General features: G+C 42.8%; 1 protein-coding gene across 1 annotated transcript; it reads right to left on the reverse strand.

The window, feature by feature from the left end:
- Positions 1–27,734: 27,734 nt before the first annotated feature.
- adamts15a (ADAM metallopeptidase with thrombospondin type 1 motif, 15a) lies at positions 27,735–59,875 on the reverse strand. Its single transcript, XM_029701685.1, has 8 exons — positions 58,672–59,875; positions 50,249–50,381; positions 49,534–49,701; positions 36,628–36,914; positions 36,101–36,278; positions 35,619–35,794; positions 31,172–31,347; positions 27,735–30,954 (listed from the first exon to the last, which is right to left on the reverse strand). The coding sequence occupies exons 1-8, from the start codon at positions 59,617–59,619 to the stop codon at positions 30,153–30,155; spliced, it is 2,868 nt and encodes a 955-aa protein (XP_029557545.1). The 5' UTR covers positions 59,620–59,875; the 3' UTR covers positions 27,735–30,152.
- Between the last annotated feature and the right edge of the window lie 1,073 nt (positions 59,876–60,948).

Consider the following 60,948-nt stretch of genomic DNA (forward strand, 5'->3'; position numbering starts at 1 on the left):
TTATGATTTAATTCCTGTGCTGTTTGTAACTACCCTGGTAGGTTGACTGACAACCTGATCCAGGTTGCAGCCACTGGTTACAGTTTGAAGTTTTTTCCTGAGTGGACAGCTTCATGATAGCCAGTCAATATTTAAATTACCTAGAAAATATACTTCTCTATTTATATCACATACATTATCAAGAATTTCACACATCTTATCCAGATACTGACTGTTAGCACTTGGTGGTCTATAGCAGCTTCCCACAAGAATGGGCTATAGGTGAGGCAGATGAACCTGTAGCCAGATTACTTCAACAGTATTTAACATTAGATTGTCTCTAAGCTTTACAGGAATATGGTTCTGAATATACACCGCAACACCTCCTCCGTTGGCATTTCTGTCTTTTCGGTAGATGTTATAACCATGTATTGCTACCACTGTATCATCAAAGGGATTTTCAGAGATAGTTAGAATATGAATGTCATCTGTTACGTCTGTTATTGACATCATGGACCTTGTTTCTTAGGCTACATATGTTAATGGACTATTTTTAGCACTTTTCTGGGTTGCTTGATTGTTTTTAATGCTTTACTGGGAAGCTTATCAGAGGTAGACTTACTCATGTTATTTACATTGGAGCTGATAGTGCAGGGTGAGCTGCATAAAGTGGTCGTCCTACTATCGCACACCACTTCCAGGAAGGTATACTTATAGTAGTGTTCACCCATTTTGAGAGCTTCCCTTTTACGCCAGGGGCAGTCTTCTCTTTCAGAACATCCTGCAAACAAATATGCATATTTAGTAGGCTAAAGGCATTTTGAATTTTGATACATTAGAAGAGAGCCTTGGATTTTCCTGTAATATGTTAATGGACATACCTGTTGGTTTCCTGCATCGCACTCTCCATCTATTCCTCATCAAGGAACAGTTTAAAACATTCTGACACTGAGGGGGTAGGCAGACAGGGTGTCATTGAAGTCTATCTCTGATGGTGTGAAGTGACAGGATCTCCAGCAGCTGGGACCATACTCTTCAACTTCAACCTCTTTTCCCTCACAGCCTACAACATTGACAGCAGCACCAGCATCTTGGGGAAGTGAATGATGTTCATTGCCTGCAAGGTTGGAGTGGGCACCAATTTTCTCACGCTGTCATGAAGTTCCTCGTCTGAGGAGGAGAAATCATCGGACCAATATGCAGCGGTTAAGGTGCTCATCTTCTTTTTATTTAGAAGGGAGCAATATACTCATACAAAAACAAACGACGAAAAACAGTCCCGTAAGGTGCTCAGACTATACGAGGAAACAACCACCCACAAACACAAGTGAAAACAAACACACTTAAATATGGCCTCCAATCAGAGAAAACAACAACAACAAACAGCTGTCTCTGATTGGAGGTCATTGACAAAACTAACATAGCCACAGGGAAATAGAAAACATCAACCAAAAACCCCGAAACACACTAAACAAACACCCCCTGCCACGCCCTGACCAAACTACAATAACAAACAACCCCTTTGCTGGTCAGGATGTGACACACACTCACAGTCCAGAAGGTTGGAGGGCAGATATCCTTCGTCGCTATTGATCCGACTCACTCTCATACACAGATTCTTCATCAGAAATATTATAATATTTCTCATATCTCCTCATCAGTGAGGCGTTTCCTTTTGAAATTGGACATTATCTCTATACTCAATGGCTATCAGTGTCTGTCAAGGACTGACTTAGATTGTAGCTATGATACGTCTGGGTTGCTAGCTCGGACTCCCTTTCCAGGGGGTTTATTTGTAATTAGTTTATAAAGTTCTTCCGTGTTTGCCCCCCATTTATTGAAAAATCCCCCATCATAGTAATATTTCCTCCATCATAGCCCCCCACGATACCTTCCCCCATTCCCCCCATGCACATGAAAACCCCCCACAAATTAAATGAACATTTCCACCCCACTAAAATGGTTTCAACTGAATCTGTCAACCCTGTTTGCGCTACGGCTAGGCAGTAGGCTTGTATTTGGGTGATGATCTGTGAGGCAATAACATTTTATTTGCTTTGTGATTGGTCAAAAACTGTAAACAACTTGTCAAGTCATGTGCTCCGGTTCTTGTATACACTGTAACAAGCTCATGCAGATTTGTAATATGCTGAAAAGTGGCCAAACTAAGTTGACATTTTCCGGGCAATGGGCACAGCCATCTTTGACTTTGTTTATTTGCGTCTTATGCCGCGTTCAAAACAACTTGGAAATCTGAAAAATACATGGCACGATCTTTAACATCAGTGATCTTCACATCGGAAAGTCAGAGCTCTAGAAAGAGGCTCCGAGTTGGAATTCCAAGTTGGACGACCATTCAAATCTATTTTTCCCAGTCGGAGTTCAGTACACTGAAGTCGGAAGTCAGAGATTTCCGAGATCCAAATTGTTTTGAATGCGGCATTATAGCGAATTCGCATTCTGGGATTAAGGAGTTTTCGCAAAAGTTAACAGCCATGGCTGCCATCATAAAGACTTTAGCTGCTGTTAGCTTAGCTGACACACTTTTTTTTTCTAAACCACATTACACTAGTTTCTTCTGCTCACCAGAGATGTGATACATTGTAAACTAGTCTAGCTATTAGGTCGCTAACTTATGTTTTGTTTTTTGTCAGTGAAACCTGTTATTTAGACTGTTTTATTGAATGAGCTTGGCTGTGGATGTGTTCCGTGTGATGCTTGGATTGTCACGTCCTGGCCAGTATAAGGGTTAATTAGTATTGTAGTTTGGTCAGGACGTGGCAGAGGGTATTTGTTTTATGTGGTTCAGGGTGGTGTGTTTGTTAAAAGGGTGTTTGATTTAGTATTTCTGGGGTTTTTGGTTTATGGTCTGTTTATGTATTTCTATGTTAGTCTAGTAAGTGTGTTTCTATGGTTGATTAATTGGGATTGGGATTCTCAATTGAAGGCAGGTGTTTTCCCTTTTGCCTTTGATTGAGAGTCCCATATATGAGGGTGTGTTTGTGTTTGTCACTTGTGGGAGATTGTTCCGTGTTTAGTGTGTGTCAACATTACAGGACTGTCAGTTTATCGTTCGTTCTCTTTTGTTATTTTTGAGTTCATTTTGGAGTTAATAAATCTCAAGATGAGCTTACTCATACCTGCTGCGTTTTGGTCCTCCTTCACCGACGTAAACTGTGACATGGATGATGAAGTTTGCTTTTATCTTTTACAATAAAAGGTCAAGTTGAGGAATAAAGTTTATGACCTTTATTTTCCATCCGTACAAAAAATATTTAGATACTGTTCTGACAACACTGGTGTTTAGACGTGATTGTTGCGTCATACTTTCTGTTGCTACTGTTCCAATCACGTATTTGAGATTGTACGCAGCAGGGACCACTTAACAATGATCACAAATACGTGATTGTACACAAAGGCTTAATATTAGGAAAGCTGAGAAATAAATATAGTAGGCCTAGCCTATAGAAAGCTGATGGCATCCTCCTCTTTTTAGTAGAGGCCATCACTCTGTTTTCTCACACAATTGCATAGCCTATAGAAATGTTGTGCAACATGAGCTTATGGGCTCTCATGAAGTGTTTGAGTAGATTTCAATTACACTTGCATTGGATGTCAGAGTGATTAGAGGGACAAAAGAATGCTGTGTACCAGGCAGTTAGCACATTTTGGAGGCTAATAATAACCAGCAGCAGCATCAGAGCTCAGAGAAGTCTAATTACCATGACTTAATGGTCCCGTTGGAATTTAACTGCCTTCATGGCTCATGACCGCCGGTGTGGTGGTAATACGGTCACTGCAACAACCCTAATTTACACACGATACCCCATAATGACAAAGTGAAAACAGGTTTTTAGAAATGTTTGCTAATTTATTAAAAATCAAAAACAGAAATACCTTATTTACATAAGTATTCAGGTCCTTTGCTATGAGACTCGAAATTGAGCTCAGGTGCATCCTTTTCCCATTGATCATCCTTGAGATAGTTCTACAACTTATTTGAAGTCCACCTGTGTTAAATTCAATTGATTTGAGATTATTTGGAAAGGCATACACCTGTCAATATAAGGTCCCACAGTTGTCAGATCAAAAACCAAGTCATTAGGTTAAAGGAATTGTTTCAAGAACTCTGAGACAGAATTGTGTCGAGACAGATCTGGGGAAGGCTACCATAAAATCACCAACGATGTTGAGCATGGCCGTAACTACATATGAGGACACCATGGTCTGGACCTCAGTTATTATTTCTTAATGGTTTGTTCGTTATGTTTGCCTGCATCCCCCGGATTAGCATCACATTCACCACTCTCTCAAAGGGGGGTGCTTGTCTCCACCCCCCTCCTGGTGTCACCTTTCTTCCCCATTATCCCCAGTGTATTTATACCTGTGTTCTCTGTTTGTCTGTTGCCAGTTCGACTTGTCTTGTCAAGCCTACCAGTGTTTTTTCCCGTACTCCTCTTTTTTCTCTAGTCCCTGTTTTCTAGTTTTCACGGGTTTTGACCATACTGCCTGCCCTGACTCTGACCCTGCCTGCCGTTCTGTACCTTGTGACACTGCTCTGGATTACTGACCTTTGCCTGCCCTGACCCTGAGACTGCATGCCGTTCTGTACCTTTCGGACTCTGCTCTTGATTACTGACCTCTGCCTGCCTGTTATTTGCCTGCCCCCTGTTTTTCAAATAAACTTTTGTTACTTCGAACTGTCTGCATCTGGGTCTTCTCCTGAGCCGTGATACTTTCGCAGCACAGGCTGAGGGCCTAAGACCTGAAACAAACTACTCCAGCTCGCAGTCAGCTCAAGTAAACAACTAGTCTAGAGAAGCTGCTGACAGTGTGTTTGTGATGTTGGACAAAAAGCAATTTTAAAACTCCCGCGACTCATGCCACATCTACAAACATCCCCCAAACAAACAAAAAACGACTCTCGGTGAATGAGTGCACAACTGGTAAAAAATAAATGTTACTTATAGGTAAGCTATTTCAGTCAGGTGCATGGGGTGCAAGTAAGACGGTTCGGTCTGGCACCGCGTGTCCGCAAAATAAATAGTGGGGGTACGCTGTACCGGTAAAACATTAGCCTATTACAATGATTTAAAAAAAACTGTAGGCTATTACACCACTTTTTATCATTACTGCATGTCAGTGGCATAAAAAAATAGCAAATGGACTTGAAAACGGGTGATATATACTACTCTCCAAAATGCGATGTGGTTAGACTAGAACACTGAAATTTTGCCAAGGCAGAGATGAGTGGCACACACCGAGACGCACATGGACAGAACTGGACACATGTATTCTGGCCAAATGACAATCGTCAAATGTCATTACACTTTTTGGTATTTTGTGTAACCGATGTCTCTTTCCAATCACCACTGTTTTTTGAGGCTGGACATATGTTGTGAGTGGATGAGCGTGCGAGGGTAGCCTAGTAAAGGAGCCCTTTGAAGTGATTGTTTGACAATCAGATGAAAACATCACGACTGGTTGTGTTTATGCCACAATAAAAGGTAATGCATTTTAAAAGTTAAATTACAAATCTTTACTTTTAGGTCCTCAGAGATCCTATTGAATTAATCGGGATTCTTTATGTAATTCTATGATTAGGCCCATACACATTTTTTGTGCACGCGCAAACATATAGGAGGTCCTAAAATAATTACACTGTCACCCCTGGTCAGGTGGCTAGCTACCGGCAGAGACTTTTATTGCAGTAACGTTGCAGGGCTCTGGCTAGTATTACTTAGCGAGCTAGAAGAATGAAGTAAGAAGCTAACGTTAACTGGAGCCAGAGAGTACGATACTGAAACATACAGTGATGTGGCACTCAGTGGTGAGGCTGAGGCAGGATACAATGCATGCTGACATAACTTGTCATAACCTGTCATAATATAGTTATAGCACTGTCATGACACATGCTGTATATTTAGACCTGTTGTGACAGATATTGCATTATTTTATGGCTGGTTATGACACCTACATAAGCATATCAAAACCCATAAAACCTACAATGGTAGTTATTTTATGGCTGGTTATGACACCTACATAAGAGTGTCAAAACCCTCAAAACCTACCACACAAAGCAAAACATTCCATTACACCATAGCCTACTTGTCAAGAGTATGTTTATGTTATACAACATTTTCTGAAATTGACCATATAAAATTATAATTGTAATTGCGCACCAAATTATGTCAGACATGCACCTTCTCCAATGCTCTATTGCTGCTGACTGGGATGAATGCAGGAGCAGATTTCAGGAGCAGGAAAAGACACCCTCTTTTTGACTGATGACTGACATAAGGGTATGTATGTGATAGGCCTGTCTGGGTTATATGATTATGATGGTCATAATGCCTCTTGACATTGTCATAGAGTGTATTTTCTTAGTCCAATTAAAGTGACACAGGATGTTCATAATGTCAGGGTCATAAATCTTATTTTCTGCAAGTTATTTAAAATATGATGCACAAAAAAAGGAATAAAGAAACATATTTTCAAACGAAAGGAAACTTCATTACAGGGAAAAAACACATTTGAATAAATCTGGGTTTTGACACTCTTATGTAGGTGTCATAACCAGCCATAAAATGACGTAATATATGTCACAACAGGTGTAACACAACAGTGTTATGACCATATCATGACAGGTTATGTAAGCCGTTATGACATAATGACAGTTATGACTGTCATAACGTCTTATGACGATGGGTGTCAAGTAAAGTGTTACAATCTTATCAAACAAGTTAGGACAAGTTAGAAGATATGTTTCAATATGAACATATCCACATGCCCTATCTTCCCTATAGGCCTACATCAAAATGCAAACAATACAGTTCTAAAAATGTCACACGTTTTGTTTTGTCGCTGATGCTATGTGTCAGTGTGAAACAGTTCTCATATTTCCCCCCTTTCAGGGGTAGAACATTACAATTGTATAGCTAATAGTGCTGAGTGATTAACCAACATTTCAGTTATGTTTCGGTTTTTAAACAACTAATTGACCGCCTTCGGTTCAATTATCTTAATTCCATTTAGTTCAGTTTTTTTCTATGCGCAATGTTCAGTTCAATTATTGGAATTCCATTTCGTTCAGTTTTTTTCTGCATGCTCAATGAGCACATTTTGCAGTTTCTCTAGAGATAAATCAGATCAAGCCTGAACTGTGAGATGTAGTAGTGAGTTGTAGTTTCCAAAAGGCCAATATTCTACATAGTTTAGCGCAGAAAATGTGGTAATTAACTATAATGACCAAAATACATTGCGCGCCTACTTGTCAGATCTGTGTTTTATGCCTGCTACATAAGAGACAGAAGAATGTGAGATTGAGAGCAGTTGCTTCTCGGCGTATCTCTACCTGAAAATACATGATCTAAGTGATTGATATTGATATTGACTTTGAAGAACTACAAAAATAGTGATTTTTTTTCAGACAGCATAGGTAGCAGCTGTATAGAGATGAGATGACTTTCAAATTAAATTATCAAATAAAACCAATGTAATATACACAACTTTAATTAAATAAATTAATGTAAATAAATGATGGTTAATAAGTGATCATCAGTAATGGGAAGTCACTACCATCATCATTTAATGTTTAAAAAAATTATCAAAAGCAAAAACCGTGATTATTTTTTTAATAAAATAACCGAAACTGAACCGACCTCAAAAAGCAATAATCTCTTAGAACTAATAGCTATGTGTTTGTAGATCGACTGAGATGAACTTACTGCAGCCAAGGTGATAATGTCTGGAGTAATCTTTGCTTGTTTTGCTGTTCTCCAAATAGCATTTGAAAGTTGTTTCATTGTGTAGAAATGCAGCAAATGTGCTAAATTTACTGTAGTGGAGCTTCAAGTTCCTCTGTGTCCACCAGTGGTTGGAACTGGTTGAGGGAACAGAACTGAAAACCGGAAAATAACTACATTTGTCAAGGAACAGAATCTGAACCAGGAATGATATTGATCAATATTGTTCCGGAACAGAACCATTATTTTTTACGTTCCGGGCATTTTTCTACAGTCCCACAAAACGCAACAAAGGACTCACTGAGCTATAGCTTTCCCGCTCCAGAGCAAGCTGCTCTGTCCACACTGCATGATTGGTGAAGTAATTTAATGTTGAGTTAACCTGTTTGGGCTAGGGGGCAGTATTGAGAATTTTGGAAAAAATATGTGCCCATTTTTAACTGCCTCCTACACCAACTCAGAAGCTAGAATATGCATATTATTGTTCAGGTTTGGATAGAAAACACTCTGAATTTTCTAAAACTGTTTGAATGGTGTCTGTGAGTATAACAGAACTCCTATGGCAGGCAAAAACCTGACAAGGTTTCATGCAGGAAGTACCCTGTCTGACAAGGAGTTGTGCGTCTTGCATCTGTTTATTGAAAAGTAAGGATCTTAGCTGTAACGCGACAATTCCCAGGGCTCCGATAGGCTCTCAGAACCCGGGAAATACCTGAAGGTTGACGAGGCAGCCTCAGGCTGAAACACATTATCGCCTTTGGTAAGTGGCGGATCAGAGGACCTTTGAATGAGGCGCGTGCACGATTCGCTCCTGAGAAATTTAATTCGGCTGTTTAGGCTCAATGCATATTCCCGGTCGGAATATTATCGCTTTTCTACGAGATAAATGGCATAAAAATTGGTTTTAAACAGCGGTTGACATGCTTCGAAGTACGGTAATGGAATATTTAGACATTTTTTGTCACGCCAATGCGTCATGCGCGAGACCGTGATGTAGCATTCTGATAGTGTCTAGAACTCACGAACAAAACGTCGCTGTTTGGATATAACGATGGATTATTTGGGACCAAACCAACATTTGTTATTGAAGTAGAAGTCCTGGCAGTGTATTCTGACGAAGAACAAGCAAGGTAAGAACATTTTTCTTATAGGAAATGTGATTTTGGTGGAGGCTGACCTGGGTGGGTGTCTAAATAGCTAGCCCTGTGATGCCGGGCTATGTACTTAGATTATTGCAAAATGTGCTTCATCCGAAAAGCTATTTTAAAATCGGACATATCGAGTGCATAGAGGAGTAATGTATCTATAATTCTTAAAATAATTGTTATGCTTTTTGTGAACGTTTATCGTGAGTAATTTAGCAAACTGTTAGTAAATTCCCCGGAAGTTTGCGGGGGTTATGCTTTTTCTGAACGTCACATGCTAATGTAAAAAGCTGTTTTTTGATATAAATATGAACTTGATTGAACAGACATGCATGTATTGTATAACACAATGTCCTAGGTGTGTCATCTGATGAAGATCATCAAAGGTTAGTGCTGCATTTAGCTGTGGTTTGGGTTTATGTGACATGATATGCTAGCTTGAAAAATGGGTGTCTGATTATTTCTGGCTGGGCACTCTGCTGACATAATCTAATGTTTTGCTTTCGTTGTAAAGCCTTTTTGAAATCGGACAGTGTGGTTAGATTAACGAGATTCTTGTCTTTAAATAGCTGTAAAATAGTCATATGTTTGAGAAATTGAAGTAATAGTATTTCTAACGATTCAAAAATCGCGCCACTGGATTTCAGTGGCTGTTACGTAGGTGGGACGAGTTCGTCCCACATGCGCCAGAGAGGTTAAATGTAAAAAAAATATGATTTCACAGGAACAGAAAGGAATGATATAAACCGGTATAACAAAAACAGGGGGGAAGCGCCTGAGCGACAGATACTCTGGGTAATTGACATGCAGTGAACTTTGCACCAGTGTCCATACCCCTGAATCGAGTTGCACACCCCACCCTCTCAAGCCTGACTGGGACAGCCAAAGCGACCGGATTAGGCTACGAGATGCGTCGTATCGACAATAGCCGTATCAACAATAGCCCCACGGGAACGACTTCCATCACAGAAGCCATCATCAACAGTATGCATAGGCGCTGGTGAAAACGCACCATGTGTCCCAGCCGAAATGTGTGTGATACACGAGTGAGACCCAGAAGAGAGACCCAGAAACGTAATTCGCAGAGATGGAGTCAGACAGCTCTTTTCCTGGTTTCTTATGAAGCCTATAGATTGAATACAGGACAGTAGCATGGATGTGTGCAACACTGCTTAGCCTCTTGACTCCGCCGCCACCAGCCAATTGCTGTAATAGCCGCCGGCTTGTAAGCATTCTATTTGTAGACTCTGAGGTGCTTGCTGAGGGCACGTAGGTTTAGAATGGGATGCAAAGTATCATCCCTTTTCATAACCAGGAATAAGTGCTGTACCAGCAGTCCCGGATCTTCAACATAGGAACCACACAGATTGCCTGCTTCTGGAGTCGGAAGGATATTTCCTTCCTCAAAACAGGCACTGAGGCCTCGGGAACAGTCGACCTGGTGACGCTGCAAATTGTAGCCTGTACCCTGACATCACGCATGAACGGGGGCTACATTGAGCATGTTCACCATTGATCGGAGCAGACAGCGAGACTCCCATGAAGTGCCACCCGAAGGGACGGGATGCCACCTTCTGGACTGAGAGATATTGGTTCTTCTTCCATTTCCACCACTCTTGACAACCGTGTGTCTGAACATGGAGAAGAAACACTTAATTGAACTCACATACGGAAGACAACACTTTTAACTTCTTTGGGCTAGGGGGAAGTATTTTGACGTCTGGATGACAAGCGTGCCCAAAGTAAACTGCCTGTTACTCAGGCCCAGAAGCTAGGATATGCAGAGTTGGATAGAAAACACTCTGAAGTTTCTAAAACTGTTAAAATAATGTCTGTGAGTATGGCAGATGAAAACCCGAGGAAAATCTATCCAGGAAGTGGGATTTTTTTATGTGAGTGGGTTTTCCATTGCAAGCCTATTGACTGTCTAATGGGTTAGGGCCCAGATTGCAGTTCCTATGGCTTCCACTAGATGTCAACAGTCTTTAGACATGGTTTCAGGCTTGTTTCCTGAAAATTTAAGAAGAATGAGACCTTTTGGTCAGGGGACTATGGAATCATGCAGTACTGGTTTGCGTGCGTGACTGTGTGTGCGCTCTTCGTTGTTTTTCCTTTCTATTGAATACGCTATTGTCTGGTTGAAATATGATCGATTATTTAGATAACTTGACAACCTGAGGATTAATTATAAACATCGGTTGACATGTTTCGACGAACTTTAGCGGTACTATTAGGATGTATTCGTCTGCATGTTTTGACTGCCTTTGAGCCAGTGGATTACTGAACAAAACGCGCCAACAAAACAAGAATTTTTGGGATATATAGAGGGACTTTATTGAGCAAAACGACCATTTATTTGGGACCCTTGTGATTGCAAACAGATGAAGATCTTCAAAGGTAAGTGATTAATTTTATCGCTATTTCTGACTTTCGTGACTCCTCTACTTGGTTGGAAAATGTTTGTATGCTTTTGTAAGCGGGGCGCTGTCCTCAGATAATCGCATGGTATGCTTTCGCCGTAAAGCCTTTTTGAAATCTGACAAAGCGGCTAGATTAACAAGAAGTTTATCTTTTAACCGATGTATTTTCATGAATGTTTATTATTACTATTTCTGTAATTTGAATTTGGCGCTCTGCAATTTCACTGGATGTTGGCCAGATGGGAAGCTAGCATCCCACCTTGCCCAAAGAGGTTTTAACACACGTGAACACTGTGGATGTAATGAACACGAAGGGAGACAGAGAGCTGGTTTCAAGAGCAGGGCGCAGCAGGTGTTTATTTGTAAAGGACCACAGGAGGAGGCAGGAAGCTGGGTCCAGGGGCAGGCAGAAGGTCATACACAGGGAGTCCAAAAAGGCAACAGTATAGGCAAGGAAAAGGCTAGTAACGTCGTCTGGGAGATCAGGCAATAGGTTGATAACAGGAAGTCTGATAGGCTAAAGTACAGGCAGGGAATAGGCAAAAGGCGTCGTTAGTGAGGCAGGCCAAAACTGTCATACAGGGAACGATTAAATCACAGGAAAAACAGAGCTCCGAATAGAATTGTGTCACAAAACAAACAATACCTCACAATGATGGGGTGCAAAGAACTGAACGAAATAGTGTGTGATAATGACATACAGGTGTGTGAACAGGTGATCAGAATTCAGGTGATTGGGATCTGGAGAGTGAGCTGCGTTCAGGGGATCTATGTGTTTGAGAGTGTGAGCTGGAAAGTGAGCTGCATTCATGGGATGTATGTGTTTGAGGGTGTGAGTTGGAAGCAGACGTTACAGTGGAACTTGGTTGAAAATACTTTTTGTGTCAAGGTTTCCTTAATAATGCAACCGCTGTGTCAGATTTAAAAAATGTTTTACGTCGAGAGCACACTTTGCAATAATCTGAGTACAGAGCTCAGCCATCAAAGCAAGCTATACAGTTACTCGCCAATTTCTGGAGTCAACAAAACTCAGAAATAGTATTAGAAATCTTCAATTACTTTTGCTGATCTTCGTCAGAATGCACTCCCAGGACTCCTACTTCCACAAGAAATGTTTGTTTTGTTCGATAAACTCCATGTTTATGTCCAAATACCTCTGTTTTGTTCACACGTTCAGATCACTATTCCAAAGGCATAATGCGCGAGCGCAAAACCCTAGACGAAAGTCAAAAAGTTCCGTTACCGTTCGTAGAAACATGTCAAACAATGTTTACAATCAATCCTTAGGGTCTTTTTATCATAAATCTTCGATAATATTCTAACCGGACAATAGCGTATTCATTACAGAGAAAAAAGGAGGAACGGCGCGCCTGCGTGACTGTGCAGTAAACAACTCATTGGCCTCAGGCAGGCTACTTGTTGAGTCAGCTCTTATTATCTCCCCATTCACTGTAGAAGCATGAAACCACGTTCTAAAGACTGTTGACATCTAGTGGAAGCCTTAGGAAGTGCAAAATGAACCCTAAATCACTGTATACTGTATAGGCAATCACTTGAAAAACTACAAACCTCATATTTCCACACTTCCTGGTTGGATTTTTCTCAGGTTTTTGCCTGCCATTTAAGTTCTGTTATACTCACAGACATCATTCAAACAGTTTTAGAAACTTCAGAGTGTTTTCTATCCAAATCTACTAATAATATGCATATCCTACCTTCTGGGCCCGAGTAGCAGGCAGTTTAATTTGGCACGCTTCCGAATGCTGCCCCCTACCCTAGTGAAGTTAAGTATAACTCTGACTTGTGTGATTAAGTTTGTCTCTCCTCATTTGATAGTAAAGAAATTAACCACCACATTTGGTGACGAGGATGGGATGTGAATCTTCAGTTGGTGACCGCTCCTGATGACCTGGGTAAATCGTGCACGAGGAATCCCTCAAACTTGGGATCTCAGGGAGACCACACTTCAGGAACGACCCACCGTTGATCTGAGAGGCAGCGAGCCGAGTGGATACCACATCTCAAACGTATTATTTTTTTTAAATATAGATGTAAGCGAAACACGCGAAGCCACATTTTTTAGATAAGCCTCTGTTACGTAGGCTCTGAGTGTGTATTCCTGTGTGAGGGGAGCACCTTGGAGGCGTAAACAGGGCCGGATCAGTGGAGGATGATCTGAGAGTTAGTCGACTCAAAGACACCTATCATTGGTCGGTTGCGGGCGACCTAGAGCCATCCTGACACTGAATTGATCACAGTGGGCATTGATGCGGTCTGTAGGGGTGAGGGGCCAGGGTGACTGTGGGTTCTTTGTGAAGAACGATACCTGGTGAAACCCTATTGGAAGAAGGACCTCATTCTGAAAAGAGACCGTCTAAGTGATCTTCAGAAGTGGTGAATTCCAATTATTTTAAATGTGCTAGCCAGGTATACCCTGGGTTTGGTAATTTTGCATTAAATATCTAGAATCTGTGTGAACTAGTTTTGGCCATTTAACGTTAAACATCCGGAATCTGTGAACTAGTTAAAACCATTTATGATATAGTATAAGGTAGTAAGGTGCACCTGTAATTGTTTTAAACCTGTACCCCATTGTAGTATTGAAAAATGCAAATGTATGAGTTGCATTATCCTAGGAACTAATCAAAATATTCCTGCAGGTTAAAATATTGTTGAAAAACAACTAATTGATTAGGTATGTTTTAGAATAGCATTGTGTTACTGTGATATGAGAGTTGTGTGAATGTGGAAATGAGTCTTAATCTGATGTTTGGGTAGTAACATATAGAAATATGCTTAATCAGATTATTGAAATTTGTATAATAAGCTTTGATATAATGTTATCTTGGGGTTCCGTTCCTTCACTGCCCATCATAGAATATCACGGGGTGGTATTGAGAGCGGAATGATATTGAGTTCTGAGACTCCTGCAGAGTTCTGTATTACTATCCAAGTCTGTACCCAAACAATTCGAGCTTCTAATTAAAAAAATTCACCTTTCCAGAAACAAGTCTCTCACTGTTGCCGCTTGCTATAGATCTCCCTCTGCCCCAGCTGTGCCCTCGACACCATATGTGAACTGATTGCCCCCCATCTTTCTTCTGAGCTCGTGCTACTAGGTGACCTAAACTGGGACATGCTTAACACCCCGGCCATCCTACAATCTAAGCTTGATGCCCTCAATCTCAAACAAATTATCTATGAACCTACCAGGTACAACCCCAATGCCGTAAACACGGGCACCCTCATAGATGTCATCCTAACTAACTCGCCCTCCAAATACACCTCTGCTGTTTTCAATCAAGATCTCAGCAATCACTGCCTCATTGCCTGCATCCGTAATGGGTCTGCGACCAAACGACCACCCCTCATCACTGTCAAACACTCCCTAAAACACTTCTGCGAGCAGGCCTTTCTAATCGACCTGGCCGGGGTATCCTGGAATGACATTGACCTCATCCCATCAGTAGATGATGACTGGCTATTCTTTAAAAGTGCCTTCCTCACCATCTTAAATAAGCATGCCCCACTCAAAAATGTAGAACTAGGAATAGATATAGTCCTTGGTTCACTCCAGACCTGTCTGCCCTTGACCAGCACAAAAACATCCTGTGGCGTTCTGCATTAGCATCAAATTGCCCCCGTGATATGCAACTTTTCAGGGAAGTTAGGAACAAATATACACAGGCAGTTAGAAAAGCTAAGGCTAGCTTTTCAAACAGAAATTTGCATCCTGTAGTACTAACTCTAAAAAGTTCTGGGACACTGTAAAGTCCATGGAGAATAAAGAACACCTCCTCCCAGCTGCCCACTGCTCTGAGGCTAGGAAACACTGTTACCAGAATTTCAATAAGCATTTCTCTATGGCTGGCCATGTTTTCCACCTGGCTACCCCTACCCCAGTCAACTGCCTGGCACTCCAGACGGTCCAAAATCTCCAGACGGTCCAAAATCTGGACCCATACAAATCAGCCGGGGAGTACAGTGGATTTATCATGGTTATCGGTTTTGTTTGTAGTTAACTTTTGGTTTGCTGAATCTGTGTAGTTGAGTGAATGCTGACAAAATGTTTTGTGTTCTTTCTGGGAGAATGTGGGTTTCATTGTCTCTCTTTGAAATGTTCCCCGGGGCTATAATCTTGGGGAGAGTGAGTGAGATTGAGGCTGTAAACTACCAAATTAAATAAGGCCTGGCAATTTTTTGTTTGTTTTTACCTTAAGGTTTGCAAATACCCATACACAACACACTTGTTATGACTATTTGTTGGTGTTTTTAAAATACTATGTTTGATTTGTGTGTTCTATTTCCTTTGGGTTTAGTGAGTTTTCCATTTGTCTTAGTGCCAAGATATCTTAAAGGGGCACGTCTATTTTACAATGACCGTATTGACCAGTAGTGTTTTTTTAAAACACATTACTCACATGGGGAGTTATGTGTCAAAATGGGGGAGGGAACAGTCCCCTGAGGTTTTGGATTGAAGTTTACACACCTTGAGTGATGTGTAGGAGTGTATGGAGTGATATGTGAAGGAGTGTATTGTTGTGTTGTTTGTTCTATTCTGTTCCTGATGGGTTATAGGTCTAACTTCCTGATCCTGTGGCTCTGCGATGAAGTTGACAGTGTGATGGGGAGTATAACTGTGCCCAAAACTGTGCCCAAAACTGTTTTAGACTTTTGGGGTATCATGTTGATTGTAGAGGTCTACACACTACATAAAAATTATAGTAATTTAGATTTAGAATGCATTGAGATACTGATCTGTATTATAATCATGATAAAACAGTTAATAGTAGAATTATGGGATCATTATACTGGTTTTTAATATAAATGTACATTCTGCCAATGTTGATGTGTGTTAAATTTATTTATTTATTTACTTTGAGTGATAGGACCAATTTGAATCATTGAGCAATGTCATTCTAAATTTTGGTTGGATAATTAATTGGGTTTTTAATTATGATTTTTAAAACTGAAGGATTGATTTGAGTTTAGTATGTTAATAACTATGAGTGAAGCAATTAATGTATTAGGGATTGATTGTTTTGATTGTTGTTATGAACTAAAGATGTTGACACTATTCTCAGCATGCCATGGTGAATGGAGAGTGTGAACTCTGATCTGTAGAGTGAAACTGATCCTGATCTATAGGCATTGCCTTATAAATAGTGGAATCATGATGCTTGTCTTGGGTCTTGTTCATTAGGCACCAACGGAATACATTTTACTTTAACCAGGAGTCACCAACTGGATTTGTCCAACAATATATACTAATTTTAGTTTCTGGGATGGAAATTGTTATTTCCACAATGCTGATCTATTGGAGTGTGATAGATAACTAAAGCTTATTTTATTAAAATCCATTGTTGCATGCACTGCATTATGCATTAAATATGTGCTTTTCACTGTCTATGAAGATATAGCTTTGAATCTCATAAACTCTATGCATCTTTTGTTTTTCTTCACGGGTTCGTGCAGGTGACTGTGTATCATAACCTCCCCAGACAAATTGCTAGAGTGCTTAGAAAATGTGTTGGAGGTTGAAATGGGAGACAGTGCTAAGTTTCTTGGAAGGAGGCTGAGCCAGTGCTATAGCAGCCGCCCACGTGCAGGAACTCATGCAATCAGTTATTGCTTTTATGCTTCTTGGTTTATGTAGAATGTGTGCATTTTCTACATGTGAATGAATGTTCTTAAATCTTGTAATTTTATTTTTAAGTTGAGAGGATTCTCAAAATGGGGGATTATGGTGGAAAAATCTTTCATACAGATCTTAACCTTGTGACCCATTCTATATATCTGTTGTTCGTCATGTAGGTTGAAAGGGGTATATCTTGGCTATAAAAGACCTTTGTACTTTTGTCTCGGGGCTCTCAACGAATCATCTGAGCGTGAATCGTCGACCAGCCATGACCAGCCATCATTATTGTAGAGCACTCAATCGATTCACTTTATATGTGTGCGTTGTATTGACCTGCTTCCTTATTAATAAGTGATTAAAGATTTAGTTTAAGTATAAATCTGACTTGTGTGATAAGTTTGTCTCTCCTCATTTGAGAGTAAAGAAATTAACCACCACAAGGCCTACTGTACATTCTGAGACTTTTGGAAAATATGCAGGGCTTGACCATTAACCTGTTTATCCACTTATCCTTCAGACAAGGAGGTGACAACAAAATGTGTTGTTTGATGCAAGAAACCACTTTACAAATTAAAGTTAACCTCTCTTGGGTAGGGGGCAGTATTTTCACGTCCGGATGAAAAGCATGCCCAAGGTAAATTGCCTCTTACTCAGGCCCAGAAGGTAGGATATGCATATAATTGGTAGATTTGGATAGAACGTTTCTAAAACTGTTAGAATTATGTCTGTGAGTATAACAGAACTGATATGGCAGGCGAAACCCCGAGGACAAACCATGCCCCAAAAAAGAAATTCAGCCTACCACTGTTTTCAATGGCTGTCACTTTTATTATAAGGTGAAATCCTCCCAGATTGCAGGGCTTCCACTAGATGTCAACAGTCTTTAGAAAGAGTTTCATGCTGGTTTATGGAAAAATTAGCCAGAAATTTTAGTTTTTCTAGGTGGCTCCCATTTTGGCTGTAGTGTTTCCAAGCGCGTGGAAGAGAGCGCGTTCTTTGGTATTTTTCTCCGGTAAAGACAATAACGATTCTCCGTCTTAAATTTGATAATTTATTTACGTATTAGGGTACCTAAGGTTTGATTATAAACGTTGTTTGACTTCTTTGGAAAAGTTTATTAGTAACGTTTGGGATTAATTTTGTATGCAATTTGATGGAGGGAAACAGGGTGGATTATTGACTGAAGCGCGCCAGCTAAACTGAGTTTTTATGGATATAAAGAAGGACATTATCAAACAAGGACCATTTGTGATGTATCTGGGACCTTTTGGAGTGCCAACAGAAGAATATCATCAAAGGTAAGGCATTTATTATATCGCTATTTCTGACTTTCGTGGCGCACCTGCCTCATTGAAATATGTTTTTCATGCTTTTGTATGCGGGGCGCTGTCCTCAGATAATCGCATGGTAATGCTTTCGCCGTAAAGCCTTTTTGAAATCTGACACAGCGGCTGGATTAACAAGAAGTTAAGCTTTATTTTGATGTATTACACTTGTGATTTTATGAAAGTTAAATATTTATAATTCTGTAGTTTGAATTTCTCACTATGCAATTTCACCGGATGTTGGCCAGGTGGGACGCTAATGGTCAGAGTGGGGTTTTCTCTCATTATGTGTCTGGAAGTAGCTAGTAAGCTAGCCAATGTTAGCCAGTTAGCTTGGGTGCTTGACTACCGTTGTGATGTCAGAACGTTCGGATCAACCCTACTCATCGGCCTTAGCGTCCAGTGTGTGCTCTGAATGCTCGGAGAGCGAAATGCTCTGAATTTACGAAAGGACAATTTGACAGCACAGTTGTAGTCACCATGCTCTGGATAACATAACAGCCTAACCAGCTCGGCTAGGGCGAGTAATGTTCAGTGAGCTGTTCTCTCATTTGTGTCTGGAAGTAGCTAGCAAGTTAGCTTGGGTGCTTGACTGCTATTTTTTTATATATATTTATTATTATTATGAACAAAACAAATACAAAAACTGAAATATACATAAACCTAACAGACAGGGGTATTACATATCGAGATACATTTTCATTTTGTCAAACAGTTTTATGGTACGTATTGCTTTTTTGTTTTTAAACTTAATTTCAAAATAAAATTTAAATTCTATCTTAACAATGTGAAGAGGGGTTTGTTCTCCGCCCACTTCATTTTATGGATAAAGAATCTGCCATGAAAATGAACAAATCAACAATGAAAGTTAAATCAGGGTCCATATAATTTGGATCAAAATAAAACATAAAATCAGAGTGTCACGTCCTGGCCAGTATATAAGGTTAATTGTTTGTAGTTTGGTCAGGGCGTGACAGAGGGTATTTGTTTTATGTGGTTCAGGGTGGTGTGTTTGGTTTAAGGGTGTTTGTTTTAGTAATTCCGGGTGTTGGTTTATGTTTAGGTATTTCTATGTGGAGTCTAGTATGTCTGTTTCTATGTCTGGTGAATTGGTGTTGGGACTCTCAGTTGAAGGCAGGTGTTGTCTATCTGCCTTTGATTGAGAGTCTCATAAATGAGGGTGTGTTTGTGTTTGTGTTTTTGTGGGTGATTGTTCTGTGTTCAGCCCTATGCTTTGCCAGACTGTTAGTTGTTCGTCTTCGTATTTTGTTATTTTGTATGTTCATTCTTATAGTAAATAAAAGTCAAGATGAGCATTCACGTACCTGCTGCATATTGGTCCACATTTTCTGATGACGATTTCGCACTATCGTCGGAAGACGAAGACAAGCGTGACAGAATCACCCACCACCAAAGGACCAAGCAGCAGGAGAACAGCATGGATGGATGGACATGGGCGGATTTAAGGAGGTTCGTGTCCAGGGCTATGGAAGAGTTAAGGGAACCCGAGAGGCAGCCCCAAGAATTTTTTTGGGGGGGGCACAAGGGCTGTGAAGAGGGGCAAGGATGGAGCCCCAGGCCAGCTCCCCGCACTAGCCTTGAGGTACGTGTCTCCAATCTGGTACGCCCAGTACCAGCACCCCGCACCAAGCCCAAGGTGCGTGTCCCCAGCCCCGCCAGTCAACAGTCGTCGGAGCTGCCCGCCAGTCAACAGTCGTCGGAGCTGCCCGCCAGTCAACAGTCGTCGGAGCTGCCCGCCAGTCAACAGTCGTCGGAGCTGCCCGTCAGTCAACAGTCGTCGGAGCTGCCCGTCAGTCAACAGTCGTCGGAGATGCCCGTCAGTCAACAGTCGTCGGAGCTGCCCGTCAGTCAACAGTCGCCGGAGTGGCCAGACTGCGCTGAACTGCCGGAGTGGCCAGACTGCGCTGAACTGCCGGAGTGGCCAGACTGCGCTGAACTGCCGGAGTGGCCAGACTGCGCTGAACTGCCGGAGTGGCCAGACTGCCCTGAACTGCCGGAGTGGCCAGACTGCCCTCAACTGCCGGAGTGGCCAGACTGCCCTGAACTGCCGGAGTGGCCAGACTGCCCTGAACTGCCGGAGTGGCCAGACTGCGCTGAACTGCCGGAGTGGCCAGACTGCGCTGAACTGCCGGAGTGGCCAGACTGCGCTGAACTGCCGGAGTGGCCAGACTGCGCTGAACTGCCGGAGTGGCCAGACTGCCCTGAACTGCCGGAGTGGCCAGACTGCCCTGAACTGCCGGAGTGGCCAGACTGCCCTGAACTGCCGGAGTGGCCAGACTGCCCTGAACTGCCGGAGTGGCCAGACTGCCCTGAACTGCCGGAGTGGCCAGACTGCGCTGAACTGCCGGAGTGGCCAGACTGCGCTGAACTGCCGGAGTGGCCAGACTGCGCTGAACTGCCGGAGTGGCCAGACTGCCCTGAACTGCCGGTGTGGCCAGACTGCCCTGACCTGCCGGTGTGGCCAGACTGCCCTGACCTGCCGGTGTGGCCAGACTGCCCTGACTGTCCCGAGTGGCCAGACTGCCCTGACTGTCCCGAGTGGCCAGACTGCCCAGACTGTCCCGAGTGGCCAGACTGTCCCGAGTGGCCAGACTGCCCTGAACGTCCCGAATTGCCAGACTGCCCAGACTGCCCCGAGCTGCCAGACTGCCCAAACTGTCCCGAACTGCCAGACTGCCCAGACTGCCTGGAACGGCCAGAACCTGAGCCGCCTCCAATATAGGTGGGTTGGGGAGGGGGGGTGTAGCACAGTGCCGTCGTTGACGGCAGCCACCCTCCCTTCCCTCCCTTTAGAAAGGGGGAATTTTTCTTTTAGGTATTGTTTGGGGGTATTTTTTGTTTTGTTTTTGTTTTTAAGGTGCTTCTGGGGTAGCACCTTTAAGGGGGGGGTACTGTCACGTCCTGGCCAGTATATAAGGTTAATTGTTTGTAGTTTGGTCAGGGCGTGACAGAGGGTATTTGTTTTATGTGGTTCAGGGTGGTGTGTTTGGTTTAAGGGTGTTTGTTTTAGTAATTCCGGGTGTTGGTTTATGTTTAGGTATTTCTATGTGGAGTCTAGTATGTCTGTTTCTATGTCTGGTGAATTGGTGTTGGGACTCTCAGTTGAAGGCAGGTGTTGTCTATCTGCCTTTGATTGAGAGTCTCATAAATGAGGGTGTGTTTGTGTTTGTGTTTTTGTGGGTGATTGTTCTGTGTTCAGCCCTATGCTTTGCCAGACTGTTAGTTGTTCGTCTTCGTATTTTGTTATTTTGTATGTTCATTCTTATAGTAAATAAAAGTCAAGATGAGCATTCACGTACCTGCTGCATATTGGTCCACATTTTCTGATGACGATTTCGCACTATCGTCGGAAGACGAAGACAAGCGTGACACAGAGTCTTTCAAATGAACATTAATAGTATTTTTTTATTTTATAAAATCTACTAGGAAATCTTCTGACATAAGAAAAGTCCCAAAATAAATGGTCAGGAGTCTCTGGGTCACAACAACAAAATACACATTTCTTATCAATAGCTATTTTGAATCTGTGTATAATAAAGGTCTTTACAGGGGTGCTTGACTGCTATTATTAGTACAGAACACTCGGATCAACCCTTAAAGAGATGGGTGAGGCTAAAGCTTAAGAGGGTGTGAATGATGCTGAATGGGTGTAGACAAAGGGCTCTCCAGCAGTAGTACCAAAAGATTCAACGACCATTTTCTCAAAAGTGAGTTTACAAGTTTATCAACTTTCAAAGCAAATTACTTTCCCATTGTTCCTCAAATACAGTTTATCATATACCATTTTGTAGCTCTGAGTCTCTACATTTATCCAATGTAAAAAACACAATTTCAAATGTTGCTACATAAGACCGATTTGAGCCTGTCATTCACAAATACTAAACGACCCTAAGGAATGGCTCTTGTTGGAGCTACAAAGTCATCAAGAGAGTGTTTTACTGGATATCCCACTTCTGACACCTTGTATTGGTTAGGAGACACCATTATGTTATCCTTCATTAACATATTTACTCCGATAAAACCAAAAATGTTTTACAGCATTATGGGTATTGAAGTATTTCATCCTACAAGTGTGGCCTGAGATGGTCTCCAGGGGACTTTTGACCTGTGTTTACTGACAGTTGAAGGAACTCCAACTATTCCATAACACAGAGTGTATTAACAACTGACATTAAGTTGAACAATAACTGAACCTTAGACCACAGACACACAGAACCCCCTTGGGCCGAATGACTTCAAAAGTTTTATGCACTGGAGAAGAGGGGTGAAATTTGTTGTTATGAGTAGTATAGCCTAGTCCCAGATCTGTTTGTGCTGTCCTGCCAACTCCTATAGCCATTATCCAGACTCCTATAACCATTGGAGTCTGGATCTGGGACCAGGCTACAGTAGACCTTTTCTCCAGGTCAGCAACATTGTTCCCAGATGTATCATATTCTATTCACTGACTTAGCACCCAGCAGACCTCCTCAGAGTTGAGATGTGCTGATGTGGGCCCTAAGGGCTCTTCTGATAAGCCCTTTAATTTAACATTCACCATATAGGCCTACCCTCATTCAGTACCATATGATACTGGTACAAAGCACTGTTTATTCCACAGCGATTATCCTTTAAACTGTCTCCAGAGAGAGCAGTTTGTCTGATTCAGTGATTCCGTGTTCAACCACAAAAACAGGAATCTGTTGCTGATCAGACGGAACCCAAAGAGAGAGAAGAGAGAACTGAGTCATCTGCTGACTCTTCTCATTCTAATTAGCTCCAGAGTTCTAGAACGGTTGACATTTTTTTCTGTGGTCGTTGAAGAAACTAAAAATTATGGGGGAAAGAAAAGAAAAGAAAGAGGAGGAAAGAAAGAAAGAAAGAAAAAAGCTTGGATTTATGGGTCAGTTGGTTTAAACAGGAAATAAGGTGATGAGGTCGGATTTTCCTCCTCCTCCAGACTTCCCTCTCTTCCCATTCTATTGGGCCTGTATTCAAAAAGCATCCCAGAGTAGCAGTGCTGATCTAGGATCAGTTCTGATTTGAGATCATAATGAATACGATTTTATGGACGCAGGGACCTGATCTTAGATTAGCACTCCTACTCTGAAGCAGAAGGTGGATGAGTTCATGATAAGAATGGCGCCGGAGGAGAAGGCTGCCGATTTACGGGCTCCTGGCCAACGAATGGGTAAGCTGCCTCTACCATCCACCCTATTAGCCAACGTACAATCACTGGATAATAAACTGCATGAGCTCCAATCAAGACTATCCTACCAACGGGACATTAAGAACTGTAATATCTTATGTTTCACCGAGTCGTGGCTGAATGACGACATCGATAACATACGGCTGACTAGATTTTCAAATGGTTTTGCTCACTTGAGGAAGAGTATCTCATGATAAGCTGTAGACCACACTATTTACCAAGAGACTTTCATCTATATTTTTCGTAGCTGTCTATTTACCACCACAAACCGATGCTGACACTAAGACCGCACTCAACAAGCTGTATAAGGCCATAAGCAAACAAGAAAATACTCATCCAGAGACGGCGATCTTAGTGGCCGGGGACTTTAATGCAGGGAAACTTAAATCCGTTTTACCTCATTTCTACAAGCATGTCACATGTGCCACCAGAGGAAAAAAACTGTAGACCACCTTTACTCCACACACAGAGACACGTGCAAAGTTCTCCCTCGCCCTCCTTTTGGCACATCTGACCATAACTCTATCCTCCTGATTCCTGCTTAAAATCAAAAAGTAAAACAGGAAGTACCAGTGACTCGCTCAATACGGAAGTGGTCAGATGACGCAGATATTAAGCTACAGGACTGTTTAACTAGCAGACTAGAATATGTTCCAGGATTCTTCCGATGGCATTGAGGAGTACACCACATCAGTCACTGACTTCATCAATAAGTGCATTGATGATGTTGCCCACACAGTGACCGTATGTACATACCCCAAGCAGAAACCATGGATTACAGGCAACACCCGCACTGAACTAAAGGGTAGAGCTGCAGCTTTCAAGGAGCAGGACTCTAACCCGGACGCTTATAGGAAATCCCACTATGCCCTTCGACGTACCATCAAACAGGCAAAGCGTCAATACAGGACTAAGATTGAATCCTACTACACCGGCTCCAACGCTCGTCGTATGTGGCAAGGCTTTCAAACTTTTACGGACTACAAAGGGAAGCACAGCCACGAGCTGCCCAGTTACACGAGCCTACCAGATGAGCTAAATGACTTCTATGCGCGCTTCGAGGCAAGCAACAGTGAAGCATGCATGAGAGCACCAGCTGCTCTGGACGACAGTGTGATCAAGCTCTCCATAGTCGATGTGAGTAAGACTTTTAAACAGGTCAACATTCACAAGGCCGCAGGGCCAGATGGATTACCAGGACGTGTATTCCGAGTATGCGCTAACCAACTGGCAAGTGCCTTCACTGACATTTTCAACCTGTCACTGACCGAGTCTGTAATACCAACATGTTTCAAGCCGACCACCATAGTCCCTGTGCCCAAGAACCCCAAGGTAATCTGCATAAATGACCACTGACCCGTAGCACTCAAGTCTGTAGCCATGAAGTGCTTTCAAAGGCTGGTCATGGCTCACATCAACACCATTATCCCAGAAACCCCTAGTTTGCATACCGCCCCAACAGATCCACAGATGACGCGACCTCTATTGCACTCCACACTGCCCGTTCCCACCTAGAAAAAAGGAACACCTATGTGAGAATGCTATTTATTGACTATAGCTTAGCGTTCAACACCATAGTGCCCTCAAAGCTCATCACTAATGTAAGGACCCTGGGACTAAACACTTCCCTCTGCAACTGGATCCTGGACTTCCTGATGGGCCGCCCCCAGGTGATAAGGCAAGTTAACAACACATCTGCCACACTGATCCTCAACACAGGGGCCCCTCAGGGGTGCGTGCCCAGTCCACACCTGTACTCCCTGTTCACCCATGACTGCATGGCCCAGCATGACTTCAACACCATCATTAAGTTTGCCGATGATACAACAGTGGTAGGCCTGATCACCGACAGCCTATAGGGGGGAGGCCAGAGACCTGGCAGTGTGGTGCCAGGATAACAACCTCTCCCTCACCGTGATCAAGACAAAGGAAATGATCATGGACTACAGGGTTGTAGTGGAGCAGGTTGAGAACTTCAAGTTCCTTGGTGTCCACATCACCAACAAACTATCATGGTCCAAACACCTAGACAGTCGTGAAGAGGGCACGACAATGCCTATTCCCCCTCAGGAGACTAAAATATTTGGCATGGGTTCACAGATCATCAAAAAGTTCTAAAGTTGCACCATCGAGAGCATCTTGACTGGTTGCATCACCGCCTGGTATGGCAGCTGCTCGGCATCTGACCGCAAGGAACTACAGAGGGTAGTGCATACAGCCCAGTACATGACTGGGGCCAAGCATCATGCCATCCAGGACCTATATCCCAGGCGATGTTAGAGGAAGGCCCTAAAAATTGCCAAAGACTCCAGCCACCCTAGTCATAGACTGTTCTTTCTGCTACCGCACGGCAAGTGGTGCCAGAGAGCCAAGTCTAGGTCCAAAAGGCTTCTTAACAGCTTTTACACCCGAGCCATAAGACTCCTGAACATCTAATCAAATGGCTACCCAGACCAGTCAAAAGTTTGGACACACCTACTCATTCAAGGGTTTTTCTTTATTTTTACTATTTTTCTACATCAGAACTATGAAATAACACATATAGAATCATGTAGTATCCAAAAAGGTAGCCACCCATTGCCTAAGCCCATTCCAAAAGTACCCTTGATAAAGAGCTCTGATGGAGTTGGGCCCCCACAAGAATGCTCCAGATTTATTGAGAAGATGTTTCTAAAGCATCTGTATCTCCCAAGATATGTCTCCCTTGAACATGCACTTCTTCAAACTGCTCAAAGTTTTTTTTCTCTTCTGTGAAGTGCATGCTGCACTGCTCAGAATTTCTCTATTTCTCTAGATACAGTTGAGAGTTATTTGGCTGTTCCAGAGCAGCCTTCAACCAAACTCCATCATCCTGGACTGAGGCTAAGAAGCCAAGAACAAAACAATTCCGTCAGGTTTTTCTATTTTCTTAGCTTTTTTTTCTCTTTTTTTATTTCGATCTGCTTTTATGTAGGTCAGTTTAATCAAACTTTCTTCCCACTGACATAACAATACCTTTAGCTTGATGTAATAGTCCTCTCTGCAGCCTGGAACAATACCTCCCTACTGGCTGACTGGCTGTACTAGCTAGCCTCTGACCCCTTTCTCTGTTTCTCTTTCTCTCTCTTTCTCTCAGTGAGAGCCGAGAGCCTGCCTATATATAACAGAGTAATAATGAAGTCAAACTGCCATACATGGCTTTGCTTTGGGAGGCTCCAGATGTAAAATTTTCCTGCTTGCAATTTGGTTCCTTCCACACTCCCTTTCTCTTCCACTCCCTCTCTGCTTGCCCTCTTTTTTGGATGATGATCCATATTTTTGACGTGCTCCACATTTCTTAAACAATGCCTGGAAAATGATATGCTATAAACATATGACTAACAGACACAACTACAAGAGAGAGAGAGAGAGAAAACCCTTTGTATATTGTATACATATCCCACTGGGCACGCCACGTCATTTCAAAGTGGATAATATTTGACAGCAAAGTTCAAATGGGAATACAATGTCAGATATTTTGTTTATTTATAGAACAGATTCATGTGTTATCACTGTGCTTGGTCAGAACCAAATGACCTGGATTGGAGTTGAGATTACATTAAAAGTACATGGTGCAAGTGATCAATGACGTTTGAGATTCTGCACAGATTATTACAGCAATTGTGAAGATCTCCACAGACCTGCGACAACCTATGCATGCTATCTTGAACATGCATGCTTTATATGATTCATAAGATGAAATGCAGAGTTAGACAGTAGCCTCAATGTGGCTATGGATGTGTTCATCATTTTAAGGTTGAATGTTACATTAGTTTGAAAGAGATGCATCTTCTGCTTGGATAGTTCCATCTGTGCCACTGACTTAGTCTGGCTGTAATTCCAGTTTGTCTACAAATGTAATAATTTATATGTTGGATTCACGTCTCCATCTCAAAAAAAAATCTAAGTTAAATAATATGACCAAATCAAATCAAACTTAAAATGCACTTTAAATAAAGTTTGATTTGATTTAGTCCCATTCTTTAACTTGTATTTTTGGTTGAGATGGATTCGTGTATGTTTACCATGATGACACAATCCTGTGGTTTAAATCTTACCCCCAAAACAACAGTTTACATTGCTGACTTTTTCAAATCGAATGTATTTTTCACATAGATTCCATGTCATAAAACGTTGACAAATTACATTGAGTCAACCAGTTTGTGCCCAGTGGGAAGCTTTTTCATTAATCGTTGGCAACAAGCCTGAGGACGACTGTGAGAACCAAAGATATTTTGAAGAGGGGGAGTGAACAGATGTGTAAATGTTTTTATTTGGAATAAATATCTTGATGTCAAATACAATAAAAAAAATTGCCAGCTTAGACAAAACCCCCCCAAAAACATGAAAAAGTATTTACAATACTTATTTTGCGCAAAGCCGAATGGATGTATACATAGTATACAAGACAGCCCATGCAAGGACATGACATTGCACTCTTTTGCTGTACAAAGTGCAAAAGATAAATGACAAATAAAATATTCCAAGTAATACAGGAACCATCTTTTAGATGGACAATGTGGTCACTCTGAAGAACCAAAACAAGAAGCATATAATGGATTACAGGGGGTTTCATTAACTGTGTACAAAGAACAGCTTGCCTCTCGCCTTAGGGCTCTGGCTGTGGACAGGATGGAACAGAGAGCTCAAACAGAACACACATTCTGTAACAGTCTCAGAAAGATCAGGACATTTTTCTATACCACTTAGATAATTTAATTTCAATGATAATAACTTGGCTATGGCAACTGTGCCAAACACGTCAACAGGATTTCAGAAGCTGCACCATTGGCTCAACAATTGGAATGATAGGGGCAACAATGAACACACAATCAAACCCAATGATAAAGATGCTTACACACTTGCAATGTCCTAGTACTAGTTCAAATACTGCATCTATACTAGCACACTACTTAGAAGAATGCATGCCCGACACCCACTGCTTAATTCATTGTGGTCTGCTAGTGCAGATATTGGAACACACTGTCTGTCCATGTGCATGTGTGGAGGGGATGGTGGGGAAAGGGAGAATGAAAGGGAGAAGGTATCTGCAAGTTAGCATTTTGTTGGACGGTGTACACTGAGTGTACAAAACATCATGAACACCTGCTCTTTTCATGACAGACTGGCCAGGTGAATCTAGGTCAAAGCTATGATCCCTTATTGGTTTCACTTGTTAAATCCACTTCAATCCGTGTAGAGGGAGGGAGAATCAAACAGGCAACAGGCTGAGTCAACATCAGTCTCTGCTAAACTGAGCTGAACAACGTGGTAACGGCCGGTGAAGTCAGGGGCTGGGGCGCAGCCTAACTTAGTTTGGGGCTGGGCGCAGCCTAACTTAGAGGATTATGACATCGCTGAAAGCTCTCTCTCTCTCGCTAACATACTAGTGTGGTGGTGACAGAGTGCAGACTACTACAGAGGCGTCGGTAGCAAGTTTCCTTTCTCCTGTCCCAGTTCACTTCTAGGGACTGACTACACTACCGTATGAGGCTTTTTATAAAGCAGCCAATAGGACACTTTTTGCATCTATTTCTGTAACAGTTTCCGTTTCTGAAGTTCTGCTGTCTGTCAAAGTTCGGTAGAAAGTTAATGTCTTAGGGCTCTGGCTGTGGACAGGATGCTGCATCCAAGTACAGGTTTATTTCTGCTCGTCTGTATTGTTTGCAAGAGGAGCACAAGGGAAACAGATATGATATCCCCATTGCACTACCCCTTTTTGTCATTGCTAAAAAAATGTGTAGGCATATTTTCATGTCGTGGAGGAGCAGAACACAATAGGAAAACCATTATTTTCATGGATCACGGAACAGATATCCTATCATCACATTCTATGCTTACCAAATTAATTCCTAATAAGAACATGTTAATTCTAGAACTAGGTGTGGAATAATTACCATGATACTGTATCTACTGGTAATATCCGGTGCAATAATACTCTGTACAATACTTTGTATAGTACAACCATTTCTCCTGATTCTTATTCTACCTCTGGACGTAAAGGGGAAGCAATAAGTATTTTTGCAGTATAAAGTATTCTCATGCAGTACAAGGGCATTATGATCTTGGTCCAGTTAGCAGATGGTTTTTCCATACTGTATGTTTTCTTTATATTTTCCCACAAAGTCTGGCTTCAGGATAAGTAGGTGAGAAATCTGTGTGGACAGTTGGCTCGCCAGCAACTTAAGAGTTCTGCTATGTCCCACAGAACCTGAACTTTACAACACCAGAGAGGGACAAGATGGTGCATTGGTTCCAGATTCATCAGGTCAACTGGATGGATTGCTGGCATATGGACATTCTAGAATACAATCTAGAATACATTGGGATTGTAACAAAAAATACAAACAACACCAACTCTTTCTGTAATATTGGCTCTTCAAAAGTGTTACCGGTAACCAACTAACCAATGACCTAAAGATTACAGCACATCTCCCTCTCAGTCTCTCTGTCTTTCCAACAACATTGGGTCCTTCATCTTCTTCACATTTGTCCCATTTTGCAGGCAGATGCCAGATACACCAGAAACAAAGTTCAGGATCATTATTGGGATAGTTTATTCTTGTTGGTTTTGTCTTTTCTTTGTCAAATGCATTTTTGAAAAACACACCAGTCCATTGAGGAGGGATAGTACTGTAGACTAGGAGGGAACAATAGGAGGGTTCATGGTGTGTTAACAGGGCTTTAGGTGACAGAAGTCCAGTTCCTGTGGCTTGCGTTTCCCCGCACTGCAGTGGTCCCGGGGCAGCTGCAGCCCCGTCTGCGTGGTACAGCGCAGCGGCCGCCTCTTGAAGCCTTTCCCGCAACTCCTGGAGCAGGGCGACCACTCCCCAATCTCCCACACCGGACAAGGGTCCCCACACACCCTGGTGGCCGAGGGCCTCACGATGGAGTCACAGTCCAGCCCTGGCTCTCCGTCCTGCCCCAGGCACTGCACCAGCCTCCCTTGCACCCCTCTCCCACACGTCACCGAACACTTGTCCCACATGGCCGCGGACCACTTACCTGGAATGGGTCCCTCAATAATGTATGAGGACTTCCTCAGGAGATCCCCTCCTTCTCCTCCCTTCTGCCCCCCGTCCATGTCCTCCGCTAGAACACTATTATGTGACCTCGCCCGTTCCTCCTTCTTCTTGTCCTTGCTCTCGCGGGCCAGGTAGAAGGAGTAGCGGATGCGGGGAGGGGTCATTTGACCGACAGACAGGACCTCCACAGTGAGGGCCTCGCGGAGTGGCTTCACAGCCAGCAAGGTCTCTGCCAGGCCGGCCGTACCGCTGTACCTCAGCAGGCTACCCTTCACGATGATGTCCCTCTCCACGGCAGAAACCACATAGTTCCCGTTAAGCAGGTACTGGCCCTGGCTGTTCTTCACCGCCAGGTAGTTGTCGTCACTCACCAGGCCCTTGTAGCCGCGCTGCCGTACGTCAATGTTGGATGCCCCCACCGGAAGCATTACCACAAAGTTGTAACCGTGTCTTTGGGGGAAAATAGAATACATTCATAAATCAGTAAAACCACTGTAATTAAACAGTTATAGGAACGTTAACAAAACCATTCCTTTTACATGGAATTCATCCAATCCATTCCTGTTATAGGAATTTGTGTCACTTGTAAACAATGACGACTTCCATGCATTACAAGATGGTTATCTAAACACCTATGCGAAATTGCATAAATTGTCCTAGAACTCACATGGGTTTGGTGAAGAGTCCTGACACCTTCTTGCAACTCTTGTTGTCACCTCCACAGATGCCACACTTGTCAAACTTCTTGTTGGAGCCCAGCTTGCCGTCACAACCAGCCTTGATACACTTCCCCTGGACACACACTGCTGAGGAGTCTGGGGAACATGGGGTCCCATCCACCACCTGGGATACAGAGAGAGATGTATTTTATTACTCAACAAATATTATGCAACATCAATAGCGGCAGGTAGCCTAGTGGTTAGAGCGTTGGACTAGTAACCAAAAGGTTGCAAGATCAAATCCCTGAGCTGACAAGGTAAAAATCTGTCGTTCTGCCCCTGAACAAGGCAGTTAACCCACTGTTCCTAGGCCATCATTTTAAATAAGAATTTGTTCTTAACTGACTTGCCGAGTTAAAAAAAGGTCAAATAAAATTTAAATTTTTTTTAATTCAGTTCTGGGCTCTGAGATTAGTTTACATGACAAACACAAACTGTACATGTAAAATATCACACCTGAGGGGTATTCGATCGAAGCAGGTTTGAGGAGTTAGCGAGGTAACTTTGGTCATACGAAAGTGGAAACCTTTTATCCAGGTAAATTTCTATGCCAACGAATTCTTCAGAACTAACCTGCACCGGGCAGGCTAACTCCTGGAAAACTCAAACTTACCCTGAGTGAAATGACTGAGCCGCGAGTTGAGGACCAATACAAACAGATTCCGCATAAGCACACCAAAGCACACAAAAGACGGCATTAACAATAAGTAATAAAAAATAAAACGCTTATTTCACACCATCAAAAAAAATCATTTTGATTTCGGCACAAATTAAAATGTGGCACTGACTCGCCCATGGATTGATATTTCAGCATCGTTTGTTGTTCGACTAGCCAAGTGCAACATGCAAGTGCAGTTAATCGCCTGCTAGAGTTGGCGGCAGGCAGAGGAGCAATAACCACTGTCATAGTATGGGTGAAGCCTGAGCTGGAAAGTGAAGCTAACTGAAGCTGGTTAGCTTGTTTTGTGGGATACCCCTCTGTTCTGTCCTACTGTGATCGTTTTAGACACGTTTAGACTGAGCAAAATATGTAGTTTACATACAGCCTTATAGTTGGTTCTCACACCCTGAACATGACCCTACTAATGCATGATCAGCCTGTCTGGAGTGGAAGCAGTCGACCAGGTCAGTATGCTCAACAGTCTGTGTCGGCAGAGTCGGGGCCATGGTGAAATATGTAGCTGATAACTCAACATGGTGTCTGTGAGTACTGCCTCAACTGAACTCAACTGCCTTTTTCCCATGACCCGGTCAAAACTGGGACCCAATTGAAGTCCCAATTTTTTAAACCTCCTGATGTGTTCCAATCGAATTGGACCGATTTACAAGTTTTCTCTCTGAAAAATATAGTTAATTTAATCTTGCTGTCATAAGGTTCCATGACTTTGTCCACACAGGGCATCTGAACAGACAAAATACATTTTGATGATTTTCATAAAATTTTGTGTGTTATATTTAACTTTTGTACACCTGTGGTGTCCCCGGTCAAAAATGACCGATCATTATAAATGAATGGGTGAGACTACAATTAGTGTATAAAATTGAGTTCAGGCACATGCCCATTCATCAGATGGACACACTTCCTCTCCCAGACCCCCACATGCATGTGTGTTTGAACACACATACACACACACAGACACGCCTCACTCCCCTTCTTGGCTTCCATGGCAACCCCAACGGGAACCTTTCCCCAATAGAATCTTTCCCCCACAGGAACCACACCTGTTGGCATTCTCACAAACATTCGCAACATTGTTTCAATAATATATAGAACTTTTCTCGCAGCTCTGGTATATAAAGCCTTTTTGATGCCTTGCTCACAATTCATTCTGTGGCAGCACAATGACCAAACGACATACTGTATGGGAGGCTCTTGATCATATCTTTGATCATGACACTGGTGAGGAGGAGAGAGTCCTTGTTAAACTTTGACACAAAGTAGTCTGTGATAAATAGCGCAATATGTTTCATCTGAGTATTTGTTATAGTGAAAATAATCCATACATTATGCTTTTTTTACTCAAAAACAAGTTGTATGAGCTCAGGTCAATGAGGCCTACAGGCCATAAATAGAAAATAGAACTTCAAAACTTGTAATGTTCACAAGAACTTAAGTTGATGAAAAGATCTAACACAACATTAGGTGATAATATATGTATTTTTATGGATTTATAATCAGCTATAACGGGGCGGTCCTTTTGGACTGGGAACACAGGATTAATTAACATGAAACGAACACAACAGGAGGGTTAAATAAAAATACTTGTTCTCAGAAACTCTGTTCCAGTATTGACCAGTAAGAGCTCTTACCCCTTCATGTCTCTCTGCATATCTGCCCCTGCTCTGAAAGCCTGATAGTGTGACGGCAATGTGAAGTGGAGATTGTGGACTGTGGAACCCGCAACTCCATGCCGTGACTGGGGCTCCTGCTCTGTCTCACTCCACACCACTCTATCTGAACAAGATAAGCCTTGTCTCCATGCCCTCCTTCTCTCTGTACATTCCCTCCTCATTCCTTTCTTCTAAGACGCTCCTCTCTTAGGTCAGTTCATCTGCATGTACGTGTGTGTGTGTATGTGTGTGGGGGGGGGGGGGTGTTTGTGCAGTGAGGTGCTGTCTGTGGCTCCAGGAATACGTCACATCATTTCATAATGCTTGACTGCCTAACATTGTTCTTTTCATGCCTTTACTACTGATACTGTACTGCAACATCTGAAATACCAGTCAAAACATTATGCTTCAGTAATTCTGGACAAAAACATATCTCAGGTGGTCTGGACATGTGTAGTAGAGGTCTTCACGGATATACCCTAACCCGATTACCCGAGATCTGACACGATATTCGAACATGTCAGATATTCTGTAGTTGACCCTTGGATCCCGGGTTGGATCACGCTCGGTCGCCACAGATCTAAAACTGTATTTGAAGAAGAAAATATCCTGATGAAAATAAATATTCCCCATAAATCACATTTGCTACAGATGGCAGTTGGTTCAGTCAAAAGCAAGAATCTCTCTCCTCTGCCTGTCTGCCTCTTTCTCTGACTGGCTTGATCTCTCGCTGTAGCAGACATGCTACATTGTTTCAACTGGGCCCTCCCAAGGGGGAAGTGTTCAGCTAGCATATTTTATGATGTTTCCACTGGAGATATGAGATGAACCTCGTCAAGACGGAGCTGCTCTTCCTCCCGGGGAAGGACTGCCCGTTCCATGATCTCGCCATCACGGTTGACAACTCCATTGTGTCCTCCTCCTAGAGTGCTAAGAGCCTTGGCGTGACCCTGGACAACACCCTGTCGTTCTCAGCTAACATCAAGGCGGTGACCCGACCCTGTAGGTTCATGCTCTACAACATTCGCAGAGTACGACCCTGCCTTACACAGGAAGCGGCGCAGGTCCTAATCCAGGCACTTGTCATCTCCCGTCTGGATTACTGCAACTCGCTGCTGGCGGGGCTCCCTGCCTGTGCCATTAAACCCTTACAACTCATCCAGGTGTTCAACCTTCCCATGTTCTCGCACGTCACCCCGCTCCTCCGCACACTCCACTGGCTTCCAGTTGAAGCTCGCATCTGCTACAAGACCATGGTGCTTGCCTACAGAGCTGTGAGGGGAATGGCACCTCCGTACCTTCAGGCTCTGATCAGTCCCTACACCCAAAGAAGGGCACTGCGTTCATCCACCTCTGGCCTGCTCGCCTCCCTACCTCTGTGGAAGCACAGTTCCCGCTCAGCCCAGTCAAAACTGTTCGCTGCTCTGGCACCCCAATGGTGGAACAAGCTCCCTCACGACGCCAGGACAACGGAGTCAATCACCACCTTCCGGAGACACCTGAAACCCCACCTCTTTAAGGAATACCTGGGATAGGATAAAGTAATCCTTCTACCCCCCCCTCCCCAAAAATATATAGATGTACTATTGTAAAGTGGTTGTTCCACTGGATATCATAAGGTGAATGCACCAACTTGTAAGTCGCTCTGGATAAGAGCGTCTGCTAAATGACGTAAATGTAAATGTGATCAGCAATATGTTGCTATTTCACACCAAGGAGCAGTGGTTACTTACGCCTATCGAGAAGGAGAGTGTTGGAAAGATTTTTCAAACACAGTGAGGAACTATTGCTTACATTTACACACAGACCAGGTACTTTTATGCGTGCTCAAGCAAAAATGACTTGGTTCTGTCGGTGTCGAATGGGAATTTAATGGATCCAATTCCATTCGGATGTCAATTTCGGGATCCGAGAAGACCTCTAACGTGTAGTGGTTAACAATGCTGCCTCTAGCTCACATGTACCATGTCTTCATGGTTTCAAATGTGCCTGCTGCTAACCTTAGGTTTGAGGACATAGAATAGAATAAAACAAAATAGAATAGGAAGGTGGCTGCTAACTAACCTTGGGTGCAAGGACGTAGAAGTATCCGGTGCCGTTGGCCCTGCAAATGAGCTTGCACTTGTCCTTGGGGGAGATCCCGGAGTACTTGGGGACCCAGACCACAGAGGGGGTAAGACGGTTGGTGTTGAGGCTGAACCCATTAAACGCCTCACACTGCTCCTCGCGGTAACTTTTACCTAAGACAGGGAGAGAGAGGTCAGATGTTACAGGTGAAGACCAACCATACACGTTGGCATATTTAGAGTCATGTTGATTCATGTGTACTGTCCCAGTAAAATGAAATGTAATAGAGTAAAAGTAATAGAGTAAAGCAGTTGTAGGTTTTGAGAGACGACCTGGCAGGGATCAACCTCTCTTGGAGCAAGGTACAACATGTTGCCATGGTCCGGAAGAAGTGGAGTGAGCTCATTGACCTTACAATATGTCCCAAAGGGAATGGAGAGGATTAAGTAATTAAATATAGGTCTTGGGCCGACTCTTACCTGTGTCAGAGCAGGGGTTCAGGCTACAGGAGCGGTACTTGACCCGGACCCCTTGGCAGTATTTGCCACCGTTGGAGGGCACTGGGTTGTTACACTCCCTCTTGGCCAGTTGGACACCCCCGCCACACGTACGGGAGCAGGAGCCAAACGAACCCCACCTCCCCCACCGCCCGTCCACCTGAGGTGAAGTTATAACAGGTTATTATACGGCTATAACAGTTATTAAGGTGTTATTACGTGGTTCTTATAAGAGATATGACAACATGGCCTATGTCAGTGGCAAATGCTCCAGCATGAGTAAAAGGCCTAAATAAGTATGTTTGGCAACATGGGGCTTGCGTCATTCACACCACAGTGGTAGGGGATTCACATCTCTACTGACATGACATATCTCACACTGGTGTGAGAATTGCTTGAAAGCTTGAAGTGTATGAAGTGCGTTGACAAGTGTTGGACGAGTGCGTGTGTGCGTGCGTGCCTGCCTGCCCACCTGCATGTGCGTGCATGTGCATATCTCACAGCCTTACCTTAGTCTTGTGTATATCCATCTTATCCATGCAGATGCCCCTCATACACAACTTTCCATCCCCACAGGCGGTGCCATCAGCCCAGGGGAAGTGACGTGTCTGACACACCAGCTGGCCCCGGGACATCCCTGTACACCAGAGCCGACCACAGGGCGGCTGCATGAAGGGACAGGGCTTGGAGCCATCTCCGAAGGCCAGCTCACACTGCCGGTCCAGGCTGTAGGAGGATCCAGGGAGGACTTCAGGCAGGGCCAGAGGCTTCAGGGGCTGATCCAGCAGACACTCACCTAGTGAACAGAGAGAGAGAAACACAGGCTGAGCGTACTGTATTTCAAGTGCCTTCAATTGAAGTGTTTAACTGCTCTGTCTTTTTGCATCCTTTGTCTTTTTTTATTTTTCTGTCGTGAAACACTTTGCACGTGAGGATTAGGATTTGCAAATGTTTGTGTGAGTGTGTACGTGTGTATCTCTGCGTGTGTGCACGTGTGTGCAGATTAAACAAGTGCACAGCCTCTCAGCCAGTCACCCAGTTGTGACCCTGTGACGTCGACCCCTTTGAAGACGGCGCTTCAGAAACTGCTGATGGTTCATTACACTTAGCTGTTAAAGGCCAACCCCAACCAAAAACACACACACACACACACACACACACACACACACACACACACACAGAGGAGGTGGTACGTCTACCTCCTACAACATACACACACAATCTCTTGACTCGGCCAAGTCTAGTTTAACCCATTAGTGTGCTGTTCCATAGGCGTCTGCCTAATGTCTGCCTTTGCCCTGCTGAGTGGAGTAATGATCACACACACACACAAGCACACAGACATGCACACACACATGTGCACGCACAGACATATACAGAGACACATGACCACACACACACACACACAAACAGATACATGCAAATTAATTGACCTAAGGCTAGGGTTGCAAAGGGTCGGAATCTTTCCGGTGAAATAGTAGCTTACAGCAAAGTGTGTTTAAATCATTTCTAACTTGTTAACAATTTCTGCTAGTTAGTTTTTGCTACCATGTGGGTTTTAGCTTGCTTGTGCCTGCTAACTGAGGAGTGTGTTAATTCACCTGTTTCCATACATTTCATTTTAAAACATTATCTTACAAAGGAGTTGTTTAATTTAACTGCTTAACTATTTATCTATACATGGAATTGTATTGTTGTTTTTTTTACTCCAGGGGCACTATCTGATGTGTGGAGACATTTCACTGCAGCTAATGTAGAAGGAAAAGCTGTGTACATTTGCAAACACTGTGCCAAATCATATGTGAAAAATGCAACAAAGATGAAAAATCATCTGGTGAAGTGCATAAAGTTCCCTCAGCGCTCACAAAAAGCAACCTCTGACAAAAGTCCCTCTACTTCTATTCGAGGTGAAAATGATGAATCAGACACCTTATCGATAGCAACAGCTCATGGTCCTCCTGGAATCAGAAGTTTTTTTGACTCAATGGAGGAATGTAGTCAGAGAAATGCTCATGAATGTCTTGCTCGAGCTGTGCATGCAACTGGTTCACCTCTGATACTCACAGGCAATGTGTATTGGAAGACATTTCTGAATGTTCTTCGCCCAGCATACACCCCTCCAACCAGACATGCTTTATCAACTCATTTGCTGACTTCAACAGAGTTCAAGTGAAGGTCAAGCAAATCATAGAGAAAGCAGACTGTATTGCAATCATCTCTGATGGGTGGTCGAATGTTCGTGGGCATCATCATCTCCACCCCTCAACCAGTATTCTACAAGAGCACAGACACAAGGTACAACAGACACACCGGCCTCTACATAGCAGATGAGCTGAAGGCAGTCATCAATGACCTTGGACCACAGAAGGTATTTGCACTGGTGACAGACAATGCTGCGAACATGAAGGCTGCTTGGTCTAAAGAGGAGGAGTCCTACCCTCACATCACACCCACTGGCTGTGCTGCTCATGCATTGAATCTGCTCTTCAAGGACGTCATGACACTGAAAACAATGGATACACTCTACAAGAGAACCAAGGAACGAGTTAGGTGTGTGAAGGGTCATCAAGTTATAGCAGCAATCTACCTCACCAAGCAAAGTGAGAAGAATAAGAGCACCACATTGAAGCTTCCCAGCAACACCCATTGGGGTGGTGTTGTCATCATGTTTGACAGTCTCCTGGAGGGGAAGGAGTCTCTCCAAGAAATGGCCATATCACAGTCTGCCAATATGGACAGCCCCATCAAGAGGATCCTCCTGGATGATATATTTTGGGAGAGAGTGGTAAGCAGCCTAAAACTCCTGAAACCTGTAGCAGTAGCCATTACACGGATTGAGGGAGACAATGCCATCCTGTCTGATGTTCAGACTCTGCTTGCAGATGTAAGAGAAGAAATCCATTCTGCCCTGCCCACTTCACTGTTGCTCCAAGCAGAGGACACTGCAGTTCTGAAATACATCAAAAAGCGTGAAGACTTCTGCCTGAAGCCCATACACGCCACAGCGTACATGTTGGACCCCAAGTATGCTGGCTAAAGCATCCTGTCTGGTGCAGAGATCAACAAGGCCTATGGTGTCATCACTACCATGTCTCGCCACCTTGGCCTGGATAAGGGCAAGGTTCTTGGCAGTCTGGCGAAGTACACTTCCAAGCAAGGGCTTTGGGATGGAGATACATCTGTGGATCTGTTTGGGCGGTATACAAATTGGAGTGGGTCTAGGGTTTCTGGGATAATGGTGTTAATGTGAGCCATTATCAGCCTTTCAAAGCACTTCATGGCTATGAACGTGAGTGCTACGGGTCTGTAGTCATTTAGGCAGGTTACCTTAGTGTTCTTGCGCAGAGGGACTATGGTGGTCTGCTTGAAACAGTGCCATTATTAGTGCAATGCCCATTACATTTTCTTTTGATTTTTTATCCATTAAAATAACATAAAATTGATCAGAAATACAGTGTAGACATTGTTAATGTTGTAAATGACTATTGTAGCTGGAAACGGCAGATTTCTTATGGAATATCTACATAGGCGTACAGAGGCCCATTATCAGCAACGATCACTCCTGTATTCCAATGGCACGTTTTGTTAGCTAATCCAAGTTTATCATTTTAAAAGGCTAATTGATCATTAGAAAACCTTTTTGCAAGTATGTTAGCACAGCTGAAAACTGTTGTTCTGATTAAAAAAGCAATAAAATGGGCCTTCTTTTGACTAGTTGAGTATCTGGAGCAACAGCATTTGTGGGTTCGATTACAGGCTCAAAATGGCCAGAAACAACAAACTTTCTTCTGAAACTCGTCAGTCTATTTTTGTTCTGAGAAATTAAGGCTACTCCATTCAAGAAATTGCCAAGAAACTGAAGATCTCGGACAACGCTGTGTACTACTTCCTTCACAGAACAGCGCAAACTGGCTCTAACCAGAATAGAAAAAGGAGTTTGAGAAACAGATGCCTCACAAGTCCTCAACTGGCAGCTTCAATAAATAGTACACTGTGGTGGATGAATCAGAATTAGTTGGGTAACATAGATGATTAAGATGTTTTATTAGTATAATATGCTTATGTGACATACTTGTCATTAGAAAGTGTCCTTTGGACTCTGGTATGTTTCAGTTGCACGTTTCCCTTAGCTGGGGCTCAGATACTTGGGGCCCAGAGAGGGGAGAGGTCAGACTTGTCTTCATGGGAATGTGTCTTTACCTATTCTTAAACCATGTGAAGGGATGGTGTGATTAATAGGGAACCAATGACTTGTCTCCACAATGTCTGTGAGCAAGTCACTCCCTCCTTTTCTTTATTGTGGGGAGGTTTATGGCAGTGTCTGGGAACATTGTATGTCTCTTAGATCTCGCACTTATCCTGTGATAGTATATGGCATAGAGGTTCACTCCCCCCAGTGAGCCTGTCCAGGAGTGGGGTCAAGAGGGGGTTTGCTTGAGATGGGAGTATCTAGAGTTGACAATTGATATATGCCATTGGATGAAATGGTGTTTTTGTTCTATGAAGTACCAGGGACGAGATTAGAACCTCGTCATTAGGGATCAAACTGAACAATAATTTATAGCGAATGCTATCTGGCTGTAAATACTCCTCTCTAAAGTAAACAGTCTTTCTTTGTGAACCATTCCTAACTATCTGTGGTTTGTTATGTCAAAAGGGGGTGGATCTTGCTATAAAGATCTCAGTAGCCATTGTGTAATCACCTTATTCAATGGTTCATTCAAGAGAGTGCATTATTGAAGGTCAAGAGCTTTTGCAAAAGTATCTTAAGTATTAAATATGTAGTTTAACTCAGACTGGTGTGTTTGTAACTCTCCTCATTTGGTAATGCAGAAATTAGCCACCACAACACGCAAAACACTAGTCTCAACGTCAACAGTGAAGAGGCAACTCCGGGATGCTGGCCTTCTAGGCAGAGTTCCTCTGTCCAGTGTTTGTGTTCTTTTGCCCATCTTAATCTTTTATTTTTATTGGCCAGTCTGAGATATGGCTTTTTCTTTGCAACTCTTTGCAAAAGGGTTTTCTAATGATCAATTAGCCTTTTAAAATGATAAACCTGGATTAGCTAACACAATGTGCCATTGGAACACAAGAGTAATGGTTGCTGATAATGGGCCTCTGTACACCTATGTAGATATTCCATAAAAAATCTGCCGTTTCCAGCTACAATAGTAATTTACAACATTAACAATGTCTACACTGTATTTCTGATCAATTTGATGTTATTTAATGGACAAAAAATGTGCTTTTCTTTCAAAAACAAGGACATTTCTAGGTGACCCCAAACTTTTGAACGGTAGTGTATATTTGTTATGTATGGTATCTTATTTATCACACGCGCACAGCATATAGATATAGAGCTTTTGAGTGGAAACAATGCTTTTATAAGCCCAATCATTGCTCAATAATTCAAAATGCAATCACATGTTAAAAATAGTTTTGATGGCTACGATTAAAAATAGCAACAACAAATAAATGTCTCAACTGGTAATTGAAGCACGATTTCCATTTGCCATTGAAATGCATAGGCAATGGAAGGCAGGCTTCATCAGCGCATCACACAACACTTTGCAATGAGCTGGAGGCAGTATGCATTTTGAAAAAGTATACCTATTTGTTTGAAACCTGAAAGTTTTACTACATATTATACTTTGTTTCAAGGTAGTCTAGGCAAAATCCGACCATATCCATAGAGGCAATTATATTATAAAGACTTCCAAATGCCATTGAAACCAGTAGCCTATTTTTCTCATGTTCTATAGGTTTTCAACTTTCTTTCATTGTCCAGTAACCAAAAGCACAATCCTAGTCATATTAGCAACCCATGCTAGTTGTTGCATCTTTAGATCTCCCCTCTTTCTAAATTTCTAAAGGATATTTTCATATCTGTTACTTTGACAATGGTATTTTCATGCTAGTTGCATTATGAAACGAACATTCATGCGTAGCCTACTGTCTTGTGCACATTGTTGCGCTTATAATGTGAAGACACAGGCTAATAGTTTATCAACATTTTCTGATCTGTTGCATCAGACTCATTGATTTTTGTATGTTTTTTTTATGTAGCCTAGGCCCAGTGTTGTGTTCGAGACCACCTAAAGCGAGACAAATTCAAGACCAAAACCGGAGCAAATCGAGTCCGAGTCAAGACCAAAACCGGAGGGAGGTCGAGACCAAGTTGACACCGAGACCAGAAGGGGGACAAGTGGTTCGAGACCAATTCAATACCAAGAACAGAAAAAAAGAGAGTCCCATTCAAGACCATGATTGTAATTCTTTGTCCAGTATTTCTGCATATTTCAGAAGAACATATGGATTCTATAGACATTCAGAATGGTAAACAAATGCATGCTGAGGGCAATTATTACTAACCCAAACACAGCGGGAAATAATGAGGACCTTCTACACATTCAGAGAAGGGCTAAGGATTTATAAAATAATAACAATAATAATTACAATTATATTATTCTTTTCAATCATGTTCTGATTTAATCTCTTCAATTCAGATTTTATCTCTAGCGAGATAAATCTACCTAGCTAATTCAGCCAGTAGCTAGGCCATGAGAAGCTGGATATAAGGCACATGCCATTCAACTGTATTTGGGCAAAATTTGGGAGTGACAGTGGAATAAACCAATCCCATTTTGACTTGTAATGAGTGGGACCGTTTTTACAACAAAAAAACGTATGGAAACTTCTGCTTTATCAAAGGCCAACAGATCACTGCGCAATAGCGAGCAGTAGTTTTTCCAGGGTCAAGCTAGCTAACTTTTGCTGTTGGCTAGTTTGCAGTGGCTGCAACAGGTGTTATTGAAGAGGATGTTGTTGCTAATTTGTTAGCTTCACCCTTTTCAAGAATAATTTTTAACAAGAAGTTAACCTTTAACTGCAGTGGGCTAAATCAGGGTCACACAGAGTGATTCTTAGTAGTCTTTAAAAAAGTATACACCTCACACATGGTTATGGGCTTAAAAAAAAGACACCTGTACCATGTCAGATATAGAACTAAAATGTATTCAAATTGTTGTTCGCATCCCAATATTACACTTTATTTACATCACAGAAGACTGAAATATAACAAAACTCTTTGACATAGAAACATATTCGTTGTTTTTTTTAAGTAATCTTTACTAATTACGAAATTATGAAAAATATTCATATCATTCCGCCCATGAGGCCAAAGAAGGCGCTTTTGGTCATTGACTGCAGGGAACGGTTGTTTCAAATGATCATCATCTGGTGAGTGGAACTGTGTTGCTGTTGTTCTTTTGCTCATTCTGATTGGGTGGGCCTGGCAGGGCCCCAGTGGCTTGGCCTGTGTCCAACCAGGCCCACTCATGCCTATGCCCCTGATGCAAACAGCACATGATGACTGAATTGCACATCACAAATAGTCTACTAACCAAGACTTCAGACTAACATTTTTCAATACCTGGTTTGCATACCCATTGTTGCCTTAGTTACCATTTATTGGTACATATCATAAGTTGAAACGTCTTTCCTACCTACCAACTATAGATGACATTCTTCTGTGAGCTGCTCCATGCCAAAATCAGTTAAGAGCTGCGCACTCTTGCTGCCTGCCTGCAGATGATATTCTGCTGAAACTAGGCTGTGTGCGCAGCGTGCATGTGAATATATTTCACGTGCTTTGCAATTGTGTAGGCTACTTTGTGCAGGATTTCACTATTGTACTACATACTTGATATCGTATACCTCCACTACACTACTTTGTTACACATAACTGGGGGTTAAGAAGTGAGTAAATGCAATGCCCACTGAAATAAAAGTGGATATACGGCATATACCTGCATTTATAAACTTGATGGTTTGAGCCCTGGCAGCCTTGGTATATCAGGCCATATACCACGGGTATGACAAAAACATTTATTTTTACTGCTCTAATTACATTGGTAACCAGTTTATAAAAGCAATAAGGCACCTCGGGGGTTTGTGATATATGGCCAATATACCACGGCTAAGGGCTGTTGAGTCATGCCTAAGAACAGCCCTTAGCCATGGTATATTGGCAATATACCACACCCCCTCGTGTCTTATTGCTTAAATATCCCCCACTACACCACTGGCTTAAATAACCCCCGCTATCCATACGTATTTTTTCTTCTTCACCTGGGGATCATATGTTTTACAAAAAGTGCACTCTCCTACGTACATGAGTGCGCTGGTATTACCGTTGCTGTCTTTTCAGCATCACCAACCTGTCACACAATGAAGGCCTAGGTCCAATAGGTTTGCCACTGCGCAAACATGTCTATAATAGATATAAAGACTGTAAAGGTATTAATGTTTCAAGAAAGGAGTGTATATGTTTGGCCTGGCAAAGCGGTTGTATGCACTTATTAAATGGAAGCTGATAATTATGAGTTTTTTACTCTGCTGGTCTCGGCTGACCGAGACACAAAAAATGTGGTCTCAAGACCGGTCACAGTCTCCAGTACTAGACTGCCTAGACCTACTGCTTGTATGAATTTGGGTTCTATTGTCCAACATGTGTCCCAGTGTCTGCTGGGGTCTTTGACAACTTTTAGGACCTTTCTCCACTGCCTGGTGGTCCTTGAAGGTCTTGACCTGCTCCACTACAGCCCCGTCGATGTGGATGGGGGCGTGCTCGGCCCTCCATTTCCTGTAGTTCACGATCAGCTCTTTTGTCTTGCTGACGTAAAAAAAAAATATTTAACCTTTATTTAACTAGGCAAGGAGAGGACAGGTTCTCCTGACACCACACTTCCAGGTCACTGACCTCCTACTTATAAGCTGTCTCATCATCTTTGGTGATCAGGGCTACCACCGTTGTGTCATCATCAGTAAACTTAATGATGGTGTTGAAATCGTGCATGGCCACGCAGTCATGGGTGAACAGGGAGTACAGGAGGTGACTAAGCACGCACCTCTGAGGAGCCCATGTGTTCAGGGTCAGCGTGGCGGTTGTGCTGTTGCCTACCCTCATCACCTGCGAGCGGCCTGTCAGGAAGTCCAGGATCAAGTTGCAGAGGGAGGTGTTCAGTCCCAGGGTCCTGAGCTTAGTAATGAGCTAGGAGGGCTCTATGGTGTTTTAGTCAGTGAACAACATTCGCACATACAGTGGGGGAAAAAAGTATTTGATCCCCTGCTGATTTTGTACATTTGCCCACTTACAAAGAAATGATCAGTCTATAATTTTAAAAGTAGGTTTATTTGAACAGTGAGAGACAGAATAACAACAAAAAAATCCAGAAAAACGCATGTCAAAAATGTTATATAATGATTTGTATTTTAATGAGGGAAATAAGTATTTGACCCCTCTGCAAAACATGACTTCGTACTTGGTGGCAAAACCCTTGGCAATCACAGAGGCAATCACAGAGGTCAGACGTTTCTTGTAGTTGGCCACCAGGTTTGCACACATCTCAGGAGGGATTTTGTCCCACTCCTCTTTGCAGATCTTCTCCAAGTCATTAAGGTTTCGAGGCTGACGTTTGGCAACTCGAACCTTCAGCTCCCTCCACAGATTTTCTATGGGATTAAGGTCTGGAGACTGGCTAGGCCAGTCCAGGACCTTAATGTGCTTCTTCTTGAGCCACTCCTTTGTTGCCTTGGCTGTGTGTTTTGGGTCATTGTCATGCTGGAATACCCATCCACGACCCATTTTCAATGCCCTGGCTGAGGGAAGGAGGTTCTCACCCAAGATTTGACGGTACATGGCCCCGTCCATCGTCCCTTTGATGCGGTGAAGTTGTCCTGTCCCCTTAGCAGAAAAACACCCCCAAAGCATAATGTTTCTACCTCCATGTTTGACGGTGGACATGGTGTTCTTGGGGTCATAGGCAGCATTCCTCCTCCTCCAAACACGGCGAGTTGAGTTGATGTCAAAGAGCTCCATTTTGGTCTCATCTGACCACAACACTTTCACCAGGTGTCCTCTGAGTCATTCAGATGTTCATTGGCAAACTTCAGACGGGCATGTTTATGTATTCTTGAGCAGGGGAACCTTGCGGGCGCTGCAGGGTTTCAGTCCTTCACGGCGTAGTGTGTTACCAATTGTTTTCTTGGTGACTATGGTCCCAGCTGCCTTGAGATCATTGACAAGATCCTCCCGTGTAGTTCTGGGCTGATTCCTCACCGTTCTCATGATCATTGCAACTCCACGAGGTGAGATCTTGCATGGAGCCCCAGGCCGAGGGAGATTGACAGTTCTTTTGTGTTTCTTCCATTTGCGAATAATCGCACCAAATGTTGTCACCTTCTCACCAAGCTGCTTGGCCATGGTCTTGTAGCCCATTCCAGCCTTGTGTAGGTCTACAATCTTGTCCCTGACATCCTTGGAGAGCTCTTTGGTCTTGGCCATGGTGGGGAGTTTGGAATCTGATTGATTGATTGCTTCTGTGGACAGGTGTCTTTTTTACAGGTAACCAGCTGCGGTTAGGAGCACTCCCTTTAAGAGTGTGCTCCTAATCTCAGCTCGTTACCTGTATAAAAGACACCTGGGAGCCAGAAATCTTTCTGATTGAGAGGGGGTCAAATACTTACTTCCCTCATTAAAATGCTAATCAATTTATAACATTTCTGACATGCGTTTTTCTGGATATTTTTGTTGTTATTCTGTCTCTCACTGTTCAAATAAACCTACCATTAAAATTATAGACTGATCATTTCTTTGTCAGTGGGCAAACGTACAAAATCAGCAGGGGATCAAATACTTTTTCCCCCCACTGTAGGTGTTCCTCTTGTCCAGGTGGGAGAAGGTAGTGTGGAGTGCAATAGAGATTGAATCATCTGTGAATCTGTTGGGGCGGTATGCAAAGTGGGTCCAGGGTGTCTCGGATGATGGTGTTGATGTGAGCCATGCATTTCATGGCTACAGATGTGAGTGCTACGGGGCGATAGTCAATTAGACAGGTTATCTTGGCGTTCTTGGGCACAGGGAATATGGTGGTCTGCATGAAATAATGTAGATATTACAGACTTGGTCAGGGAGAGGTTGAAAATGTTAGTGAAGACACTTGCCAGCTAGTCAGCCCATGCTCTGAGTACACATCCTGGTAATCCGGCCTTGTGAATGTTAATCTGTTTAAAGGAATTACTCATATTGGCTACGGAGAGCGAGATCACACAGTCGTCTGGAACAGCTGGTGCTCTCATGCATGGTTCAGTGTTGCTTGCCTTGAAGCGAGCATAGAAGGCATTTAGCTCATCTGGTAGGCTCGTGTCACGGGGCAGTTCGCGGCTGGTTTTCCCTTTGTAATCCGTGATAGTTTGCAAACCCTGCCAAATCCAACGTGCGTCAGAGCCGGAGTAGTAGGATTCGATCTTAGTCTTGTATTGATGCTTTTCCTGTTTGATGGCTCGTCAAAGGTTGAAGAGGTATTTCTAATAAGCGTCCGGATAATGTCCCACTCCTTGCCTGTAGCTCAGTGCGGTCGCACACGAATCCATGGCATGCCTGTAATCCATGGTTTCTGGTTGGGATATGTACGTACGGTGGAGACGACGTCATTGATGCACTTATTAATGAAGCCGGTGACTGATGTGGTAAACTCTGCAATGTTATTGGATGAATACCGGAATATATTCCAGTCTGTGCTAGCGAAACAGACCTGCTGTGTATCGGACCACTTCCGTATTGGTTCTTCCTGTTTGAGTTTTTTGCTTGTAAGCAGGAATCAGGGAGGGAGAGCCTTGTATACGTTTCTGTGTGTCGAGTAAAGGTGATCTAGAATTTTGTGGCCTCTAGTTGCACAGGTGACATGCTGGTAAAAATGAGGTAAACAGATTTCAGTTTCCTTGCATTAAAATCACCGGCCACGAGAAGCGCCACTTCTGGGTGTACATTTTCTTGTTTGAATATGGCCCTATACAGGTTGTTGAGTGCAGTCTTAGTGCCAGCATCGGTTTGTGGTGGTAAATACACTGCTACTAAAAATATAGATGAAAACTCTCTTGGTAAATAGTATGGTCTGCAGCTTACCATAAGGTATTCTAACTCAGGCGAGCAAAAACTTGAGACTTCCTTAACATTAGAGAACACGCACCAGCTGTTGTTAACAAAGAGACACACACTCCTAATGTCTCAAGGCACTCCTAACTTGCGTGCGTGCGTGCTTGTGCTACTTTGAACCAGCCATTGTCGTTGTCTACTTTTCTCTGTCCTGAGGAAAAATGTCATGTAACGGGCATGAAAACAGAATGGAACGAACAGAGCATTTTTCTTCTATTCTATTTTAACCTATGTGGGAAGCATTGAGGACTACACCTAGCTGCCCAAACCACTGCGGTGGTTCTTCGTATAACAGCCCCTCTAATTTAGGACAGATGGTCAGGATAGCAGGCCTTGAAATAACAGTTTGTCACTGATCTGGGTCCAGACCTTGTGGTTTGCCCTGCTTGGCACAAGCTCCATATTCAAGAGAGTAGGATTAGGATGTCTGCAGAGAGAGTTCTCTCTCTCATTGTCTGTAATGTAACATTTTGTGAGTGCCTACAATGTTACAATGAGTGTAGCCTGTCTGATCTGTGCACATGTCCCATTTAGAGTTATCTGATACATGATTTGTCTTTACGACAGAGACAACTATAGCTGTTGTTACCCCATCAGGTCATATTCATGGCTGAGAGGTTATTATATTCTTGGACTATTTGAAGACTCATAGTCATTATGTTAAGCAGTATAAATGTCCAAAACACATTTCCCTTTCAGGGACAATAACTACCATCTTATCTATTTGATCTTATCAGGCGGAATTGAGAAAAATCAAGAGACAAATGTCTGCTTTGCGAAGTAAGTCAGCCTGCTCCTTGACAACCGCAGGCTTCATAGCTCCCTAGTTACTGACCCAGTGGCAACAGATAACAGGCTAGACTGTGTTTGTGACAGGGACACAACAGGAACAGAACAGGCTCTGTGATTATGTGCTCAGCAGCACGTTAGGATGGGCATGTGTTCTCTCAATGTGATCAGCCATCAGCAGTCCTGGTGCCAACACAACACAAGATGTTTGTACTGTATGTTCTCAACCAGTGGGTGTGTTATAAGGGGGGCCTGAAGCACCACAGTGAGACTGAGTTCAGCTGAGTCTCACTCACACCTCTTTATCAAACACTCTCCCTACATTCCTTCCTCTTGTTCTACACAACAATGGTCAGGGGTTAGGGGTCAGAGGGTAAGAGTCACGATGATTCACAATTTCCACTGTCCAGGCAGTTTACCAACCTTGTAGGGTTTTCCACATATTACGTAAGATAAATGGGTTAAGGGTTTGCCCACTTATTGCATACGGGTTTGCCCACTTATTTACCGGCAGCACTCAAGGGTTATCCACATATCTCTTTACCACTACCACACCTTAGTAAGGGTCAGGTATGTGCTGTGCCTATGTGTGTGCGTCAGGGGTTAGAGGTCAGAGGTTCTGCTGACTCACCATGTCCGCTGTCCAGGAAGTCAGTGATGATGGCTGCGCTGCAGGGGGACCAGGGGCTGGTCCTGTTGATCTGGATCAGGGTAGGGGACATCATGTGGTTGTCCTTCAGCTTCCCAAATGTCTCCTCACACGCCTTCACATTGTCATGCGGCATGTTGAACACGTGGCCTATAGCAGGAAGAAGAAGGAAGGGAGACATTGCTGTCAACTGTCTCATTCATCTTTGTTATTCAATAAATTACTTACTGGATTTACTTGGGCAGCATAGGTCATACGCCTTGCCGTCAACTGGCTTGTTGTTTTTGTCAGTCAATAAACACTGGACATTTACAAAATTATTTTATGGTTGCTCAGGTATTGTGAAAGGAGGTGATACCGTCAACAATTTCGTCTTTGTTTGACAGTTTTTACAGCTTTACATTCACATAAAAATACAATGAGAATCTGCATGGATATCGGTCTTGCTTTATATCAGCTCTGATGCTGTTCAAACTAAAAAGTGGAAATCTGGGTCATTTTTAGGAACTATTCTTGTCACACTGACAAAACAGAAAGTTTGGGTTCTCAATGACTGTGCCAGGGGGGGTTGGAGAGGACATTTGGTTTGGGTGAATGGGTTCACCCCATTGAGTCAATTCAGTCAATTCAGGAAGTAAACTGAACATTCAATTCCAACCCTGGAGGATGGACTAAGGTGGTGTGACAGAGCACTCACCAAGCTCATGAGCAGTGGTGAAGGCGGAGGGCAGACCGTCGTCTTCTATCACAGAGCAGCTTCTCTTGGGGTCACACATGGTGCCCACATCAGCCATGCCCAGGGTGTCACAGGTGGAGGCTCCACACAGGTCCTGGACAGGAGATAACACACACACCAAACACTGGTCAGACAAACACACTCATCTCTCCCATTACACATGGCAATGACATTTCTATTGCTGTTCTGAGATTTAACTAGGATATTCCCTTGCTGTCAAGCTAATTTGACCCTCTTACTTGTCGTGCTTTTAATACCTTGAAAGAGGAGGACAACACAGTAGTATGTACTATATATAGTGATTACACTGTGTGTCATCAAATCAAATGTTATTTGTCACATACACATGGTTAGCAGATGTTGTGAGTAATATCATTATGCTGTGACAAACCATTCTAATACATCTGCTTTGGCTTGCCATACGGTGTCAAGTTCTCCCAATAGGCATTGCTTTCTGGAAACCCCCGCTACACATTCAATCTACCTGTACTTGAGTTAATGTAAATGCCTCCAATTGTTTTGCCAAGTAGCAAAGTTTCCAATTGACCTATATTTCTGCACCCCACTGTTTTAAACACATTGGATGTTAGTGAGTGAGGACCCATTTGGACCTCATTATCACAGGCCTCAATGACAACCAGGCAGTACCTAAACAACCCATGGAGCAATGCCTTTCTGTCCAGTTTGTATTATTCTGTAAGTAAATCTGTGAAACTCAATTTAGTATGATATAGTATGTTACGTTATGTCGGGTTACATTATGAATGGAATAGCGGTCGTACAATATCATACAAATTAGAAGACGTATAGTATCATACGTTTTACCTGGTCGTACAGTAGCATACGAATTGGATGACGGAAGTTATCAAACATCTGGGAGGACATATAGTATTATATGTCTTTCTCTGAGACAGGTTGATTGTTGCGTGTAACAACAAAGTAGAATTACGGGGAGAATTTACATTGGCGGTTTGGGGAACTAACAACAAAGGTTAGGATAAATAACATGAAAGGTTAGGGGAACTAAAACAACAACGGTAAGGTGAATTTAAGTAGTAGTTTAGGTGAATTGGGTAAAGTTTAGAATAAAGGTTAGGGGAAGGGTTAGCTAAAATGATACAGTTGTTCCCGACGTGAATTAAACACACAACCTTTAAATATCTAGACGGTCGCGGATTACGCCCAACCAATCTCCCTACTTTTGTTTCTGTCTAAATTAACTAGACCATTAGTAGGTATCATAGATCTTGGAGGTGCTCAGAAATACATTAAGTATGTTTCGTATTGCTCTGATGCCAGGCTGCGCACACTAGAGTAGAATCTTCCACAAACACACAGTAAAAGCCCATCAATCCCTAAGTTCCTCTCAGCTTTGATCTGGTATTTAAAAGTATATCCAAACTGAAGCCTTAAAGTACTGTGACAAATTATTTGCAGTATATACCACAATTGTTAGACAATGAAAATCCAATCCAGATGTGTGTGTGTGTGTGTGTGTGTGTGTGTGTGTGTGTGTGTGTGTGTGTGTGTGTGTGTGTGTGTGTGTGTGTGTGTGTGTGTGTGTGTGTGTGTGTGTGTGTGTGTGTGTGTGTGTGTGTTTTAACTCAATATCAAATAATAAAGTACCTGGGATTCTTTTCAATTAAAATGGTCAAAAAGAGTAATTTCTCAAGCAATCATTTTTCTACGACTGTCTGGAAGTGGTCTGAGTGGGGAGGGAAAAACTGAGAACTAGCTGTCTTTTCAAACAGCTCTTACACTAAAAGGCCCTTATCATGATATTCACAATTTCATATTATTATTCCAACCTCATAGTGTGGAAATATATATAAAACACAGGACAATCACATTTTTTGATTGCACTAGGCCTATGAGAAAATATACTAAACTGCAATGAGCTGCTGTGTTTTCATCTGCCAATGACCTACTTTTCCCATCCGCCATCTGCCATATCTTTCCATGGTGTGGACTCACTCACCCAGCTGTTTAACAGACACGCACGCACGCACACACACACAAACACAACTGCCGATCCTGACTCTCCATCCTATCCATCTTTCCACGGTGTGGACTCACTCACCCAGCTGTTTAATGACAATGACAAATAATATCGTTCCAATCCTGACTAATCATAATTAAAAGACCCACTGCTTTCGGTGACCTTGTATGATTTGAGGTGGCAAGTAGCCTAGTGGTTAGAACGTTGGGCCAGTAACCAAAAGGTTGCTGGATTGAATCCCTGAGCTGACAAGGTAAAAATCTGTCGTTCTGAACAAGGCAGTTAACTGTTCTCTGGTAGGCTGTCATTGTAAATAAGAATTTGTTCTTAACTTCATCAGGGTAGGGGGCAGTATTTGACGTCCGGATGAAAAGCGTGCCCGTAGTAAACTGCCTGCTACTCAGGCCTAGAAGGTAGGATATGCATATTTAGGTTTGGATAGAAAACACTCTGAAGTTTCTAAAACTGTTTGAATGATGTCTGTGAGTATAACAGAACTCATATGGCAGGCACAAACCTGAGAAAAAAATCCAACCAGGAAGTGTGGAAATCTGAGGTTTGTAGTTTTTCAAGTGATTCCCTATCCAGTATACAGTGTCAATGGGGTCATTTTGCACTTCCTACGGCTTCCACTAGATGTCAACAGTCTTTAGAACGTTGTTTTATGCTTCTACTGTGAATGGGGAGAGAATAAGAGGTATTGGAATCAGATGACTGAGAAAATGACATGAGCTCAATCGCCCACGCTGAGAGTTAGCTGTGTTCCTTTTCATTTCTGAAGACAAAGGAATCGTCCGGTTGGAATATTATGGAAGATTTATGATAAAACATCCTAAAGATTGATTCTATACATCGTTTGACATTTTTCTACGAACTGTAATATAACTTTTTTGACTTTTTGTCTGAACTCACTGCGCGACCAGAGTGGATTTGGATTACTCGACTGAACGCGCAAACAAAATTGAGGTATTTGGACATAAAGATGAACTTTATCGAACAAAACGAACATTTATTCTGGAACTGGGATTCCTGGGAGTGCATTCCGATGAAGATCATCAAAGGTAAGTGAATATTTATAATGTAATTTTTGTCATTTCTGTTGACTCCAAAATGGCAGGTATCTGTATGGCTTGTTTTGATATCTGAACATACATGTATTGTGTAACATGAAGTCCTATGAGTGCCATCTGATGAAGATCATCAAAGGTTAGTGATTAATTTTAGCTGTATTTCTGGTTTTTGTGACACCTCTCCTTGCTTGGAAAATGGCTGTGTGGTTTTTCTTGTCTAGGCATTGTCCTAACATAATCTAATGTTATGCTTTCGCCGTAAAGCCTTTTTGAAATCGGACAATGTGGTTGGATTAACGAGAAGTGTATCTTTAAAATGGGATATAATAGTTGCATGTTTTAGAAATTTGAATTATGAGATTTTTGTTGTTTTGAATTTGGCGCCCTGCTATTTCACTGGCTGTTGAATAGTGTGTCCCGTAGGTGGGACGCTAGCGTCCCACATAGCCCAGAGAGGTTAACTGACTTGCCTAGTTAAATAAAGGTTAAATAAAAAAATACTCTCCCCTCCATAACATAAGTCATGTTGATAGTGACGGCTCAGTAGGGCCTGGAGGGACATTCAAAAGCAACATGTTGTTGCACAGCATTGCAACAGAACAGAGTAGGGCCGGGAAACAATCAAAGTTGTAGTGATTCAATCAATCAGCCAATGGCTGATTAGTAGGGGCCTGGCGGCATATTCAAAAGCAACATGTTGTTGCAAAATGTTGAAAAAGCAACAGCGAGAAAGAATTAGGCTAGGCACTAAACAAGTTACACAACAACAACTGCAGCAGCTTGCAGCGACAACTGTAAACCTTGGTCTGATACACCAGTATCACCGGGAAGGGTTTTATAAGATCTGGAAATACTTAGCTAGGTGTGTCCTTCCCCCCTTGTTACCCTGGTGTGTATCTGTCTATCATGGAAGTTAATAGCAAACTTAGTGTAGAGTTACTCTCCCATCCAGCCCTCTCTGGGGAAATATGAATCTGGCAGGTTTATGGTCAGAATCCATTACTAATCTTTTGGAAAAGGGGTTTTCACATACACTGCACATTCTGTGGACGTTACTGTGCGATCTCAGCAAGCTGCAGAGCAGTAAGGAAGGAGCCATGGGGAGAACTGAGGCTCCCTGTGAGAGCTGAGTGGTCTATATAAAACACATAAGTATAGTACATTAAACTCAGCATAAGTAAACATCACATCAGGCGCAATCTGTGCCTTACTCAAGCCATTGTGCTGTTGATTGCAAACCATTTCAAGACCCTTTCACAGGCGTCTAAATCTAATGTGCCTAACCAACTGGGGGAAAATGGTTGAAATGGCGTTAGAAACTGATTGAAATTACGTCACTGTGATGTCATGCCCTCTGGGTATTTAGAATGAGAATGCCTATGCCACAAGCATGGAAAGTGTCCTATGACTGTCTCCTGCTATGGACCAAGGTCAGCTAAGTGCATCATCAGCATCACCACCAGCCCATGTCTGTCAAAACCTATTCATTTTCACTGTGTCAAAGACGACTCCTCTCCTCAAGCAACACTGACCCAATTGGCACCCGGTGGTACAAACAGCAGACTTTCATTAGGCTTTTATAACATCCAAACTGTTCCATGTGTGCATTCCCCCTCCTTCTCTTTCCATTTCTCTCTCTTCCTCTCTGCCTCTATCTCACTCCAACTCCCTCTCAATTTGTCTACTTTCTCCCACTCTCCCCCCTCTCTCTCGCTCTCTCGCTTTCTCCCTCTCTTTTTCTCTCTAGTTCTCCCACTCTCCCCCTCCTCTCTTTCTCTCTCTCTGAGTCACAGACTACATACCAGTGTCCACCACAACTCAGCTTTAACATGTTTAATCAGACTTGTTATTATTATAGACAGAAACGAGTGGAAATGGAAAGGAGAGCTCGAGAGAGAGTGGGAGTGGGGTGAGAGGAGGAAGTTAGGATTACTGCCAATGAAAGACAGTAAAGAAATTAGCTCACACAAGGGTCTGCTGTGTGGTAGTTGTAAGGGCCCGTTGGGAGTATTGGGTCTCATAATGACAGCTTCACAGCTGAAGGTGAGATATGTTAGTCTTTCACGTCCACTCCAATGTTCAGGAACATTAAGACTCATTTGTCATGAGGAATAATCTGAATGCCTGAGGGAGCTAAATTTAAACTGAAACTGATTGTTTCAAGTCTTTCTTTCTCCCACTTCCTTTACAAGTCCCCATGACAGTATCTTTTAAATGATGAGCCCAAGCCCATGCTTTGGAAGGTTTTACCTCACAGAACTGCATAGTATCTCAGTGGTCAAAACAAATCCTGTTGCCAATGGTCTGTATGGTTACCAAGATTACGACAAAGGCAATGACTGCAGAGTGTAATTCTAGAGATAACATATTCATCCAACTTGTTGAATTAGGTTTTATCAATCTACTCCACTTCTACTAGGCCTATTATCATTGACATTACTTTTCAAGTCTACATTCACCCTATACAGCTGCCAACTAAGCCAACCAAAGTGTCGCCTGGAGAGATATTATTCTGACACATTCAATTTTCTAATAGTGATGCTGATCCATATTGAAATTTTTTGCCACTCTTTGCCACTCTTTACCACAGCGAATGTGCTGACACACACAACAGTCAGTCTCTGTTATGTTATTCATGTGTAATTACTTGGTTATAGCCTGGCGTGAGACTGTTTATATTTAGTGGTTTTAGGATGACAGGCTCATATGGTGGTGCTTAAAATCACTTGCAAGGCTTCTTTGTCACTTTTGGGGTTTTGAGAGGAAAGCGTGTGACTGATGATGGCCAACTGTGCCACGCCACACTGCCAGTGCTACTAAGCCTCTTTTATTAGGTGTAAATCTGAGGGACTCGATAAAGTTGGGCTATGTTAAAGGTAAGGTTTAGCCAACTGGAAACCACTATGGTAAATTAAAAAGCAACAAGATGTGTAATAGTGTAGTTATTGTGTAGTTGTTTAAAATCTCCAGTGTGTTTTGAATACTCGACAATAAATTCCCCATCAATTTTCAGAATGATTTTCACAATATGTGTAGGTGAACAACCCTGACGAGTGACAGGTTGATAGGTTAAAAAAAATAATCGCTGTAGAGGTCACATGGTAGAAACGCAGGAATTAATGAAAATACACACAAACAGATCTAAATCAAAAAGCTAAAACTGAGCCAACAACCCAGATGAGAAATGTGCACTAGGCAGAGGAGAGGTGTGCTGACTCCTGTCCCTTGCGGCTGGCTGCAGCTGCGAGGATCCCCCTCCTCTAGTGCTGCTGTGGTTTCAGACTGGGGGCAAACAAGTGGGCCAGAGACGTGGCGGGAGGGAGGGAAGGATAGGGGAATTTCTGACATGTTCATGGTGATCTTCCCCAGGGGCATATTTAATGGGGAGCAGGCAAGGCATCTTCTGGGGGGGAAGGGGGAGGTGGGGAGGGACAAGCCAGAGCATTTACAGCTGGAGGCAAGGCAGGGTGGGGAAGGTCCACATAAAACAAGACACTTCCGATTGCTGCATCCCTCGGGGTACTGACGGACTGACTGACACTCCCTTGTCACAGAGCACAGGTCAAATAACTAAGCTAGTTGAATTAGTTTATTGGTAAATTTCCTATTGGATTATTATGTTCAGTACGTTTGCTGGAAAGTACAGTGACTTGGTCATGAAGAGATTGGCCATGACATAATGTGCTATATGACATTATCCGGAATTATTTAAATTACATCTGCCAAGTAAGGGTGGTTGAGTACAGCACCGCACTGACATTAAGTTTGGCTCTGACAATCTATTTATTGCATGAAAGCTCTGAGACTACAGTAGCTAACTGCATGGTAACTGTATTCCTTGCTACTATTGGAGGTGTCTGAATCTCTCTCCCCACTAAATGCTTGCCAACCTTCAAGACAGTAAACCGTGGACAACCTGCTTTACTAAGGAAACCAGAGGACTGTATAACGTCTGTGTCTGTCTGTCTGTCTGCCTGCCTGTCTGTCATATCACGGCTGTCTGAAACTTGGCTGAGAAGTGAGTGTTCACATGTCTCTTCTTGGGTCAAAGAGCTACACCTTCTCTAATAACGGTTGGAATGTAAGGAGGGACTTCAACTCTGACCTTGTCTGAAATTTAGAAATGAATCAAAAAGAAAATATGTCAGCAAAACAGAAACAAGTAACTGCCACTCTGCTCTGACAGTAATTATTTCTGGTTGTAATGGTAAACTTGGACCATGTCCATCCCTGACCTTGCTTCAGTGTTAGGGCTGACCAGCCGGTTGGCCACGTGGCATGTAGAGTCTTGTTGTTTGGCTGTGTGAGTAATGAGTGGTCTGGTCTGTCGACACTGTGCTGTGGGAGCGGCCCTCCTTCTCCCTCTCTCTCTCTCTCCCTCCTTCTCTCTCCCTCTTAATCTCCCACTCCTTCTCCCTCCCTCTCTCTCTCCCCATCTCTCCCTCTTCCTCTCTGTCTACCTCTCCCTCCCAACAGGTGGGGATTGTCTCAGAGTTCATCAGAGGTGGAACGTGTGTTTGAGTGCAAATCAATTAATGTTTAAGGGCAGGGACAACCCACTGAACCCAGCCTTTTATAAATAAGCATTGTGATTTGTGAACAAGCATATATCAAGTCAGTGTATACTTTATGAGACCTGGGGTTGGGTTGGTTTAGCTAGTTTTACGTCTACGACTATGTCTCGTGTGCCATTGGGTTTACATGGATTTATGCCAAGGCTCCCATACCTCCTTGTGACACATGTTCTATCATATGGCATCTATGACACCATAGACAAACACATTGCCTATAGCTCACTGATGACTAATAGAAGATGCTGGTCAGCATTATAGACTGGATTAGACTGCTTATGTGGTGCATTCAATTATATTCCCATTTTCAAACTATTGCAATGGTCCAATGCATCACAATAATCCTCATTCTGCATGCAGATTACACAGTAATTCTAATTGCACAGATGCATATATATTTGCAAACCAAGGTAAAATAGAGGGTGCTTAAATCTATCCAGTTTCACTGCATGTACAAGTGTGAGGTGTAAAATGGAAATGTGTTTTTGCTTATTGCAACTCCCCCTGAGAGTGGGGTCACAGGCAGGAATCAACCATTATTGACGGAGACCCTGGAACAATTAGGGTTAAGAGGGGAGATTGATAGATCATAGATTTTTCATCTTGTCGAATTCAAACTAGCAACCTTTCGGTTACTGCCCCAACACCTTTGCAATAAGCTACCTGCCATCCCATGCTCCCATGGTGATCGCAAGGTGACAGAGAGAGAGCACCCCATGTTGACAGAATAAAGCTCAACTTTACCTGCTTGGTGAACAGTATGGCAGTATCCCAATACTCTGGATGCTTGTCATTATTCTTATTCATCTTTTTTTGCCAAGTGCAGAAGTTACGCAGCGTCATTGCTGCATTGCCTGAGACTTTGGGTCCTTTGTCATCATCAGTTAGCACAATGAACTTGACAACTACAATGTTGATGGAGTTGAGAATACTGGGGTGTTTGTAGAGCCTAGCTGCCACAGACATGAGGGTCAAGAGGTAATGTTTAAGGTCATCTCCATGGAAACTAGCCATGGACTCATCAGCAACAACCAGCGTCTCCACGTATCTGGGGATGGAGGCAAATCTCTTGGATCTACCTTGGATACCTTTTAACATTGTTTCAGTCACATTGTGCCCTTTGTATAAGTGCTTGTATTTCTCCAAAGACGCGGCGACCTCGGGACTCAGACCCGTGTCCACCGCGCACCTGGAGGTCGAGTTACCATTGAAGTTATCGTTGCTACGGCGCCGGATAACATGCACGCTCTCGGCGCTCCTGGTATTTCCTGAAGTGGTGTCATTGTGGACAGGGTTGATGAAATATTCCCAGCCTTTGAAACCGAATGCGCCTTGCAAGCCCTTGCACAGACTCAGCGCTGCGTATGAGAGCCGGTCTGAGTTGACATAACCAGAGTAAAAACACCTGCTCAGGTCCCCGCTTGCAGCTGGACTGGAGGCAGAGACGGTGCGGGAAAGGAAATTAGAATCTGGATGCAAATCAAGCACTAGCTCCTGCTGGAAGGCGCTTATTTTAAGAACAATTATCCCCGTAAGAATATCCTCGCCGTTGTCAAAAACATTATGCTCATATTGTTTGTCATCCAGTCTAATGGGGTAGCAAAGTTCACTTTCACTCTCCATGCAATTAACGGATCTGGAGTGTAGAATCACGAAACAATAGAGCAATATTGTCCTTATGAACATAACCATGATTGATGTTATTGAGTAACCTAATGTAATGATCAGGAATTGAAATGAACAACAGAAATAGCCTGCACGAGCCGTAAGCGTTCCCTCTAATGCAGTCGTAATCAGTGATCGATACAACGGAGAATAATCCAAGGCGCGAATGGAAGGCTATTCTAAAACATTGCAGTTACAAGTCCGCTCAGTGCAAAATCCTTCAGTATCTGACCCGTTCCCATCATCTACCTGTCTGCTGAGCCGATTGCTGCCTTCTGTGGACTTTATGCTTTTGCGTCATGAGTAGCCTAAATATTGAGAAATTGTAATCAGAGTTTTTGGGGTCGTAACTAGTTACCACAGCCGCAAAGTCTTAATTATGGTTTAACCCCGCCTATTTCTACAATTTCTCTTAAAATCGGATTTTAAACCTAACCCTAAATGTATCCCTAACCTTAACCCCACTGCAAACCTTATGCCTAACCATAACCTTAAATTAAGACTATAAAGCACATTTTTGTTTCTATGAATTTTTACGATATAGACAATTTTGACTTTGTGGCTGCAGTAACTAATGACAGCAGAGTTTTTGGGGAGGCGCTCGGGAAAGCTCATTGGTTATGCGTCTCAGTTCAAGGTTTACTCTGCGACCACTTGAAACTCTGTACTGCATTAGCATCACCACTTCCGCGCAGCACACGAAAAACAGGGTTTCCGTCCACTTACCCCTCGAGCTGGGTCTGTGCTATGCTATGCTATGCAGTGCATAGCGCGCAGCCTGCCTCCATACACATCTGAATCCAACGCAACATTCAAAGCAAAGTAGCACAACACCAAATTAGTGATATAGTTTGCATATGTTTACTAGCCAGTGCCTATACTCTACAAAATGTCATTTTATAACATGGCTTTGTGAATTAGTAAAATGTATCTAGGGTTAGGCTATGCTTCAACACCCACTGATGATACAAATATGGTCATCTTATTGGCAGACGAGCTCAGAGACAAACATCAGTGGCCGTGGATAGTGTGCATAATTTTAACCTTGTGCTCAATATACACATTCTTTTTGGGGGTTATAATTAACTGAAACTAGTGGGCTACATGCCTATGCACTGTAGTATAATTGAGACAGGGTATAGGCTATATCTGATTATAAAGTAATCAAGCTATCACAATCACCATACTAATCATCTTCATCAGACCATTGGGGAAAAGTCCATTCAAGTTCAACACGAGTTTATAGCCTACAATGTAACACAGTTGCCTAATGTTACTATGGAACTGTGAAAATAATAATACAACACAACCTTGACAAAGTGAAACAATGTGATGTGTTGGGTACTTTTACTTAAC

Source organism: Salmo trutta, chromosome 19, assembly GCF_901001165.1.
Source record: "Salmo trutta chromosome 19, fSalTru1.1, whole genome shotgun sequence".
In the NCBI taxonomy this organism is placed as follows: Eukaryota; Metazoa; Chordata; class Actinopteri; order Salmoniformes; family Salmonidae; genus Salmo; species Salmo trutta.

Excerpts from the sequence above, each read along its gene's own strand:
- adamts15a (XM_029701685.1), bottom strand. The coding sequence starts at position 59,619 with ATGGTTATGTTCATAAGGACAATATTGCTCTATTGTTTCGTGATTCTA. Across the intron at positions 36,279-36,627 it reads TGGATATACACAAGACTAAG|GTGGACGGGCGGTGGGGGAG; the intron begins GTAAGGCTGTGA and ends ACTTCACCTCAG. Across the intron at positions 30,955-31,171 it reads GGACTCTTCACCAAACCCAT|ACACGGTTACAACTTTGTGG; the intron begins GTGAGTTCTAGG and ends TTTCCCCCAAAG.